A 66119-nucleotide genomic window follows, 5' to 3' on the forward strand; every position below is an offset into this window, starting at 1 on the left:
AAACTATAAAGCTGCAAACTACCCTGAAATTGTGAGTGGTTTTCTGCAATCATTCAAAGAAATGAGTTGCAACATGTTCCTTAGACATTTCCTACGCTCCCACCTGCATTTCTTTCCTGCAAATCTCGGTGCCGTTAGTGATGAAAGTGGAGAACATTTTCATCAGGACATTTTCACCCATGGAGAAGAGATACCAGGGACAATGGAGTTCACATATGCTAGCAGATTACTGTTGTACTTTCAAGAGAAATGTTCTAGAAGCCAAACACAGAAGAAAGTCGACAACTAAAATTTCAGATGAGGTAAGTTTTCATTTGTTAACACTTCATTGATAAAGTACATATGTGCCAAATTTAGTCTAGTTTAGTTTAGAAACAACTATTTATATCTCTAGATAGAACAACTCGATTCACATAAAATTAACAGGATTTGTTGAGTAGACATAAGTCTATGTTTTGATGCAATTCCCGTTTCTGTATTACTATACGAATAGTGACATGAGACAAAAAATTCTTACGAACTCCTTTTTATCCCCACAAACTCTGTCTAGAATTTCCCTTTATAAAATGGCTACTCTGTGTGAAATGATTGTAAAGTGTGTTGCGTTGCAAATCTAATGAGGTATAAACAGTGATTATATAGTAATTACCGTGGAAGTTACATGTGATTATCTGCAAGTAAGTTAGTAATTTCCGAAACTACCTATTTTTGAAGGTCACGTGGGTGTCATGGGAAAATGGTGAGTGATGGAGAAAGACTGACTACATATTTGAATTCCACGTGAAAAGTTCTATTAGAATTATGTATTTTGTCATTAATATATATTAACTATTCCAAAACCGAAGAGGTTCCTTGCCAAGTTTAAAAAATATATATTAATGTAACCATATCCTGTAAAAGAGAATTGATCCCTGTATTCATCTATTAAGCATAAAATACACTAAAGATTCATCAAAGAGGACATAATAAGTCAGAAACCTCCAACTTTTTACTCATTAAAGGAAATGAGCAGTAGCAATCAAATTAACAAAAAATTATATTCAACTCCTAGAGAATATTAACCAAATTTTATTTTATCACAAATCGCAAATTTAAGGATCTGTCAATGTATTCCTTCCAAAATCTAAGAGGAGTGCCTCAATATCTCTAAGTCCAATGAGAAAAAAATAACCTTGTACTTAAGCATATGTTGTAGTAAAACTTCAATCTAAGACGATAGATTAGGTCAATAACCTCCAGTTGTGAATTTTTCTTAATTGTTTATCTATGAAAGGTGATAAACCGAACCACCCAAATTTACATTAGCCCTAGAGAACATTTACCGATTTTTTCGCAATTCCTAAATTTAAGGAGTAGTCCTATGTACACTTTCCAAATTTTAAGAAGGAAGCATCAAAGCGTGCATGTCCGATGGAAAAAAGAGTAGACACCTGTATAACGTATTAAAACTTCATCAAAGACCATAAATTAGATTAATAATCGTGGTAATTCTAATAGTTGGCATTTTTTTATCCACGAAACGAGTAAGTAGAACCACTCCAATTTACGGTGGTATGAATTCGAGTCCTAGAGAACCTTTATCAAATTTTGTATTTTAACATTTCCCAAATTTAAAGGGTGGTCCTACCTACACCTCTCAAAAATTAAAGAAGTACATCAGCGTACTTATTTCTTATAAAACAGTACGAACTCCTATGTTAACCGATATAACCACATAAGAGAATAAAACATCGAAGGTGATAAATTAAGTCAAAATCTCCAAATTTTATATTTTGACAATTGTATTCTCATGAAAGGGAACTAGACAAACCACCCACATTTACAGTGATATACGAGTATATATATATATATATATATATATTTGAATCCTGCAGCACATTTACCAATTATGATTTCTTGACAATTCCCAAATTTAAGGAGTCGTCCTGGGTATCCTCACAAAATTTAACATGGGAGCATGAATACACTCATAACTTATTAAATAAAATGACCCCTATATTTACCCATATCACCATATAAGGTAATGAGGCCTTATCAAAGAGCATAAATTAGTTAAAAATCAGCAAATTTCGAATTTTTCGTAATTGTATACCCATAAAAGCAAAGGAGATAAACCACCCAAATTGAGTGTGATACATATTAGAGTCCTGGAAAACATCTGTTAATTGTTAGTTTTTGATAATTTCCAAATTTAAGGTAACGTATCATTTCCAACATTTAAGAGAAGAGTTCCGATGTACTAATTTCCTATGAAAAGGAATAGACAACTATACTCACCCTATAACCATATAAGGTAACAAACCCTCATGGAAAACGATAAAATAGGTGAAAAACTTCCGAAACTTGTACTTTGGCAATTTTTTACTCATGATAGGGAATGAGATGGACCAACCAATTTTACGATGGTACATATTAGAATCCTAAAGAACATCCGCCAATTATGACAATTCCAAATTTGTTTTTGACATTTTCCAAATTTAAGGGGTTTGCTAATTTATTCCCCTTAATTTTAAGATAGAGGCACCAATGTGCTCATACCGTGTGAAAGGGAATGGATCCCTGCACATACCAATATAACCACTTAAGATAATAAAATCTCATCAAAGAAGATAAATTTGGTCAAAATCCTCCGAAATTTACATTTGTGGCAATTTTTTACCCATGAAAGGGAAGGAGATGGACCACCCAAACTTACAGAGATGCATACCCTAGTCATATACTACCATGAAGAATTTTTAGTTTTGGCAATTTCCAAAATTTAAGAAGAATGGTAGACCCTCCAGTAGAATGTTTTGCTCACTACGAGCGCAATTTTGGCCCTTTTTTGTGACCAGATCTTTTACAAAGTTACACAGAGCAAAGTATTCCCATAACTACAATTCTAAAGTGAGATTGAGTAAGGTGCTTTGAGCATAGGACTTTATGATGTTATAACCATAAAGTTTAAATGATTAGAAAATACATTTACAATTTAAACAATCCTCATTACCGCATAAAGACTTGGAGTTAATAAATATAATTCTATAACATATTCGATTATATTCATTCTGGTATATATGTAATTTTCCGTTTTTAATATTTCTTTTAAGATGTTCATAATGCTTTTCGTATCTAGATGGTAGTTTTAATACAACTTTTTCTTCTTCTTCTTTAGGTGATAAAACAACATAAATTTCTCCATTAATAATTACATAATCAAAAACACCTTGTAGCCCTTCTAAATGAGTACCTTTAAGTATAGTATATTTAAAGTCTGATTTATTTTTTCTACATTCTATACATTTTTTAGCATTTGGATATCTTGGGTTTATTTTAAATTTTTTTGACATATTAAACATGTTAAGGGTGATAATGTTTCGTACAGACATTCACGACAAAGAGAATCTTTTTCTATATATCTAAACTGGGCTTTATATTTTTCTTTCTTACATTTCTTACAAATTTTAGTTTTACTATTTTCTTTATGTGTTTTAGTATTATTATGCTTTTCAATATCTAGTAAGTATTTGTTACATGGTTCACAAGGTGTCTTATTCACGTTTGTAAAATATAATAATTTTTATATTTAAATTTCATTTTTATATTATCTCCGAAACTTTTATAGTTATATCCATGAAGTTGTACTTATATCTAAACCTAAAACTAACTTATACCTACTTACATCTACAACTCTTCTAACTTATAATGACCCCATGGTAGGGTATTGATCCCATCCTTTAAAACACATCTCTTATCATCCACACAACTTAAAGCTAACTTATTTACTTCTATACTGTACAAATCGTGCTTATAACTTCTAATCAAATTCATCTTCTTATAATATTCTTTTTGGTTGAACAAGCAGTCTTTATAATCGTTAAATGACAGTTCTTTACTTACAACATTTTTCTTAACTCCTTTTGCTTTCTTACAACATTTATCTTTTTCGAACCTGATTGAATACATTTTTGATCTTAAACCCGCAAACTCTTCTATGATTGTTCCTTTAAGTTCATCTTTCATCTTACCAAGTATTTTCTTATTGACCTGTGGTATCTTATATTTGTTATCTTTAGGGTAATCGCTCGTATCGAAGTAATCAATATAATTTTTCATGTCCTCGTACACATCTTCTGTTTGGATATGATATATATAACTATCGGTATCTGTATAACATACTTCTATTTTGTCTTGATAGTTTGGTTTCATCACATTATAATGGAAATCGTACATTAAATATTTTGATAAATCTAGAATTGACATACCAACATAAATCGGTGTGTTAAATTGCACTTTAATCTTGTTCATGTGAACTGGTACTAAATTTTCCGTAAAAACTGTAGTACTCTTATAATTTGGTTTTGCTACAAGCTTCTCGTATTTTTTCTCATCACTTACAAGTTTAATATTAACTCTCTTTCTAATATTCTCCATAGTCTTCCCAAGTACTGAATTATTCATGAGCTTATAAAAGTCTTTTTCAAAATCATTTGTTGATTTCGTTCTCATTTGTGTGTTTAAATCAATATATTTCTTTAGCCAATCTGATTGTTCGAACTCTATTACTCGATGTATCTTGTTAAGTTTTAATCCAAGTGAAAGACATTGTTTTAGGTTTCGATAGTGAATCACATATTTTTCTTTATCATATAGGGTTGTTAATAGCTTTGATTGTTTTGAACCAGGCGGACTTATATTTTGAGGAGCTAATGGGTAGTCTTTGTGATAGTCATGTAATTCTTTAGGATATTCAAGATCAACTTCTAATATATAACCAGTATCAGAATCATCAGGTATATTTGTGAAATCTATTTCTTCAATCTCATCTTCACTTAACCATCTAAATCCCTTATACGGTAGATATTGGCTCATTGCCCACCCATACAAGTTATTGGCATCTAGATACATTAAGTAAGAATCTTCTTTATTCTTATCGTAATCTTTCATATACTTATTATTTGCTTTAACATATCTTTTTGAGCATTGACTAATCCCACCTCTTATACCTTTCTCTACCATTAATACCATATCATAATCCCACAACAATTCTAATTTTATATTTGTCATCTTTAACATTGCATCCCAAGCTAAACCTGGTGCTGTCATATACCAAGCAGGATCAAAGTCATAAGCTTTAAGACATGTTTCTCTAAAGTTCTCAAACACATCTGCTAACAATAATACATCCGTTTTTAATTATAAATCATGGTATTCTCCGAGATTCTTAATGTCAAATGTTTTCCATACTTTCTTTGCATGTTCATAATCTTCATCACTTATATGTGTGTTCATAAGCTTGTTGAAGAATGCTTCCTTTAGCGGTAATTTTCTTTCTTTAAACCTATTCCATTCGTTAACATAATCATATGGGTAAACACCTTTTCTTATTACAAGTTGAAACTGTTCTTGATTAGGATAAAAGTGCTGGGTATGTATCATTTGTTCAGGTTTCAAGTTCGATGACAATTTTTCTAAACTAGAAGCCATAAATCTAAATGAATCTACAAATTTCAATTTAATAGTTCCAACCTTTTTACTGAATGAAATGTATCTTTCTTCATTATTGGGTATTAGATCTATTTCTTCTTTATTATATCCAAGCTCTTTTATAAACAAGTGTGAGTCATATCCTGTCAAGTTACGTATGATCACTGGTACAAACTTTGGTACTTTAACTTTTAAATTGCAGTTACTACATAGTGGTGCTATAAATTTTCCTGTTATATGATCGTGATGCTTAACTTTATGAGTTTCTTTAGTATTCTCCTGCTTACAGTAATAACAACATTTAGATTCATTGAACTCTTTTCTCTGACTTTTTGTTAATGGTAATTCGTTATTTTGTTTGTATATGTTCGATATGTGTTTGGCTTCTTTTGTTAACAGTCTTATAAATTTATTAGCAGCGTTCTTACCTCTATACAAAAGAGGATTAGTTTTACTTCCATCGCTCTTTACTACATAATAACAAAATCCAGATGGTTTATGTTGTTGATATTTTTTCTTATATGGCTCGTTATCTGGATAACATTCTTCACAACCCATAACTTTATGTAACAAACATTCAAAATCAGCATAAATCACAAATGGCATTTTCATTATGTATTGGTAGTTTTTAAATTCAACACATTTACCTTCTTCAGGCGTTATTATGTTTACTGACTCATTTAACGAACAATCTTGCTCATGTTTATTTAAAGCGTCTTGTGAGTAAAAGTATAACAAACATCTATCACATAAATATTTTCGAGCTCTCCATTTAGTTAATTGTGTATATACTAGTCTGCTTAAATCCTTAATCCAACAATAATGTGTTTTAACTTGGTCTTCATTTTGTTCTTTTATATATAATAAATTGACATGATTTTCTTGCTTGTTTTGTGTGTGATGTAGTATATAGATTGAATAGTCTTTATCATATGCATAAACATTTATAGAAATATTAAGTAATTTTTCAGCTCTTGGAATATCGCATAGTTTTACAGGAAAATGAATTTTTTGAAATTTTCTTCTAAGTATTTAACAGCTTGCTTGTACTTGGAATGTCGTTGTGGATCTTTATTAACTGGGTATAGTGCAGAACAAATTGAATATAAGAAACATTTTTCATCTTCGTTCTTTACATTTATGACTGCTTGTTTATTTTTAATTTTATCAGGTAAATCTATGTATGTTGATCCTCTATATGGCGTATATTTGACGATTGCTAGTTGTAAAAAGGTAATGTTTATAAGAGCCCAGCCAGAACCTCTAGCTTGGAACTCATCCATTCTTGTTCTTAATCTTTGTTTCATTTTAGTTATTTCTTCTTTTCAATTACTTGATTGATATATTTTTTGGTTTTCAGTGTTAAAATAGAAGTTTTGAGTTTCTTTACCTTTCTTATATGTACAACTTATATAAAGATTAGCTTTTAATGAACTATGTTTACTTAAGCTAATTTGTAATCTGTTTAATATAGCTTTAGATGTTGTAGTAATATACTGTTCAAGTGGATTTTGTGGTTTGTAATCTGTTGTAAATTTTCATGTTTCTAATCTTGATTTCATTGTCGTTTCTTTGAGTTTTACATCAATTGGTACTGATTCAACTTTGATTTTTGGTTCTTCAATTATTTCTTGTTTAAATGGGAATATATCCCTAATCTGTCTTCTGCTTTGTTCATCATCATATTGTTTAAGAAGGTTTATTAGTTCATGTTTTCTTTATCGGGAATATCTTTTGATTCCCTTTTCTTTACATTGTCGCCTTAACTCTACTATAGTAAATCTAATATAATTACTCATCTTATTTACTATATAGAAAATCTTACTACTACCCAATTTTTATTTTCGCCGGATTATTCCTAATCATTTTTGTACTATTTTTAGTTCCATATATCCTAATACAACACTTAACATTGTACACTCCTGCCATTGTCTACATATTACGCGTTGTATTAGAACACGACTTTGATGAGAATAACCCATCAAAGTTACACATACACATATTAAAATTAAATCATTTTTGTAAACTTACTCATCATCATCATCATAATCATCACTACCATATTTATATTCATCATCACTACTCAAATCAGATGTTTTTTGTTGCATTATTAATAATTCTTTTTCCTTTAACAGTATTTGCTTCTCTAGTAGTGCTGCTAAGAGTTTAAGATCATGATGAATTAGTTTATCATGTAATAAATCAAAATCTTTCTCCATATTTATTATATAGAAAACCAACAAAAATGAGATAAATTTTAAAAATCTAAGAATAAAAACGAACATGACTAGTGCTAAGGAAATATTATCTTACAAACCTATATTTGATTGTGTATGTAAACATTTAGATATTGGTGGTTATAATGATGAAGACAAAACAAATTTTAGCATCTCCATAGGTATGTTAGATCATTTGTTCAAGAAAGCCAATAAAGAAAAGAACTCATTTCTTATACAAAACATTCTCTATGCAAACGTTATGAATTTGTCTGAAGAGATATTAGATTCACTGACTGATGAACAATGGTTATCTATAGGTTATGATGATTATGAGGAGGAATATAACTATGATCACATTACAGAAGACTTCATACGCAAATATCTGCAGAAAGTTAATTTGAGCGACATATGTTCATGGAAAAAGTTATCGGAAGAGTTTATAAGAGAATTAGCTGATAAAGTTGATTGGGAGATTATTTCGGAAAGCCAAGACTTATCAGAAGACTTTATAAGAGAATTTGCAGATAGAGTTAATTGGAAAGAAGTATCGTATAATCAAAACCTATCTGAAGAATTTATTAATGAGTTTATGGACAAAGTTGATTTTGATGCTATATCTTATGGAAGCAAACTCTCTGAAGCCTTTATACGAGAACATGCAGATAAAGTTTCTTTGTGGCGCTTATCTGGAACTCATCAATTATCAGAAAACCTTATAAGAGATTACGCTGACAAAGTAGATTGGGAAATGATTTCAATGTCTCAAAATTTAACAGAAGGATTTATTGCAGAGTTCAAACACAGAGTTCATTGGCATAACATTTCAATTTATCAAAACCTCTCTGTAGAGTTTATATATTTATTTAGACATTACGTAGATCGGAATAAGAAAATATCATAATAATCCTGATTTAGGTAGTATATTGAATTTAGCATTCAATGTTACAACAGATGGTTTGTTTAATGTTTAACTAATTACCATTTTTGACTATTATATCATAAAAGTCGTAACCTTAATTATCTAATATTAACCTTAATTATCTTTTGTGACTATTATATCATAAAAGTTGTAACTTTAATTATCTAATATTAACCTTAATTATCTTTTATGACTATTATATCATAAAAGTTGTAACTTTAATTGTCTAATATTAACCTTAATTATCAGATATTAACCTTAATTATCAGATATTAACCGATCATACAAACAATCAATTTCTTTAACCAATTCTTTTTCTGATAGGGGTGTCCAAAACTCATTACCCTTACCTTTACGAATATCTAGTTCTTGTTGCATTAGCTTGAAGAGCTTAATACTATTAGGATCTCTAAACTTTTCAAATATTATTACATGATTCGGATATTTTTCTTCTGCTTCATTTAGAGGCTTATATAGGCTTCTCTTCTGACATCTGATTGCATAATAAGGGAAAGGATCATTAGGTTTGTTCTTCTTATATATGATTAGACAATTACCTTTTAAAACATCATCTGTATATGGTGCTGCGATTCTTATAAGATGATTTATTTCCTTTTCTTGCTTCTCATTGTTTATACGTAATTCATTCATTTGTTGTTCTATTTCTTGTAGTCTTGTTTGAAGTTGATCGTTGTTAGTAAGGTATAGCTGTTGAAAGTCTTTAACGAAGTAGTTAATAATGATTTGATTACATTTAAGATAAAACTCTGGAGATAACCATAGTGATATATCTAGAATCAATTCTTTACAAACTTACGTTCCTCTTATTTCATTCCATATTTCTCCTTTTCCACCTGCTACTTTTTTGATAATTTGTACAGCCGGAATTCCGGCCCTGGAAATATATGTTATGAGTTCTTTCGATTCTTTATTTTCTAACCAATGTTTAAATTCTTTTCCACCATCTTGACACAGTTTAGTAGCATTGAAGTAGCCTGTACTCTTATCTATAATCAATTTAAAATCACCAAAAATACCATACCAATAATTCTCTTTAACCTGTTCGTAACAAATATCGTTTAAACTAGGAAAACTATCCATAGTACTCATATTTATTATATAGAAAATCATTATTTTTACCGAAGCATATCTGCTCCAGTTAAACATCCATGGTGAAGAGTAACGTTTCATTACTGTGTAAGATGAATTTTCAAAGTAGCCCGAGATCGGTCCACTTAGTTTGTTATTATAAAATACTAGCCTTTTATGGAATAATAACCATAAAAGACAACATTTATATTTACACTACAACGTTACTTTTATCTATCCAACTATTATGTGAATCATCAAATCCTAACCATTTAACGTATACTTTGTCACCTTTCTTTCTCAACACCTTTTCCACCAAGTACTCATCTTTATGTTTCGTCTTTAATAGTTCTGGTTCGTAAAATCTACCTTGCACATCATCTTCTTCTAAATCTTTAATTCTATATGTAGGCGGATTAGATGGAATAACTTCACTAATAACAAATACTTCTGTTGACCAATTAGGTGTATATCTTTTCTCAAATAACCCTTTCGACTTACTTATACGAACATGATCACCTAATTTGTATTTGGGTTTAACACGCTTATATTCTTTTTGATACACTTTCTCCAATATTGTTCGCTCATTCTTCTTATTAACTTCTATAGGTTTTAAACCAATTGTTCTATGTACTCTATTATTATACTCACTAACCAATGTTGGAAACATCTCTATCCATTTATAATTACCTTGTGTTGTGAACCTTTTCCACATGTTTTGTTTAAGTGTTCTATTAAATCTCTCAACAACAGAAGCTTTCTTACCACTATAGGTTGAGTAATGATTAATCTTATTTTCCTCCATTAACTTCTTATACTCTTTATTGTAAAACTCTTTACCTTGATCAGTTTGTAAGTTACTAGGTTTTCTCATTCTTAATATGGATTCGAATGCTTCTGTAACATTCTTCCCACTTTTATCTTTAACAGGAACAGCAAATGCATATTTCGAAAACACATCTATGATCGTTAGCAGATACTTACAACCTTTATTTAATTTGGAAACACGTTTTAATACTCCACTATCCATTTCAACAAGATCAGCCTGCCAAAGATCATCGATACCTTTTATAACTACACTTAATCTGTCAAAGTTTTTTCTAGATGGTTTGTGAATTTCTTCTATAATGTCTTCTCTAATACCTTTACCTTCTTCTAGTCAATCAGGCTTTTTAACGAATTGAGTTTTAGTAACACCACATACAGAACAAATACCTTTCTTTAGAAATCTTCCATTCTTTGTTTGTTCTATCCTAATGGTATCTTTCTCCGTATCTGTTAATTTCTTACATTTAACACAATACATCATCATTATTTATTGTATAGAAAATCAACAAAAAAAAATAAAATTTATCACTACCCAATACTATACTTTTAACATTATCATCATCATCACTTGATTCGTTTTCATCTTCTGTTTCTATATACATAATAATCAATAATAATTTACCTTCTTCCAATTCAGAATCTTTGGATGGTCTAATTGTTAACTGATCATTTATATTAAAGTGTAATGGAAAACTTTCAACTAAAACGTCATTTAAAAATAAGTCTATAAGATGTTTATTAAGACTCGATTCTATATGCATTAACCTACCTCTATAAAGAAATTTGTAGGGAGCAGCTAAATTATATACAAAAAAGGCTGGTTTCCCTAGATCATCTTCTGCCAATCGACATGGTAATTCAACAATTTCTTTTCTTGTAAGTAAATTAAACTCTTCTTTCACTGATTCAAGCTGTTCTAATGTTACAACATCTTGTTTATCGATAACATTAGATACGTTAACCAATCTTTTATTCTTAAAATCAACCCAGGATGTAAAAACGTCTCTAGATTCTTCTATTATACTTTTAACATTACCAAAAATATCCATATTTATTATATAGCAAACGTCTTTAGGAAAGCTCTCTTTCTATGTACATTACAACAAACAATAATTCACCTTCTTCCATAGCTGAATTTTTAGTTGGTTTAATTGTAATTATATCATTCTTGTTAAAGCTAAAAGGTATATTTTCAATCAAAGTATCACCTAAATATATGTCTAAAAAGTATTTATCCAAACTTAATTCCATGTGCATTATTTTCCCATTATAGAGAAATTCGTAACCATTAGAGAAATTAAATATTCTAAAGATTGGCTGCTTAACATTCTTAGTTCTGAATCGATATAATAGAGGTATAGTTTCTTTTTGCATAATCAATTTAGTAGTATCCATCCTAACCTTTTGAAAATCTTCTTTCTTGATGTATGTGTCTTGTAACGTTTCTAATGCATCTTCAAATCGTTTTCTATCGTTCTCTAATTGAGCTTCTATTGACCTAAGTTGACTTACGCTAACATCATTTATATTCTCCAACAATTTTAATTTTTCTTCACTAATATCAACATTATCTTTTCTATCTTTAGCATTACCAAATATATCCATACTCATTTATTATAAAGAAAATGGCCATCCTAATTTTTCAAAACATTTCTTTAACATCTCTATTTGTTTAGATGAGTGTTTAGAATCAATATCAACATGAACATCGTGCTTTTTCAACAGATGGTACAAAACACATTTTAAGTTAATAAACAATACTCTTTTCGGATACAGTTCTTTAAAGGTTTCGTTTAAGTTTTCGAAGTCGTTTATAAGTGTTTCTTCCATATATCGTAAGTTTAATGGTTTTTGATCGGTAAGGTGATAGTGTATTAAATAAACATCATCATAATATTTTGTGTATTTGTTTTTCTTTAGTACTTCTAGAACATCTTTTGTTGATATTAAATCTTTTGATATATCTCTAAATTCATCATTTAACACCTTGAACACATCTTCAGGAATAATTCTATCCTGTAAAGCTTGTAAACGAGATAGCTGTAACTTCAATCTTTTTGTAGTATCATACCATGCTTTTCTTACGCAAGCAGCTCTCATTCCTTCACAACTACTGTAAACCCAACCATTCGCTACAGAACAATTATCACAAATATATGTACTTCTACCTTTTGTTAATGACTTACAACCACAATTACTGCATTTTAATGGTGCGGTGCTATAATTTGATAGCATATCCTTTAAGGTAATTATTGGATATAACTTTACCAACTCTTCTTCCGTGTACAAAAATTTAGGTATTAACATTTTCCATAACTGAACAACTGTATATGCGTTGTTTTCATCTTTTAAGTCTATCTTACTAACATCCCGAAAATACCAATTAAACTTATATTTAACTAGTGCATCTAGTTCATCCTCATGCTTCTCAAAATAATCTAAAAATCTATTGTGTATAGCTTCCATATTTATCTTAAAACGAAACTTTTATGAATATAAACCATAAAAGTACTTAAACTTAATAATATTTAATCATTTTTAATCATATACATAACATCACTAAAAGAATACCCTTCATTTAGAAGATTTAAAACCTTAACACAAAGATGACCACATATAACTGAATTAAAGTCTTGTATTCGTTCGTCATTGTAAAATAAGTTTTTGGTACCAAGATATTGTACTAGTTGTTTAGGAGGAACACCACCATAAGAATCGAACACGTACTTTATGTTATCTTTCCAATAGCATATCCAATGAGTACCAATGTTTTCTGATTTATCAAGGTTAACTACACCACACTCATTTACATAGGGTTTTTGTGGAAGTTCATCACTCATAAATACACCTCTAAATCGTCTTATCTTTAATTCTTTAACCAACCTCTCTATATCGAAGTTGGTCAATGGTTTTAGTTTTTTGACTTCTTTGGTTTACCTGCTCCCTGCTTTTCTTCCATAGCCATATTGTGTCTTTTTTGTTCTTCAAGTTCTTGTTTATTCTTCTTAGCATCCAGTACAGTTTTAGTAATCGCTGCTGCACCACCTGCTAATGAGCCAACTGCTCCTAAAGTTGCTAAAATGGCTGGAATTGTAAAGATAAAACCACCCATATGCTCCTTCTTAATCTTTTTCATTTGTGCAGTAGTTAAAGTTAAATCCATTCCTTTACCTTCTTTAATTTTCTTGGATTTATAACTAAGTTGTTTCTTTGTTAATACATGATCAATATTTAAATCCTTTAGTTCGTTATAAGGAACACTAAACATACAACCTTTAATAGAACACATCTTCCTATTTATTTAAGAGAAAATCTTAGTTTGTAAAAGTACAGTTGTTGTTGCTCCACCAAATTCAATTAAGGAATCATTCTCATCTGTTATCCTTATCTCAAAATTGTCAACCTTGTCTTTGGATATAGGGAAAAATAATGGATAAGTAGGTTCGTAAATAATACTATGTTTAAACTCGGCATCTGTTTTAAATGATGCTATAATTCCTGTTTCTCTATGTGTGTATTCTGTATCTTTAACAAACATACCATCTGCTATATTAGAGTGAACATTTATAGTATCAAACGGATGAAACTTTGGCAACTTACTTCCAATATGTGTTTTGTTTTTTTCTAAAACTTCAAGAACATTAAACCCGAGGATAGTACCTATACCCCCAATTGTAACATCATTACTATCAGTTTCTATTTTAACTCTATTTCTTAAATGATCTTCTGATAATGTTATATTGATGGATTGAGATTTTAAATACTCATTAAGTGATTTTAAATTATATTGCCCTTCTGGTATAAAAACTTGTTTATCACCATATGACAAACTGTTTTTTTCTGCTGTTATGTTTGGAGTTAGATTTGTACTGTAAAACCCGACTAGTCCTATACTTAAATAGTTGCTACTGTTGTCTAATTCGTAATGGAGTTTCTTCTTTAAAACAGAAGTATCACTCGTTAACTTAAATACCTTAGCCATTTATTATATAATAAATGAATGAGTTTGATTTACCTAGAGATATTCCAAGAGAGAAAGTAATCAAGTTAATAGAAGATATCATTCAAAAGTTAGAATACAGTTTAAAGAAGAAAAAGAGAAAACTACGAATTGTTAGATATGTATACTACACTTTGATCACGTTATCGGTTATACTTTTTGCAACAACTGGGTTTATTAATATTTTTATACCTGTAACAATTTACTCAATATTAACATCTCTTGCAACAGGAAGTGCTATAATAACAGATTTGTCTTCTAAGTTAAACATAAGTAAAAGAAAAGATGAATATAAAGCCATTGTCACTTGTATTAACTCATTTAAAGAACAGTTAGAGATGATAATAACATTAAATGGTGAAATGGATAACGAATAGTTAAAAGATACGTTGCTTAAGATCAGAGAACAACTTAAAGATATAAGATCATAAAAGAGTCGATTTTCTCTATAATAAATGAGTAAAAAAACTATTAATTGGGATGTAAAAGAGATGATAAAAGAAACAACAGTTAAGAAAAGAAATGGAGAACTTATACCTGATGATATTCGATGTCTTATAGTGGGTCCATCTGGGAGTGGTGAAACTTTTTTGTTATTTAATTTTTTATTACAGCCAGGTTGGTTAAACAATAATTACTTCTATATATATTCTAAAAGCATGAATCAGCCAAAGTATGAGCAATTAAAAGATCGATTTGAAAAAGCAGAACTAAAGTTTAAGAAGCAAATAGCAACGTTCTTAAGCAGTAATGATTGTATTGTACCTATTGATGAATGTGAAAAATTATCTCTATAGTTGTGTTTGATTATTACATTTTAGAGAATCAAGATACTGTTAGAAATTACTTTACAAGAGGTAGGCATAGACATTTAGACTGTTTCTATCTTGCACAAACATATTCAAAAGTACCTAAACAGCTTATAAGAGATAACGTTAACTTCCTATGCATATTTAGACAAGATGATACTAATCTTAAACATGTGTATAATGAGTTTGTTGGAGGAGATATGTCTTATGATAAATTTAAAGAGATATGTTCAAAATGTTGGCCAGAAAGTTATGGTTTTATAGTAATTGATATGACAAGGAAGGTAAACAATGTTAAGTATAGGAACAAGATAAAACACTTCTTAAACGTTTGACTTTTTCACGTTTATTGATGTTTGTTCGTTTTCTATATAATAAATGGATGAGAAAGATATTAATAAGAATATCAAGTTAAAGGAGTTCTTGATAAAGGGCTTCAAATCTTGAAGAAAGAAAGAGCAGGTATATATGATAAATTTAAAACACAAGAACAGCCTGTAATTGATGCTTTTCAAAATTTAGGAAGTGAGATCAAAGAAGTTGCAGAACAAAATAAAAATCTAATAACTGAACTTGTTCCAGTTGTACATAAGACGGCTTCAATAGATTTTAGTCTACTAGAAACACCTAAAAAGATAATTTATGATAGTTCTCCAAGTAGTAGTGATACACCTATAACAGGAGAAATAAAACAAATGAGAAAACAAATTAAAGACAAAGTTGAAAGAGTAGAGCCTTTAACAACCGCACAATCATTTGGTAAGATTGCAACAAAATATTATAGTAAAAGAAATGATAGTGTATTTCGAATAAGAACTGTTGAAGAAGATGGAAAAATAATAAATAAGATAGGAAATTCTGAAGTTAAAGTGAATGGTGATGATTTGATAATTATTCGTAAAACTTATAAAGGAACAGAAGGTCTATGGGAATTGTTAACGATGAATACTAATAAAACCATTGAAGATTATGATGATGATGATTTTGAACAGTACAAGGAAATAACAATAGAATCAGATGCTGCCTTCCAAACATATAATCGAGATAAAAAAAAGTAGCATCTAATAGAGGTTCTAAGTACATTAATATTATCAAGCCTATTTGGGATAATTATATTAAACCATCTTTACCTCCAACTCCTAAAAAGAACACGACACCTAAAAGGACTGGTGAAGGAATTAAACAATATACAGATACCTAAAGAATATATATGGATGGATGATGTGAGAAAGTTAATTGATCGGTTAATAGTTATAGATGGAGAAGAAAAGGCTGGTAAAAATAACTTTTATAATGAGAAAGTAGGTATAGTGAGTATGATTAATAATAAGCTTTCACAATTTATTCCTAATGATCCAAAAGGTATAGGGTATTTGATTAAGATCTTAAATACATTACCACCACGATTCTGGAATGATGAGAAGCTTGGAAAAGGACTAATGAATAAGATTTTAAACATGAAGGGGATACCAGAGTTACATATACCTGGCTTCAGATTTTGTGGGCCTTTTACGAAGCTTCAAGAAAGCTTAGAGAGAGGTGATGAAGGTATTAACCCATTAGATGAGGCTTGTAAAGAACACGATATATACTACAGAGAAAATAAAGATACAGAATCAAGACATATTGCAGATAAGGAACTAGAAACTAAAGCATGGAAAAGAGCATTTAGTAGTGATGCATCAATTGGTGAACGATTAGCTGCTTTTGGGGTTGGTACTGCTATGAATGCTAAGGTTAAGTTAGGATGGGGATTATAAGTTTTTAAATGTTATTATGTATGATTCTTTCATGGGTATATCCCATAAAAGCGTTGTTTCAAGATTTTCTTTATAATAAATTAATAGTGTTGAGAGTTACGAGTTACAGAGTTTTAAAGCTAACACAAGAACATTTAATAATTTGAATGAAGCTAACAAAGATATTGAGTTTGATTTCGATGTGGGTGATGGGTTCATACATCCACACAAAGCAGATTGTCATATGACTTTTGAAGTTGTTGGTGCATCAGTTGGAGGAACATTTGGTGCAAATGATACTATAAAACTTGTAGATAACTTCTTACCATTCTTCTTTTCTCAAATTGAGGTTAGAAAGCATGGTGTTGTTATAGCTATTGAATTTTAACGTTATTTGGGGGTGAGGTTGAAGTGTTGCCAACTCACTTTTAACAATTATCATATTTATTAGTAATGGGGTGAATTCATCCCTATATGTTTTAAAGCGATATCTTGAAAAATTAAAATCCTGGAACGTTCCGAAAAAAATATTGAGTTGGCAACAATGACTTTTTCTTTTTTGAACATTGATGTTCGCCCGGTTAGGTGACCATATTCAAACAGTTACTCACTTATTCAATATATGGTGTTGCATATCATTGATTGCTGATGGGAAGGAAAGAGAGAAAGAGACTCGAGAGATATTTCGTCACGGATTCAATGACGTCATGTATTGCGTTGTCTCCCCAAAGGAGACTACGTCATTGGTATATAGCGCCCTCTTACCATTGCTACCTAGAAGCTGTGTTGAAGGAAGAGAGTTGCTAATGTATATATGTATGTTGGTGTGAACAGAAGAAAAGAATCAGATTGGACGGTCCTGTGCTGGTACTGGAATCGTTCAAATGAATCAGTGACAGATTACCTATTCCACTGAAGGCTATTTTATTATACATTCCTTCTCATCAACTTTTTAAAGTTAATTTTTAACGGATTTTAATGATTCAAGTGTCAAATGAAAGCTTAGAAACTGGAGATTAAGATGCAGTTAATATATTTTGTGTAGGATTCCATTGTAATATTTTAGATGTAAGTTTTTATGATCTTAAATATCATAAAAACCTATGCGATCTCACTTTAGCATTGTAGTTATGGGAATACTTTGCGCATAGTAGAGCTTCATTCATTTTTATGTCTAAATAATCTGGTCACAAAAAGGGCCAAAATTGCGCTCGTAGTGAGCAAAACATTTTACTCCCTCCCGAAATTTAGGGGGTGGGTCAAGATACCCCAGCCAGAATTTAGAGGGGTGGTGTTATGCATCCTTGAACTTGGATACTGGACCAGAGGCACAAAATTTTCGCTAATGACATCCATACTACTCCTGCATTGCTGGTTCTGCAAGTCCTAAGTTACGCTACTGACAATATTCCTCTTGTACCAGTCTATTAGTTCCGGTGAATCGGAGACTTTCAAATGGATAACTGTACAGATTTGAAATGCATTGATCGTCATCATCATCATAAATCATAGGTATTCTGCCATTATTGGTAGTGCAGAAAAAAGTGGCGAAGTTCCTGTGAAGAGATACCAATGAATATAGCGATAGTACTTGTGATATTTTGACGAGACATCCTCTAATCTTAAATGGCCGGCTAATCGTCAGGACTCCGTGTCAGGTAGATTATTATTATTATTATTATTAGTAGTAGTAGTAGTAGTAGTAGTAGTTGTTGTAGTAGTAGTAGTAGTAGCAGAAGTAGTGCTAGTATTAGTATCAAGTATTAGCCATCTTGAAGTTTAACCCTTTTATTCGTTAAAATATTGCATTGAAGACTCTATAACCAATATTTTCTCTTTTCAGGCATATACAAGAATGTTACATCATAGGGTAGAAAATATGTATGTACAATGCCTGACTTTCGAAAATCGCGGTTTCCAAAGAGACTTTTATTTTGAGCGAGTTACAGACAATGAATCAGAGGAGAACCAAGGTCCTGCTCCATCTTACTTGTATCAGTGATTTCAATTAATCAACAGGAATACTATGCTAATGAACAGATATGTAACAGAGTTCAGTCTCAAATTTTCTTGAAATTTGTGTTTGACTATTTATTTGTCTGTGTGTATATTTAATATATAACGTTTGTTGTACGTAGTTTGTTGTGTTTGAACAAATTTCATATGTTGTTCAATGTGACATGTTGCAGCACAGAAGACAAAAATGTTTCACAAGAACATACAATTTTCTGGACTAACTTTGTGAGAACACATAGCAATTGAAGGGTACATGGCGGAAAAAAGTAGCTCATTGCATTTTTTGTAAAACACAAAAACTATATGGACACTATTTGTTAGTGCTAGTATATACTCCTAAATGCACTACGAATATTGTGTGGGGAAAAGTGACTCATTACAAAGAAACTTACACCATAAAAACAGTTAAACAAGGAAAAACGGCACTCATCAACATTTTAAATTGCTTCTCCTCACAAAAATGAAAAATGTCGATTACCCCTTCTTTCCGTGTACCCTTTAATTGTTAATTACGTGTTTTGTTATAATCTAGTAGCAGCAGAAAGTAATTTAGAGTGTATGTATACAGTATGTAAAAGGGTAAATCCACTAACAGCAACACTAATTCACTCATCAACAAATCTTCGTAACTACTACACCACATAGAACCTTGAAATTTTGTATTTAAAAAAACTCTTTCACTGAACAGAAACAATAAATGGTAATTAACTAATGCCATAGGTTGCAAAAATTTAAAAAGGTAACAAAAAGAAGAGCGAAAGAAAGTGCTCTTCAAATGTTTTAATGGTAGCTTGCTTTTTCTTGGCATTGCACTTTCCTCGATCCACGATTAGTATTTCCATTTTTGCTCTTCGGAAAACACGAATGGGGAAAGTAAATGGGAATAATCAACTATAATTAGGATTACAGTTGAGTGACAATTTGATTATTGTGGTAGTGGTGCTGATTACGATTCCCCTCGTAGAATTAATTAAATTGGTGTTTTTTGACGTTGAATATTTAAAGACAAATTACGCGAGAACAAATTCCAAATTTACTGTGCTCTATAATTCAGCTCATGCTTTTGAGGTACTGATCCTGCTTTTGTCTGTGTTGCGACAGCTGTTCCAGCGTACATGAATTTATGAGAAGCGTGAATTTTCTATATTTTATTGTTTCCTTATATTTTGATCATATCTTTAACCGGGGTTTTTCCTCCTTGTTATATTTTTTCTATTTGTCGTGGGTTTAAGGTTGTGAACCACTAGAGAATTTGCTTGAAGTTGAGAAATCAGAATCCTTAATAGCTCATGGTTGTGTAACCATTATAATATTAGACTATTAAACTTTTTTAAAAAATATTATCAGGGCTGCTCATCGGGTTGCAAATCCTAGAACTGCTTGCCATTTCTGGGGGAGGGCGAGTAATGTTCAACTAATGTGTATTTCGATTGAAACATAGATGAATGAGATTGTAATTTATTTCCATTTAAAGCACTGTGAATGTAATACGGCTTTTTGCCCATTGTTGTAGAATTAATTAGCTCGGATTTGACTAGTGACGTCACAGAAGCCTCCTTTTTTTTCACTTTGGGCTCAATTAGGAAATTTTGTTTCAATTGAGACATAATTTGAATTTGTTCTTCACGAATTTAATTGTTATTACGGGAAGATTCATTAGCTAATCTGTTTCACAAACTGAGGGTTGCAACTAAGAGAAATTTTGACGCTTTTGGTTTTACTCATATAGGCCTACCTTTGTAAAATTATTGTTAATAAAGATATGTTATTGAAATTGTGTGTTGTTATTTATACATATGCTGCTATACATTATATTTGTTAAGATTTTTTGTATAATGAGCTGGATTATGAATATTTTCTTCATACTGTTGCTCCGATATCGAGAGGACTTCTAGCTCCTATATAATATTCCCTCTGATTTAGTTTAGGTGGGAATCAGTGTCTTTTACTTGGTTCTGCCACCCGTCCGGACTGAAGTGGATTGGAATGTTCCATATGCGAAAATTTGATGGCAGACACACACACACACATTACTTTATAAATGATAAAATTCCCTGGAAGCAGAGACAACTTGCAATCAGCTTAGTGTAAACTTGAATTGCAAGTCGGCCAAGCTTGCATCCAGCTTGATTGGAAAACGTGCAAGCATGCATCAAGCTGGTTTTCAGTAACGAAGTTACATGGGGGCAACCTTGCATTCAGTGTTCCATTCAAGCTTGACGCAAGCGTTTTACGAGTCAAGTTAGGTCAATAGCCAATAAACAGCTAGTGATGCTATGACGCTTTGCGGAAGGTCTAAAGCATCGCTTGCAAGTACAACAAAAGGCAGATTATATGAAAGCATGCGTTTCAACTGCAAGCGTAGAAAGCCAAAAACCAAGCACGCGCCAACTAGACGAAAGCTTTCTTGCTACTAGGGTTTGTTCATACTTTACAAGGGCTCTATTATAATTTATGGAAAATATGATTAATGTTTGCTTCAGCTACTATAATATTTTAGAACAGCCATGCACAATAGCCTGGTCCGGTCGGTCACAACCTACTGAATCTTTGATCCAGCCAGCCTGGCACATTATTAAAAATATACTTCCTACATAAGCTCTTAAACTGGAATTTTTAAACGGGCAACTGATGTCCACCTTGAAAATATCCCCCATGTTGGGACATCTAGTGAGTACGAATATTCAGAGATTAGTTCAGAACATGAAGAGTCAAATATCCGACGAAAATGATTGTAAAAGGATTTTTTCTTCTTCTTTTGATTAAATATATTTGTTACCGCAATAACATTTTTCTTGTGATATTAGTGTACGCGGATTTACCTTCCCTATAATTAAATATGGCTATTCAATTCTTATGAAAATGTTGTCTCGTACGGCTCTCGACGTCAGTAAGTCTCTGTGATTGGCCCACCATGTGTTCCAAGTTGCACATGCTTGTTTTAGAATATACCATTTGCTTGTGATGTTGGCTCGTTCTATCAGTGTTCAGAATGTCTTATTTTATTCCAATTAAATAATATGTGCAATTTTACAATAAGCTGTAATAAAAAATGTAATTTTACGGTTAAACTGAGTGAGTTCATATGAAAGAGGACTGTGTAAGATATTGATATCCACCGTCAAACCATTTGTGCTCAATATAGAGAAGCTGTATTTTATATTTACAAGAGTAGGATTATTAGCGTGAAACCGTTGTACATGATATAGGAAGTCGTCTATTTCATGATATAATTCTAAAGACTTACAACAATCTTTACAGATGTCTCTCACGAAAGATATTTTTTTGTTTGTTGTACATGTTAAGCACTAAGGTGAAACATTAAGATACTTGTAAATACAACTACATTAAGTATATTAAAAATTGCAAAAGTAAAACCAATACATGAAAAAGGCTAAAAATCAGCACTCGAAAATTATAGGCCTATTTCACTCCTCTCAACTTTCTCGAAATTGTTGAAATAACAATGAGTATCTGGATAGCAATCCTTTTAAACATGATCGAATAACATACGAGTAACATGGTTTCTTAAAAGCGAAACCAACCGTACAATTTCCCAGAAATTGTACATAAAAGTTTAGATAAGAGGGAGAAATGTATAGGTATTTTCCTTGATCTTTCCGAAACATTTGACTTAGTGTCACATACAAATCTTCTTTCAGAGGTACTGGATTATGGAATAAGAGGCATTCAATCCAAATGGTTTAAATCGTATCTGGAAAATCGACAGCAAGTAGTAGAAATTGAAAACAACAGTAACAGAGAAACAAACCATACTACAAGGGGCATACTATAATGACATACATTTATTTTTTAAACATATTATACAAGTTATACAGCAATTGATGTGTCCATGTTTTGAATATAATCTACCTTCATTTTATGCAGCCGGTGATGTGTCAGCTTCAGAAGAACGTCCTGGAACCAAATGTTTGGAGTCCCACGCACCCATGTTTGGACAGCATGTTGAAGTTCATAAGCGTCTGCAAACCGACGACCACACAGAGGTATTTTTCATTGCCCCAAAAAGTTGGTAATCGCTGGAAGCCAAATACTGAGAACAGAAAGGGTGTGGCAGCACTGTAAACCCTAGTTGATTATTAGCGATAGTGGTTTCCGGCTGGTGTGAAGACATGCATTATCCTGTGGCAAGAATATTCCTTTCATCCACTTTCCTGGCCACTTTCTTTGAATAGCACTACGTAAGCAACTGAGGCTGCCCACATACACTGCACTGTTAATCGTGGAACTATCTTCCAGCCAGTCGGTCAGAATAATGCTTTTTCTGTCCCAGAACACTGTAGCCATACGCTTCACAGCTGAAGGTGTTGTTCGAAATATCTTTGTCGGTGAACTGTCATGATATTTTCACTGCATTGATTGCTACTTCGTCATCTTCTCATGGTATTGGAATCAGCTTTCATCATCCATCACAACACTAGACAATGAAGTCTTCGGGATCATGATTATGGCGTTGCAAAGTTCCCTGCACACTTCCACATGACATTATTCTTGCTTTGCAGATAAGAGTTTTAAAACCAATCTTGCACCGACATTCCCCAACTGTAAGTATAGGTACGTGATGTGTTGCAGGGTGTTTCTGGTTAATCCTTTAGCGGTATCCATTTCTTTTGGCGCAATCAATGTTAACTGCACATTACGCTCAATTAAATTTTATATGTGAATGGTATGAGGAGCATGCTAGAAGATTTTAAGTATTCATACTAATATTCAAACGTTGCCGCATTGAAACGTATCATATTTAAAAGCGTATGTCCTCTAGTAGTGAGAAGTATAACTGTATGGCTGTAAGTTTGTTTGTTTGAAAATTAGAGGGGAGGAAATGTAAGTTAGTTTGAACCTGTAAGTCGGCAACAATGGAGCTCGAGGGAAGTAATTTGCATGGAATGAACTTGGGAACCTCTTTCCTCTCCATAATACCTCACATGACCATAAAAGACTTTCGGACCGAGACAAGGGACATTTCCTCAAGGATACACCAAAATAATCGACAAACACAATCGAAACAAACATAATATACATATAAACAAGTTAAAATATTAACCTTTAAATTTATAACATACGTATTTTCAATTTACCCTCATTTTTTCTGTTCATGGTTGTGCATTTCTAGGTTGAATGTATTTCTTACAATATTGAACGTGCCTTTTAATTTTTATCTGTAGGTTATCTATTTTCTCTAACCACACAGTGTTAATTGTCGGTTTACCAATTATCGAATAAGGACCTTCCCAAACTTCAGCTAATTTCGGATTGAAGTGTTTATCTAAAGATGCTTTCATGAACCTTTTAGTAAGCACTTGATCCCCGATTTCAAAGGTAACAGGTAAGTGTCTCTTGGCATAAACATTTTCTCGTCTTTTCCATGCATTCTCTAGATTTTTCTTAATTATAACATATTTGACTGATTTATCAACTTCGTTATCCAAAATACCCAGATCTACAAGCTACTTAACGTCGAGTGGATTATACATTGTTCTACCATAGTAGATCTCACATGGCGTCACGCCAGTAGTTTCATTAAGACTAACATTGATAGAAAATGCTATCTTAGGTAACAATTGAGCCCAATTGCGGTGATTCGTATCAATGTACGCCTTTAGAATTCCTTTACAGCTACGAATCGTGCGCTCGCAGATATTCGGAGACGGGTTGTATGGTGAAGTTTTCACGTCTTGTATTCCTAGGCTATACAAGAAATACGTGAAGTATTTTGTGGCAAAATAAGATGCGCCATCATGAACCACCCTAGAGACACAGTCGTACCTTAAAAATATTTCCATTAACTTATTACAAATGACCCTACTAGACAATTTTCTCATACTTTCCAAAAATACAGATTTACTACATGCATCTATTATGACCAAAACATATTTATAACCTTAGCTACTAGGCCATTTACCGGCGACATCAATAAAGAAATTATTATTTAGAGTTTTAACGTGTCTAGTGTAGTAATTCAATTGAGGTAAGTTATTCCTATCATTTATTCGCTGACACACAGGACACGATCTCACAAAATCTTGTATATTCAAAAACATATTGTGCCAGGTACAGCGCTTAGCTATGGCCGAAGTGGTTTTTCTTATACCTCAGTGCGCATCATTGATTAATTGAGAATGAAAATAATCTAAGATGGTGGGTACCACTCTTAGGAATAGCTACTCTATCACTATCTCTTATCTTGCTTTTAGTTTTCTTCAATAAAATACCATCACGTAAGATGTATGAATCAACGCTTTCCTTCTTTTTTAATTTACTAATAATTTCTTTCAATTCTGAGTCTGATTGTTGATGTTTTTTCAAAGGTTTATTCAATAGCGGCAATTTCTAAAAGTTAACAAAACTTACATTTACATTTTTACCTCTATCTTTAATTATTTCTGGTGTATCAGGATCATTGGTTTAAAATTCTAAGTGATTACTTATGTGTGACAAAAAGTCAGCGGTTGTATTAACACTTGTTCTAATATGAACTATTCGAATACTGAATTGAGAAATAATTTCCATTAAAGTCCCATATTTCTTCTGCTGCTAATGGTTATGCAACAAAAAGGACAAAGCTTTAGAATCTGTATAAACAACAAAGGAATTATGTAAATAATACTCAAAGCGTTCTAAAGCAAGAGATAAAGCCTTTGTTTCCAACTCATACACATTTTTACTCCAATCAAATGAAGGTATTGGTCTTGAAAACATATGAACAAGCATTAAATTTCCATCTTTTATTACAATGTGATAGAATTGCACTGTCATTTTTCAAAGATGAATCGCAATGTACAACAAAACTAGAATTAATATCTGTAACCTTGAGAATTTCATTATCACAAAAGGCAACTTTCAATTTCTGAAAAGCATCATCATGTTCGGTAGTCCACCGAAAGGGAACTTTTGCAGAACGCATCTCTTGCCAAAAAGCAATGAGTTTAGCAAAATTATGTAAAAATTTAGAAAAAATTAAAAACACGCACAAACTCTATTCAAACCTTTCCTGTTTTTAGGCTTTGCTAAGTTTTTAATTGTTTCCAAACGGTCCTCATCGATACAAATGGTTCCACGTTCAAATTGAAATCCTAGACATTATATTCTTGTCTTAGAAGGTGAAACTGTTAAGCTAAATTTCCTAAATTTATTTAGTACTTCTTCAACTAACTTCTTATGAGACTCAACATCGGGGGTAAAAATCAAAACATCGTCATAAAATATTTCTAAATGATCTACCAAACCATCAAGAATTTACAATGACTTAAAATGTGAGGAGAAGTGGACATGACCATAGGGAGGCGTTTGATATGATACATTTTATTTTTGGTAACAAATGCAGTTATCTTCTTACTCTCCTCCGTAAGCCTACACTGATGAAAACTTTTATTCAGATGGCTTTTCATAAAAATATGGTTGTTAGCAATGCTAGAAATAACATTTTCAAGGCTAGGTGCCGGAAAGTTGTGTGTTAGGATCTTTTTGTTCACTTCACCGTACGCCACTAGTAGTCTTTTACTATGATCCCTATTCTCAACGAGAAAAAACAGACTCGAAAAGGGAGATTAAGTAGTCTCTCCCACTTCTCCATCTTTAATTAGGTCCTGAATAAATTTATCCAATTCCTTCTGTTTATGACTTAGTATACTGTAAGATTGTTGAATTCTTACCGGGGTATTGTCTATTAACTCTATATTGTAATAAAAATCCTTTACACAACCTAAATCATTCGTAAGTACATCTGAAAAAGAGGTTACTAAATCATTAACATATTCCTGTAAACAAGGATTTTTATCTAAGAGTTCCTCAGAAACCTTATAACTACCTTCTAATTGTGCCGCATCATTTTTGGAATCAGAGATCTGTAACACCTCATTTTCGACATAAGTTTCCAACTCTGCCGCCAACTGATGATCAGCAACTGCCTGTCGTGAAGTCCCATATACAAGATTTTGAGGGTTTCTAGGGAATCAAGCCGCCACCTCATCCCCACCTGAGAGTACTGGGATCAACTACGCTATCCCTAGAAGACAAAAGCATTGGACGAGGAGTAGACTGTTGTGAACTACCTGGCTTATTTATAGGTATAACTAGGTTCCTAACTTGGATCTTATACAATCCAAGAGACACATCAATAACAGCCTAATATTTTCGATGGAAACTATTCCCTAGTAAATGTTTAAATTCCGAAGATGGTACTATATAAAAGTTCTCTGAAAACTGCTGATATCCCATTTGAAAATACAAGCGCACGCGTAATGTCACAGTAACCTGTTGTTCACCAAGTCCAACCACTTGTAAACTAATGTCTACTTCCTTAATGTTGCATTGTTTTTGCAGATTCCGAAAGAAACTTTGACTGACAAAACACGATTCGCTTCCAGTGTCTATTAGCGTATTAACTACTTTCCCTTTTATATATGCAGGCACTGACAAGCGATTCTCACCAATACTGTTCCCACGAGAAGTATTTACAGCTTGATTTTTAGCATTGTCCACCACTGACCTAGATTTTGACTGTTTACTTGTGACACTGTTCCCTTTTTGAAAATTTTTCCGTGAACCAGAAGAACTCGATACTGTATTCTTCCAAATGGTATCCGATGATTTTTGAAACTGTCCTCCACTTACGGAAGAAGACGCAGAATTTCCACTCCCAACTATTACGTTTTTATTTTGACCTACATTTACATTCATATTACCCGTGTCAACAGAATTTAATATTTTACCTTCTCTAATAAGTTGACTAACAACATTACAAACAGCTGATTTATTATCTTTTCCCTTAAGGGAAGTTTTTGATACGTTATCCCTAACCGATCCTACAGCATTACGTAATTTGTAACAATCGTAATTATACCGATACATACTATCAAAATGAATAGCTGCGTCCTCAAGTTGTTCAAATGTTATAGAAATAATTCTACAATTAAAGAATTTGTGCACCATAGGACTTACCATACTACAAATGAGATTACAAATTACCCGTTCTTCAAAGTTCATATGAAATACATGGATAATAGATAGCTTTTCTTCAACGAAATCATACAGTGTCTGATTTTCACGCATGACCCTGTAGAAGTCCAGGCGCATAAATTGCGTTCTGGCCAGAAGTGAGATAAACTTGATCACTAATTGACGACAAATATCCTGCCAAAGGGATTCAGTACCGATCATGGATTGCAACATATAATTAAATTCATCTTTGGTCCGAGAAAGACTAGCAATCAATATAACATATACTGGTAATTCCTTACTTCACATTATTTTTTCTAAGTTCAACAAGAATTGAAATGTCATTTCTATTTTGGTCCCATCTACGATTGGTAACTGATTAGTTTCAGCTAATAAGGCTTTATACACACCTTCCGTCGCAAGTATCTTAAAGTCAAAATGCCAGAGTTCATTTTGTGCATAACGATTGCCTACAATACGTCTATCAGTACAGACAATATGTTTATCAGTGCCCGGTACTGAAGAAGAACGAATACGTGGACTACTGTGAACTGCACCAACATTATTCGTCTCTGTTCTAGTTTCCAAACTTTGATAACAGGGATTTTCGAAGGTGACATATCCGGTGAACCCCTCTTCACAATTAGAGCTACTCATCTCTAAATTATCAAAATTAATGTTATTCTGACCAGTGTTCATCTCTACAATGGCCAAACGATTCCAGATCTAAAAAATTTCTTCTCCTTCTACAATTCAAACAAAATGTACTACAACCTATGCTAACTGCACTGTTAAGATGCACACTTATCCAAATTAATTTTGACATATATTTAATTCAATTTTCTCTGCAGTTTTATAATGTTCATTTAATTTAAATACACTCAAATTCCTAGACCGAAACAGACGTCGAATCTGCTAAGGTACTAATTTGTATGTTGCACATACCATATGTTCAGGTGATTAGTTTAGCCACTGGTAAAAACCAAATAGTCTCTTTCCAATTTATAGAAACTATATATCAGATCCGGGACAAACACTCCCACCAGCTTCCAAACCCATTACAAGCACATAATTATGGATAACAAGTCGTGTTTCTGTTTCGGTAGCAGAGAAGCCAAAACTTTCTTTTTTCTTGTAGCAACTAAGCTTATTTTTAGTTTCAGGAAATATATGCAAAACACACCTTTCCAACTGTAAGAAGTTTTATTATAACGCCAAAATAGAATTAACAACAAGAACATGTACTAAACTAACAATTAACGAGAATTATAGTTAGCAAATTTCAAATAAGCAATTTTTCAAACAATTACGTAAAGTAACGACGAATTTTAACTTCCGAAATCTCAAACAATAATTCTTTAATTTTTATTTTTCTGACACCGAAATAACCTATTTCCTTTAACATACGAAAAGTAAAGGCTGCAACTACGTTCAACAAATTTAGAATTTATATCAAAATTTAATCTCTTTCATTAACATTAAATTCCACTCCAGTTGCAACAGCTTTTAACAGACCTTTCAAATAGTTCAATTAACTCTTTCCAAAAATTATTAATACAAGAAGTTACGTAAGAATTCTACACTAAACATTTCCGTCGCACCAATTTTAAAGTATTGGGTATTGTCAAATGGGTAATGCGCTCTATATGACTATGGATTACTACCATTACTTACGGCTATAAAGGCTCTTCCTTGGGATCCGAACCACGTGGGGATCCTAATCAAGAAAAGGGGAAGTAGATCAGCATCTACAAAAAATAAAGAGGGGACGAAAATAATTTAAAATCTCCTTCCACACACCAAAAAGAAGTTACATATTTCGACCTCCAATTATTCCCCATACAGCACTAGAACACTGCCCAATTACTGTTTTAGCCATTCCACTCTAATTACCACAATTTACACATACGAAACACAATTTCAACTAAATAATTTAGCGCAACACTATAATTAACTTCCATCATTCATAAGCTCCTCCACATGTCTTCTTAAACCCTTAAAATTCAAAAACCTAAACACATCGCCGAAACTATACTTTTGTAGGTTACATTAGATCGAAGAAACAATTTAATAAATTTTATTCTTAACTATTATGCAGGCTTACCCCGCAGCAAGCCTGCAATCAGCTGACAATACTTGTCATTCCATCTATTGACCAGCGAGAGCTTCTCGTGGCTATCAAATTGCTCAAGACAGAAGTAACCTCTGCCGAGTAGAAGTGTAATTACGTAATCACTTACTCAGAAACACGTTACAATATCATTCTTTGAAGTCCTTTTTTTCTTCTACGATCGCTGATACATTACACGCAGCATCGAATATTTTGTGTTCGCGATACCATAAGCACTTTCTTTCATTTCTTTGTGCGCTAGTGGAATACACCCAAGGAATATTCTGTCCAAATTTCACGTTTATTTTTACCTAAAGAAGGATGAGCAAATCACTTCCGCTCTTTTATATAGTAGTACTATATAGATTATGGTATTAGTTTTACCGAACATAATGTCGAGAAAGAATTTTTGGGATTACACCGAACGCTTCTAATAAACACGTTTTTAAAAGACAACACTTTTACGCCTTCTTTTCAAAACGAAATAGCCTTAAATCTAGTAAATTCTGCAGGATATTTCATTTACTTTAATATAGTGAATAACATTTCGGGGAGGATTAAACCCGGAAGACCCCCTCTAAATACGCCACTGCTCTACGCATAAAACATTTTGTTTCAAACAATGGGAAATTTAATATAATTTCCTTCAATACAGCTCATTTGAATTACACTGTACATAACCTAAGAAATCAATGTGATTTATTAAAGAACTCGTACATACGATGTATCGTCTGTAATTACTTATTATCTTTTTCTTAAGTCTTTTAAGCAATGAAAGAAATTCAGTTTGTACCTTGAAATGCAAAGATACGGTGTTTTGTCTTCGTAATATGGAAAATATGATATCTAACTTGTGGCAACTCTGCATATATTTTATCATATATGAAAATCTCACCCCTTCCCCCACCCCGTTCTGGCCATTAGCCAAGATTTTCGCGCCTGTCATGGATTTCCAGTTCATGAGCAATTGCAAGATAAGATGCTTGAGCAAATGTCCCACATTTTGATGGTTGAGCAAAACATGCTTGAGCATCTGACCCGATCCCTTTAATTTGGAAGTGTAAAATTCGGTGTATAAACTGTTAATTAGGAATACGGAAATATGTGTTTTTCACATAAATAATTAACACTTTTCAGTCCAAAGTATATACTTATTTATTGAAATTAAAATAAGCTTTAACAGTTTCAATCACTTAACGTTATCTTCATCAGACATTACCTGAAACAGATATCTTCATAAAATTAAATTATTATTGTTATATAATTCTATTTGTTACATTTTATAATTTTAAATTTTAATATGAAACAATCGGATATTGTTATAATTTAATATATTATTCCAAATAGCAGTTAATTTTAACGTTTCCTCTGTATTCAATGTTTCATGATATAATTTTATTATCATTGATTCTCCTAATAATTTCTTATATCTGTGATTTTAATCCTTCAATTCATTCAAACGATCTCTCCCATAATTCATGTGTTAGAAGTCCATTCCTTTAGATCATTAATTTTTCACTTCTTTCTTTCTTAATCCTGCATGCTTCTTTTCATTTTCTTATTATTGTTATATTTTCTTTTCTAGACCTTGAACATCTTCCCAATCTATATCATGCCTCTTCTGTTTAACATGTTTTTATATAGCGTTATTCTTTCTTTTACGTTTTCAAAATTTCTACTAATAAAGGTAGAAATGAGTGAAATGTCTATAATATTATTGTTTTATCCTTTATAAGGAGCGTTCAAAAAGAAACGAGCCGAAGGCCGAGGAACAGAAACTCTAACTGTATGTTGGAGGTATGGACCCTGGCTATTGAGACACTTGTCCGACTGCGACATAAGACGGTGTAAATGGCTGTCTCGTAGAATTCCCTGAGCTGCGTTGCAAACCAGTTCCGAACAGACTGCTAGACATCGTTGTCCAAATGAATCGTTTGACCCTCAAAGCCTTTTTTAAGAGGACCAAAAATGGCGCAATTGCAGGGAGAGAGGTCTGGACTGTATGGAGGGTAACCGAGAACCTCCCACTTTGAATTTCTGTCCTGACTGTGTTGGCCGTATGAGATCGGGCATTGTCATAGAACAAACTGGTCCCACTGATGAGCTTGCTAGGTCGTTTCGATTTAAAAACTTGGCGAAGGTTAGTCAATGCTTAGGCATAACGCTGAGCGTTCACTGTTGTCCCGTACTGCAGGAAGTCTATCAGAAGGAGGCCGTCATGATCAAAGAAAAACGTTAACATGACCGCGCAGGACGATTGGCGTCTGCTCCTGCTAGCTTTATAAGTCACATGGATTGCACACGTGACTCTCTAGCGACGGATTGTGAACTTCCGCGCTCCTGTCTTAACGCCAATTTGTTACACACGCAACAATATTACCATCCTATCACCGGTGTGCACATAATAGCCTACGGCTTGTTTCTTTTTGAACAACCCTTATACTCAGAAACTGCTGAATGCAAGGATTCGTTGAAGTTGGAGGGGTGAAATTCCACGTACACATTTGAAATTCAAATAAGGAGTACAGTGTTTTAGTGTTTTCGAAAATTCCACTATGAATGGAAAGGGAGAAACTGCTATATTATTCAAATTTCTCTTTCTTTATCCACAAAGTACCTAATATGCGGTTCGCTTAAGTTGAAGGTTGAAATTTGATACACAATCTCTTCATTAAACATAATCGAAGACTGGTTTCTGCATATTCGAAAATTCCGCTTCAGAAGGGAAAATGGAGATATTTCTAAAAGATTCAAATTTTTCGTGTTATATTTATTTCACTTTAGCTTTCTCCGTTGGAATAAAGACTAGTGCGTGCACTTTGATGTACACGCATGTCCAAAATGATAATCGCATATCTATAACTGTCTTCTTGTAAGAATACAATTTAATAATGATTTTGCAGAGTACTTTTAATACTGATACTATGTGTATAATCGGAAAATGTATATTTGTGGTAAATTTCATAGGAAAAGAATTATAAATACGAAAATTAGAATGAGTAAAACAAAATGTTCATAATTGGACAAGAAACTTTTATTTTCGTTTTATTGTTCTTATTTACTGCTCTTTTGACATGAAATTTGCCACATACATGCCTTTGCCTATTACACAGATACTAATATTATAAGAAATAACGGGCGAATTCATTATTAAATTATATTCCTACAACAACATATTTATAGACATGCGACAAAAAATTTGGACATGAGTGTACATAGTCCTGGATTCGATTCCCGGTGGGAGAGCATTAAAAGTTTTTGGTGATTAGGCTTCTACCTTATACTGAAGGACCATGCCTCATGCAGGCTTGTTATTGAAGAGAACGTCAAACTTTAAGAAACAATGTTTCACGTTATTCTACCTGTGCGAAGAGCAGAAACATCTGCTACAACTCAAATAAACATAGTCAAACAAGTGGACTTCTATAAACAGTTTTCCTTTTTTTATGAATAGTTATTTGATATATTTCCAATGCCTTTCACTATAACTTCACCCACTGTCAAGACCTATGTTTCATAAAGATACCGGCAGGAGTGTTGTGTTGCAGGGTACCAATACGCCTTAAAGGAAAAGTTTACAAAACAGTAGTGAGACCTGCCTTATTATACGGAGCGGAATGTTGGACGACGAAGAAAAGAGAGAAATGGAAGTTGCATGTTGCGGAAACGAAGATGCTGTGGTGGATGAGTGGAGTGACGCGGAACAACAAAATTTAGAATGAAGTGGTCCAGAGAGTAGTAAAAGTTACAGCAGTAGTAGGAAAACTGCAAGAAAGTAGACTGAGATGGTTTGGGCATGTAAAAAGAATATATTTGAAATACGTAGCTCACCGAATACTGTAGATGCTGTACAAGAAGTGGGAAACGACTTCGAAGCCGGCCAAAGAAGAAGTGGGGAGGTTGTGTTAGAATGATATGGTGTAGTATGGTGTCACAGCGGATATGGCACAAGATAGAAACAGGTGGGAGACAGAGATCTGAAAAGCCGATCCCAGTTAACTGGAGAAAAAGGCTTAGAAGAAGAAAATAATAATAATAATGTTTATATGTGAGTAATATTTATAGTATGTATGTATGGTATATTGGAACTAATGCTCTCCTTTACTCAAAGAAGCCTTTTGCTTTGATTTTAGTACGTAAAAAGCCAAGTACGCTGAGTAAGTAATTGTCCCCCTAGAGCAACTTGCTAGCTACATTTCTAGATAACCCCATACAAAATAATCTAGCAGGGAGAAATCATATGATCTTGACGGTCAGTTCACATCACTGTTTCTCGATAGAACGCGTCCGAGGAACTTTTCGTTGGTTGGTTGGAACTTAAGAGTCGTACTGTATAAGACGTTGACATACAGTTGAATGGTTCCGCCGAACAACGTTGCAAGTGACAACAATCCAAATTTACAGAAATCGAAAAAAACTAATATATGTTGATTATGAATAGGCTTTAAATTTACTTTTTCAGATTCAAACTATGTCTTTTTATCAAATGATGTTACATAGAACTGGAACTTCTATTACAGTACCATTTAACGGAGCTATTGAGGTTTTAAATTAATTTATTCCAGAAACAACGTTGTAAGCGACGGCCCTTGCAACGTTGTTTTGTGATAGCTATACTAAACACTGACTAGAAAGGGGCTAGTATAGTAGTCAGTTTGAAAATATGATTTTTATGAATACATGAATGTTAGTAAAAAATACAGTGAACTGCTAGTCATTGTTAACATGAAAAGTTTTAGAAAAAAGGAATAAACCTTTGAGGGATTGTTTAGCATTGTTCGTCTGTAATTATTTTCGTAAAATTCCACAAGTTCTTCAGGGTTATAATACTTGTACATTTCTAATAAGTCCTTTTTTGCCACTTTGATTGGGAGTTTGTCATCATACAAAGGTGGGAAACAGCGTACTTTCACCGGAGGGTATCGTTTGTTCCCGGGAAACTTCACCTTTCTTTTTTGGCAATGTATGCTTCGACCAGCTTTGAAGAATGCTATAGGATGTTCTTCCACGAAATGTTTTGTTTTCAGTCAGAATATTGACCATAAGCAGCTAAAGTTAGTACTGTAGTAGTGTTAATAAAATAACAAACGTTTTCGCAGTAATGCTGCATACAAACTTAATGTACGTCGGTTGCAACGTTGTTCTACTTATCTCTTCAGATGGTAGTTTGTCAGGCACAGGCCGCTTTCTTTTAGACAGATCTAGATTTCCAGCATGTCTTACATGTTTATGACATTTATCTTTCCACTCACCACTCACTCACATTAATGTTCTCTTTTTACAATTATTTAAACGATTTTGGTCACCAGGCAAGAGAATAGCACTACCCGAGGTTGAGATCACGTCGGTTTCAACGTTGTTCTGGGAAGAGAGTGACGATTTGCCGCTCATTTCACTGGCTGTTGAGTGCTGCCAGCCTCGATATTATGTATAGTAAAAGAAATAACCTACGTGGAGAGGAATGTCGTTTTCCATGTTGTTCTGTTAAAATCTCAATGTGACAGAAGTTGTCGTTTGCAACGTTGTTTGGCGGTGCTATTCAGTTCAAGGTGAAATCCTAACCACTGTAATACTTTCAAATTTCTACTTCTTATGTAAATAATGTTTTCTTTCGTCCAAAATAACACTCGACAATTATAATGCCTAAACCTATAAACAGCCCTAGAAACAGAATTAAGAAAGCACCACTTAAGTTTCGTACTGATATTGGACAGTTACGATGAGGATGATACAAAACATGACTATTGGATAAAATATCTTGATACCATTTGGAAATGAGTCCAGTTTCGAATACTCTTGTAGTTAAAGTATATATATTGTAAGTTAATGCAGATGATTTTGGTAACATAAACACAGAATAAATTGTTAAAATATTACCTTTCACAGCAGCAACTAGTAATACACCATCCTTATCTACATAATCTTTCCTTGTTTGAAACTTTAAATCATTCATTTCGAAAACGGAAGCAAAATCTCTGTTTTTGGCAACACGATTTAAACTTTCTAGTGGATTGACATACTGAATAAAATTATTATATATCGTCATTGACAAGGGATCAGTTTGGTCTGAGAAGAAGTCTTTTGTTGAGTGTGGTCCACCAACACTGAGGCCAGAATTTACTAAATCTTCGAGGGTATTTATATCTCGTTCATATACTGGAACGGTTAAGAAAGTGACTAATAGACCCTGATATGCTTCGGTAATAATAAGAGAGTAAAATGTCCATATTATGAAAATCATTCGTAGAAATCTAGTTTTCGGCTGATTTGGTACTGATATACCAAGGAACACTGATATTATCTTAAATACAGGCTCTTGAATAAACACATCCTTATTGTATGTCTTCAGTTTCTTGACACTTAGTATAAGTAAAGTAAAACAAATATGGAAAGCGCATATGAGTAGCCAAACACAATTACTATAAGGTAAAACAATATTTTTCCATGGAGGGATGCGTGAAGCTTTCGGAACTACAAATATAATTTCTTGCAGAAGGTAAGTAATAACAATGTCAGTCACTTCTACTCTTTCGATCATTGGGAAAAGCCCAGCAGCCCCAATATCGGCTCTACCGTGAACAACATCTCCAACTATACCACAGAATGTTCCATTTTCATACTTAAAACCCCATTTTTGCCCATCTTCTGGTTCTTGAACGGATAAAGTAAAATTCATTTTCTCTGCTGATGTGTGAATAATTTTTCCTTCTACACCATCTACAATTGTATCAGATTTCAACATTGATAGTGGTGGATAATCGATGGAGCTGACACGCACCGTACACTGATTCAAATTGAATAACGTATGAGTGTTCAAAACCGATTTCGCCCATAAATTACTTTTGTTACAACTAGTTACATAAACCAGTCTCGTGCTTCTGCAGTTCGTTGAGGAATAACGTGAAAATGTATACAGGTTCATCTCACTTGTTGAGTATAAGAGAAGAAAGATATTATGCTTGTTAGAACTGCTCAATTCTTGAAGCAGTTTCATGTTTTGTCCAAGGGGATAATGTTCAGTGATTATAACAATTAGTCCTTGAAAAGCAAGTGATTTATTATCATATGTTAAAATATTAAAATGTGTTGAGAAATCTTTCACTGATGTGAAAACAAAAACTTGGAACATCTTGTAAAAGTCTTGGTGGTATATTTGTGATACATTTAAAGTGTTAATGATAATTATAGGTAATTCTAGTCTTCGTATAATAGGCGAAAAATCTATTATCCCCTCTAATCTATGGTTACTTGAATATATTCCAATGGTTTCATGCTTCCCAGAGATTATTTTGAACAAATTTTCTACACAATCGACATGAAAGTTGCGTTGATGCTCCTTTAGTTGGAACAAACCATCCTCTTGATGAAACACACTCCCTGTAGAGAGTCCAAGCAGAAATATTCCTGCCATGGTAATGGTCTTGTGGTAAACATATCTAAAATATACAAAATAAGAATATCAATAGTTAGAAAGAAATGAAATAAATAAAACTACTTTCACTATTCAGAACAGTAAATCTAAAATATGAGGTGAATTTTCAGGCACTAATTCTTACAAGGCAGGGTACCCAGGTGTAACACACCGATTGTGATAAGATTGCACAGACATTAAGAACAGTGAAAAAGAAGCGACAAGTATTTTTTATATCGGCCAACAAGCACATTGAAAGGGTCAAATAGGGGCATAAAAATTGGGTCAAAATGAGATTATGTGGAATACAGCGAGAACGAGAAGAGATATCGGAAAAGTTTAAATGTACGAAATATTATCCATAGTCGACGCAATTCAATGAGGTAGAACGCACCCATGAGAAGAGATTAGAACATCCGGAACTGGATCAATCACGTGTACAACATTGTCACAATGTGTTGCGGAAATGAGCGAAAGGGTGATAAGGAGCAGGAAGAAAGAAGAAACAAAAACAGAAAATAAGTGTTTTTGCTTTGGGTGCATACATCACCCATACGCGAAAAAAACGCAGATTTATCTCAATGCACGAAGAAGGGATAACACGCAGGAAGGATGCAAACACCGTTCGTATAGGCAGCCAGCGAGACAGTACTGTGCAGTGGGTTGAATATATTGGGTAATTGTGTAATCGCCTGGAGTTCTGGTCGCTGTTCGGGCTTCCATTTATTTGTAACCGTCTCGTGTAATCTGGTCGCTGTTCGTGGTTCGTGGTCCTACCAATAAGTATTCTCCTGAGACTGGAACTTACCTGGACAGGACGATGGAGGACCTCTCCAAGAAGAGTTACAAACTGTTCCCAAATCGCTCGTCGGTCTCAATAATGAGATGAGCATTAGGCGCCGAGAGGTTCGGCTGTCTCGTCTCGAAAACCTCACGGACGATCAGACGGTCATCCAGACCATAACGCACACAAACATCACTCATACAAACAACGAAAACACACTGGATTAAATAACACTATACTTATTTATTAGAACACTATTTAAAAAAATAGCGAAGAGGAATGGACACAACACTGAACACTAGATAAATATAACAATTTTCGTCGCTGAAATCACGCTTTAACTTTTCAGTGCGCGATAGCCCTTTAAATATATAAAATTATGATTCGGATTTCACTGTAAATGCTTCTCTCACACCATTGACACACTTGGGGGGTTAGCACTGGGGAAAAGTTGTCTGGATCGTCCCACGGTGAATCCAATTGTTGCGCTGAACCATCCTAAAACGTAGCGGCGATTCTTCAGCAAATTAAACAAGAAATTCTCCAAAGTAGAACGCTGATATTGGAAGGCGCGTGTATAACATTTTAAACGCACAAGGTCTGCGGACCTGGGACTTCACTAGCTGGGGCTAGTCGTAAGAAAACGTCCTTCACCGGCTAAATAGCTTGTGCCCCTTAACAAAAAGTCATATTTGAAGCTCGACGCGAGATGCGTGGTTACGGCTTCCAGACCTGGAGTCAAACTCCCTGAGCACCGAAGCTCAAGGTATGGGTTGCAATGGTCAACTGAAAAGGGTTGGCAATTCATTTCAAAAATCACTCAGTTAACTCACCTGTATGCACATACAAACAGAATACGGAAAACAATTTATGTTAATATTAGTCAACTGCCTATAATGCACTAGACACGGCGATAACTCTGGCGTGAGAAAGTACAGATAACGAGTACAAAACAACGCAGTTGGTGCCACTTTGGTCACTGGAACATCTGGTCAGCCCGTATTTCTCTAATCTATTATAATGTTTCCATAAGTGATTAAAGAAAGCACTTAATTCAGTTTCCAAATAACTATAGAATATATACTGTGCATATAATGAGTCAGGGAGAAACACTGAAATGGTTCGTCGCTAACTGAAATGTTCTCACTAAAAGCAATGTTTTAAATATATATATATAAAAACGATGAAAGACTTCTTTGTCCAATTGTGTGGGAAAGAAGCAATTCCCACCGAAGAAAGAACTTATATGCGTTGCAGAATAAAGTATAAATCGAAAATAATGATTATTGTCTTTACGAAATATACAGAGTGTCCACAAAAAATCCTTCTATAACCTGGTAGCGGTTATAATTGGAACAAAAATTCATAGCACAGTAGAATGTAATAGCAGGTGCTCCACATACGTAAGATAAACAGCAACATTAATATCAGTACCACACATGAGTATCAACATTATATCACTACGAAAATACTCGTACAACATAACAGTAATAGTAACAATTTTGTTTTTGTGTTACTACTGCCTACACACATTTTCGTTTCCAACATCCATCTCATCGTTGTTCTCATTACGCGATATATGCAACCCACCGCGCAGTGCTGTCTTGCTGGCTATCTATATGAATGGCGTTTGCATCCTTCCTTGTGTTATCCCATCTTCGGGCATTGAGATAAATCTGTGTCTCTTTCGCATACGGACAACATATGCACCCAAAGCAAAAACACGTATTTTCTGTTTTCGTTTCTTCTTTCTTCCTGCTCCTTTTCACCCTTTTCGCTCATTTCCATAACACATTGTGACAATGTTGTACACGTGATTGGTTCATTTTCGGATATTCTGCTCTCTTCTCATGGGTGCGTTCTACCTCATTGAATTGCGTATGGGTAGTATTTCGTACATTTAAACTTTTCCGATATCTCTTCTCCCTCTCGCTATATTCCGCATAATCTCATTTTGACCCCATGTTTATGCCCCTATTTGACTCTTTCAATGTGCTTGTTGGTCGATATAAAAAAAATACGTGTCGCTTCCTTTTCGATATTCTTTATGTCTGTGCAATCTTATCACAATCGGCGTGTTACACCTGGGTACCCTGCCTTGGTAGAGTGGAGTGGTAATCTAGCTAAATGTTATAATTTAAAATACAGTAACTTTAAAAAATTTACTGGATTTCAGTTAAATATAAATGTTGTTCAATATTATATTAGTAAGTAAATTTACTGGTTTTATGTACATCATGTCTAAAATTATTGTCGCATGTCGATAAATATGTTGTTGTATGAATATAATTTGATAACGAATTCGCCCGGTATTTCTTATAATGTTAGTATATGTGTAATCGGCAAAGACACGTATGTGACAAATTTCATGTCAAAAGAGCAGTAAATAAGAATAACAAAACGAAAATAAAACTTTCTTCTCCATTTAGCAACATTTTGATTCACTCATTCTAATTTTTGTATTTATAATTCTTTTCCTATAAAATTTACCACAAATATATATTTCCCGATTATACACATAGTATCAGTATTAAAAGCACCCTGCAAAATCATTATCAAATTATATTCTTAGAAGAAGACAGTTATAGATATGCGACAATCATTTTGGACATAAGTGTACATGAGAGGTTGAACATGTAATTATCTCCTTTCAATAACACAAAAAATAAGAGTTAGTCAAATCGAAACATGTTTACAAATTTCCCCTGTAAAATTCAAGCGAATTCAAAGGTACAAAATCGATAATACACAGCAAAGGGATTCACTCAAACATTTGCAATATTAGGTACTCAATCCTGGAGAATTGTAAACAAAATGTGGTCAAAAGTCAGTATATTTTTGTCATTTATCAACTTTTGGTCATTATATGAATGAAAATCATATCAAGAGTAGTCTAGAAACTAATTGAATTCCTAACTCACAAGAAAGGAATTACCGTTGGTGTGTTATGTATTATTTGTTGTTATCCACTTGTTCTACTAAAAGTAACTCACAATAGTGCATTTGACAAGATTCTCTCCGGAGATTTTCCTCAAGATTCTGGCCCATTAGATGGATGATGAGAATAGGTACCGTATATAAGATTAGCTGAAATGTCCATTCTTCACACGGACGGAAGAAATCTATGGAAAGTAACTGAACCTTTCCTACTTTAGAATTAGCATAAGAATTAATTTGGACTTAAAATCGGATATGTCACTATTCAGCTGAAAATAACACATTAAACATTAAAATCGATTGTTTTCGATTACTTGAACGTTTCCAGCCTCACCATCCATAACGTTGAGAGCCGAAGTTGAACTTAAGCAAAGCTTTCCCCGCTTATCTAGTGACTAGTATGTATGCCTTTGGATCGATTTCAAGTGCGAGTGGACAAAAATATTAATTTCACAAACATATTAATTGATATTCGTTAATCATCGGCTTCCTTTAGCTTAAAGAACATAAATGTTTGACGTTAAATTAAAGCATTAATTTCATATTTTGAACAAACGGTATCAGAAGTGTCTTCGTTATTCATTTCAGCTACCCCGAACACTGCCCATTGCACACTAATATCTCTTGTTTCCGATTATTTTTACATGTCAACTTCTTCTCAACCTTATCCTCCATACCGAATGAACTGAACTTGGATTTAAATTGCACCAGGAGTCTCATTATTCATTTCACCGACAAGAAACACAATAGATTGCACACTAGTATCGGTCGTTTTTGATTATTGCTACACGGCACTCCTTCCCAATATTCCACTCCTTACTCTTTCATACCGATGGTGGGATAATTTTGGGCTTAAATCATGTGGAGTGTGTCATTACTCATTTCAGTGACCCAAAAAATCTAAGGATTGGACACTCATATTGATCTTTTCTGATTAGTTTTACATGCCACATCTTTTTCATCGCCACCTCTCTCTCATGGCAATGGGGAATTATTTTAAACTTAATTGACATTGTAAGTGTCACTGTTCATTTCATCAACCTCGAACATTATGAGTTCCACACTAATATAGGTCATTTTTGATTAATTTTACATGTCACACCTTCCTACTATCTTACCACTCTTCAACTTTATGTGGGATGAATTTGGACTTAAACATCATCGGAAGTGTCATTATTCATTTCAACGACCCCAAAAACTATGGAATAGACAGTTATTTTCGATTGTTCTTTACGTTTCACTTTCTCACTTTTTCTTCCCCTTTCTAAAAACAATGTACTATAAACCTAAATTGAGCAAAAGTACAATTATGAACCACAAATCATCAAAAAACAGGGTTGCCGTCTAGGAGTAAACCGTCACATATATTTTTACATGTAACCCTTACTCATTTTTAACCCGTTGAAAGTGTGCTAAAAGCTTAAGTAGGCCAAGATGCACTCATGTTTCAAAACTAATCAAATTCGTGCACATTCATTTTTTTTTACTTATATAGTGTATGTTATGATTGCAATAAATCAGGAATGTACTCTTATTCTATGAACAGAATGTCTTCGGCTACTATCTTTAATATAAACATAAGGAATCTTTAAATAATACACAGTGGGCTATTTAATACAGTTAGAAGTTCGCACACGACAGATTATCGTCTGTCCATAGACTACAGGACATGAGAACATATGCTAAGCCTCTTATAAGACGTAGTTGCAAAAGCAGTGTTGCTAATGTAGCCATTTTATGGTTAAATCTAGCCATTTTCACGTGGTGATTTATTTTGTCTGTGATTGTATTTTTAGTTTATTACTCTTTAAAAATGACTTGAAAATGACGGTGAAAAAACTTCACATATTTCAAAACTGAACTATAATTTACTTTAAAATTCCTTATCTGTAAAACCTGTTTTGTAATTCAGTCTTTGAATTTCTTTCCACATACGAATTCATACGAATTCCACATACATAGGTGCACTACCTTACACCAATTATCATGTAAGTTCATGCATTAACAAACATGGTGATAAAAGATATTCATAAGTTCACGTACGTAGTGTTTCACCACGAGTATTATAAGTGCATTAAGTCAGCACGAATCGAAATACAAAATAACTTGAATCCAACCAAAATGAAAACAAAATCCAACCAAAAAGCCAATTTAACCAAATTCAAATTACATCTATAAGTCTAAAATATGTACTCGTTTCATATTTGTCAATGCATAGTCATCATACAATACTTAAAACTTTTCAATAAACACAAATAAATATAAAATTACACAAATTACAAATATTTCTCCAAAACTAGATTTCTTTTTATTTCACCAAAAACAAAATGTTCATAAATATTAGTGTAAAAGTTATAAATGTCAAAAAGTTATAAAGAAAAGCAGTAGTTATTGCTATAACTACAATACCTCCCGTATACATCCTGTTCTTTGTTAATTATAAATAACTCATAGCATAAGCGCATGGCTTAGAGTGCGTTTTTATTCTTTTGGAACAAAAGTCGTTGGTTTTTTTTTTTTTAATCTCTATTTGTGTCCTGATCATTGTAATAACTGTCACTCACTGATAGACACTGATGATAAAGTACTTGGATTCAAAGGGGAAAAACGTTGATCTTAGTACGTGTTTATGAAGAATATTTCGTCCGGCAGGGGGAGTAGCTAATTATTGTGTTACCCAAGGTTGACCATACGTCCAAATTAATCGGAATTTTTGTTTTAAGAAGACAAAATGTTCTCCAGATTAATGAGCCAATAATCATATTTCAGCACAGAGTTTTGTCACTACAAATACCATACTTAAGTATTATTATAATATAGTTATACGTTCACTATATAAAAAAAAAACTTCTTTGTTATGTTCTCACTTACACAAAATATAAACACTGTTTTATCTTATATTTCATTTTGTGCCAATGTATCACTATGAAATTGTTCATTAATTCCAAAATAAGTTTCAGTTTTAATTTTTACGCTTATGCACGTATGTTCCCTTCTCCTCCACGTATGTAGTAACTCAAAAATGGCAATTGTGATATAAGTCGTTTCGGGTTATATATTTAGATAAAAGGAAAATAGAATGATACTAAAGTTCTCAAGTGTTGCGAACGTGAAATGCAATAGATAAACTGAAAACCATTCCTAATGACTGTAGCATGAATATAATGAAAGAACAAACATGAATATATCTGCATATAGTTAGAAAATAAATAAGTTACTAATTCACAGGCAGTATACTGGAATCTAAATACAATTAAAGTCAAATGAATGAAAAATGTTAAATAAGATGTATACATTTCTCTATACCAATAACTTTATTAAATTGTTGATATATCAAATTAAGCTAACACTTATTTCTAAAATTTACACTTTCTTAGTCATAATCGAGAGATCAATTACCGACGATATGTGACTGAGTTTATACAGTTGAGCATGATTAGGAAAAGGTTTAACACTTACAAATACAGTATAGGAGCCATTCTAAGTCCTTGATAATTGCCAGCTAGCCAAGGCACGTAACTTCTACTGACCGAGATTTGAAAATAGTATCCAGAGCCCTAGTAAGAATAAAATGATTCCGTTATTTAAAGCACTGTTTATGTACTGTTTGTATTGACTCTTTATTGTGAGTCAAACGGTAATGTATAATACTGCACGTAGGTCATATAAAACAGAAAATAGTAAGATTTTATTTTGACTAGAACAGTGACTGCAAACGATTCTCACAGAAGCTGAATTTCACTTTATTTAAAGTGTTAGGTTAGATTAAATCAGGTTCCAGTGAATGTTCTAGACAAAGTAGAAACTTGCCTAGAAAACTTCCCTCTTTATACACTATTTGGTTCTTGTTAAATATGAAAGAAGGTTTTGCCTTTACAGGTTTATTACGTAAATTTAAATATCAAAACAGAACAATTAGACTTCTTCCTTTCTTATATGATTATTAAATGCAATTTCACAACACAAGTAGTAAAATCAATCAGACTGCATCTTTGAGTATTCAAGCCATCCCAATCTGACACTAAACGGTTAATATCTCTAATTGTTTATTTGTTAAATTTGAAGTTACAAACAATTGTAGACAAAGTAACTTTTTACAATAGTTATTGAAGAATGCAGTTCACAAATTTCTAACAATGTCGTTAGACTTACTAATGTCATTCCTCATTTAACATTCTAAATAGGGAAATGTTTATGAATTTATAATACTGTATGAATTTATAATACAAAACTGGAATACAGAAGAATAAAATTTACAAACACGTACAAATATTTATCTGTAATGTGATATTTTGCAGGGCATCATATGTAAATGGCGCCTTGTAACCTTCATAAATTCTTTATTAACAGAAGCTATTTGAATTTCTTATACAAAAATGGTATACAGAACAACTAAAACCACTTATCTATAATGTGATGTTTCGCAGGGCGCCTTATGTAAAGGGCGCACTATACCTTTCACGAGTTCTTTACCTACAGTAACTGTATGTATTTATTGTAGTGAACTGTGATATACAGAAGAATAAATAAAATCGTTCATTTTTGATGTGGTTTCGCCTAATGTAAAGGGCACACTGCACCTTTCACCGGTTCTTTACCAATACAACTGTAAGAATTTATTATTAAAAACTTGTACCAATATTTATACCGTGATGTTTCGGAGGGCGCGCCGGGACATGTCTCGGTGTCCCGGTGGGCCAGCATGGGCCTGTCCTCGACACATCCCAACGAAAGTCGATTTCCTGGCAAACAGTAGCCAGCATTTCGAGGGTATCATCCTCGATGGCTGGTTGTGATGCAATGTTTCAGTTCATTTGCATTATCAGTAGGAGAGGGGTGTACACCTTATCTTTCACAAACCTCCACAGAAAGAAGACAAGTGGCGTCTAATCTGGAGACGTCGTGTAGAGTTTCGCGAACTGCGGACAAAACTCTCCTAACTGCTACGACCACTTCATCAGTCACGAGTGAGCGTCCTGGAGCCATTGTGTATCGCACAGAACAACTTGTTTCAACAAGTGGGTGATGCCATTTGTACATTGTTGATCTGCTGGGAGGTTCCTTGCCGTATTATGTGCCAAACTTACGCTGTGCACTCGTTGCTAACTTCGTTTCATCAAACTAAACCCGTACTTAGCTCTTTCCGTACCAGTGAAATTCTCCATTTTCAATGATTGGCCGTTGGCGCCGCGTGTGGTCAACTCCCCCACTACTCACTACGTCAGTCAAACTTTAAGCGTTTTGAAGTATAATGAAATATAAACCAAGTCTATATGTGGTTCCAATACAGAATTATAACTGATGAAATTGTGAACCTTATAAAGAACCACCCTGTATATATAATAGAAATGAATTATTTTCAGATTTTAAGCACCTTATTGTTATTATTTTCTGTTTTTAGCATTTTCTTTTACTATTTTCTGCTTTCTAAAATCGGTTAATATTCTTTTTCTGTATTTTTTTTTATCTGAAGTGCATTTTGTTTTGTTTCGAAATACTAACTGTTACAAACAAACAGACAGAAAGTTATTACGTACAAAACAGGCAGGTAAATGGAGGTTCCAAGTATCAAGTAGTATTTAAAGTGGCCGAGTATATAAAGGATATTGATTCCGAGTCTGAAGCTCGTTAGTCAATCAATAGCTCATTCTGTTATTGAAGTTGAGATATGCACGCAAATGAACAGAAACCTTTATAGACAGAAAATAATAGGTCGTGGCATAACAGCAGTAATATAGTGAGCTTATTCTGAATCTGAAGTCTATTTATCTTTATGTGATAAACCACGTTTCATTATGAGATACATGGAATTAAATAAACGAACTAACAAAAATATGTGATGAAGCTAACGTGTCCAAATCTAAAGGCCATTCTTCAATAGTCAGTTTTGAATCAAAAGATACAATATATTTCGAAAATTTTCTTGTACGCCTTATATCTGGAGAACTACATACAGTGTAGCCAAACCGAAACTATCAATTAACTCACTATGATGTGGTTATTCTGTAGAAAATACCAAAACTCGATTTAGGAGTCCGTCAAAAATGTTGTAGCCCCTAATTCAGTAATTTAGTATTGGCCAAGATTGCAATCTTTTGATGCATTTTTTGATCATTCCTAAAATTCTTGACTAAGATCGCAATCTTTGAATCCTCTTTTTGGATCATTCTTAAAGTTTTTGTTGTTTCTTTAAATAAATGCAAATTCTTTATTTAAAAAAATAATCAAAATCGTTTTCTTTTCAAATGATTTTATCTGTCAAGAGTGCACAGATCTACAAACCAATCTGGCGAGTGCTTATATATATATTAGGGTGGGCCGAAAACGGCCGAATTTTATTTTTTTTTTTTTTTAAGAAATTTAAGATTGAGTACCGTGCAAAAGTTGTATAATGTTATATTATGTTTCCTCACCAAAACAGAACCGGATTAAAAGATATTTAACCGGGTCCCGGGGCCCCCAAAGAACGTTAATTTTGAAAAAAAAAGTAGCCAGCAATGAAAACATTATTAAAATATATTTTTTAGAAAGTTAAGTTTGAGTACCATGCAAAAGTTGTATAATATTACGTTATGTTTCTTCACCAAAATAGAGCCGGATAAAAAGATATTTAACCGGGCCTCGGGGACCCGAAAGAACGCTAATTTTCAAAAAAAAAAAAAAAAAAAAGTAGCCAGCAATGAAAATATTATTAAAATATATTTTTAGAAAGTTAGGTTTCAGTACCGTGCAAAAGTTGTATAATGTTATATTATGTTTCCTAACCAAAACAGAGCCGGATTAAAAGATATTTAACCGGGCCCCAGGGGCCCCAAAAAACGTTAATTTTTTAAAAAAATAGTTGCGAGTAGTGAAAATATTGAAATATGTTTTTAGAAAGTTAAGTTTGAGTACCATGCAAAAGTTGTATAATATTGTTTCTTCACTAAAATATAGCCGAATAAAAAGATATTTAACCCGGCCCCGGGGGCCCGAAAGAACGGTAATTTTGAAAAAAAAAAGTAGCCAGCAATGAAAATATTAATAAAATATATTTTTAGAAAGTTAAGTTTCAGTACCGTGCAAAAGTTGTATAATGTTATATTATGTTTCCTAACCAAAACAGAGCCGGATTAAAATATATTTAACCGGGCCCCAGGGGCCCCAAAAAACGTTAATTTTTAAAAAAAATAGTTGCGAGTAGTGAAAATATTGAAATATGTTTTTAGAAAGTTAAGTTTGAGTACCATGCAAAAGTTGTATAATATTATGTTTCTTCACTAAAATATAGCCGAATAAAAAGATATTTAACCGGGCCCCGGGGGCCCCAAAGAACGTTAATTTTGAAAAAAAAAGTAGTTGTGAATAGTGAAAATATTATTGAAATATATTTTTTTAGAAAGTTAAGTTTGAGTACCGTGCAAAATTTATAATGTCATGTTTCCTCACCAAAACAGAGCCGGATAAAAAGATATTTAACCGGGCCCCGGGAGCCCAAAAGAACGTTAATGCTGAAAAAATATGATTGTGAGTAGTGAAAATATTATTGAAATATTTGTTTTCAGAAAATTAAGTTTGAGTATCGTGCAAAAGTTGTATAATGTTATGTTTCTTCCCCAAAACAGAAGCAGATAAAAATATTTAACCAGGCCCTGCGGGTCCGAAAAGTGTTATTATTATTTTTTTTAAATATATATACCATTATTTTAAGTATGTATAGAAAATTGGTTAAGATTTCTAATACTTTAACTTGACCCCAGGATTTTAAATGTTCTGATCTGATGTGCAGCTCTTCGCCTGATTGGTGTTTAGTAGATATAATAGTACGGACACAAATACATAAGGTAAGGTTGAAAAATTAACCAACAAACACCAAACCAGCGCAGAACTCACCACGTGGAGATGGCTACACAGCGAGTTCCTCCCACCCACCCTCCTCTTACTTAAAGCTCCTTAGCGGAATCTTTAACAAAATATTGAGATTTATGTCCGAAGCTTGGTAGATACTTTCGTGCTTCCAGTTTTGCGCGAATATAACCGTCTCGTGCAACACTACCGCATACTTCTGAAGAAGTTTCTGTTACTACTCTTAGACACTTCTCCAAATCCTGTGTGTGGAAAGGGAACGTGACAAACTGTGAAACCTCCTCTTTTCCACAATCATTTCGGTTAGTTCTTCTGTTGATACTTTAGCCGAAATTGGAGGTTTCGTTACTATTACTTCTGACCAATCGGTCAAATCGATATAATCCGCATATCCTTCAGTGCTTTGCCTATTGCAATTGTCAATTAGAACTATAGTTTGGTATTATCGGCCATCAAAATAGAGACCCTTAAAATTAGTAGCTTTACAATGTAGACGGTTTCTTTTTTCTTTTTCTTTTTTCTTTTTTGCTAGTTTCGTACGGAATTTGTTTTTATCTACTACCTTGTCTTAGTTAGTTTTGTTCAGTAAATTCATATCTTTTAAAACAGCGGATACAATTTTAGTAGCCGACCTATTCGATATACCTGTTAAATCTTTGGCGGTACTCATTTGTTTAGAGCTCACTATTGTTTATTTAGGTTTACTTTAGATTTTATTCTCTAAACGATTGCTCCATGCGAACTCTTCATCGTCTGAATTCGGGGTGGAAGCACTTAATGTATGTTCCAAGTACGGGATTGAGGCTAACGATTGTAACCCTCTTGTAATTGGTACCGCAGCATCATAATCGATCTGTGTGTCATGCTTTCTTTTGAGCCTATGGGTTTCTGCTTCATCTACATTGCAACTCGTCATTTGTCTCTGATTTCTCTGATCTAATATGAGCTCCCAGTCCAAAAGCGGTATATAATTTGATTTACCACACTTACAGGTTAATCTATCGCAGCATTTGCAAGAGAAAATATCACATAACTTCTGAGCACCGTTCTTAAATTTCTTTAATTTGGCTCTTAATGGGGTATATCTCATTTCTTAATGGGGTTAATGATCGTTTTGCATTTTGAGTTGTAATTCAAAATCATATGCTTAATTCGAAGTCAAGACAATACAGGAAGGGAGGCTCGCAGCCATATTGTTTCTAGTTTATTTGAATTCAGCAATGTAAGCGCCGCCTTCGGAAAGCCAGCGTTATGTATTTTGCAACCAGATGCGAAAAAGTGATATTCTCTTAAAGTTTGAGAGTTCTGAGCTGGGATCAACACAAAGGTTTTTCGTGTGTTAATATGGTAATTATGAAAGTTAGTTAAGCTCTTAATAGTTATTTGCGTATATTGAAACCATGTATTTCATGTTTTATGTATTAATAGTATTGTCTGGTAAAATGTTATTGTTACCTAAAACCATTTTATTTGAACAAAAAATTAGGAACTTTAGGGCCACGGGGGCCCGGTTAAATATTGTTTTAAAATCAACATATTTGACATGGCTTCATTTCGTACCAATGCACAACTTTTGATAACTACTCAATCCTGAATATCTGAAAAATTTTTTTTCGGCCCACCCTAATATATATATATATATATATATATATATATATATATATATATATATATATATATATATATATATATATATATATAATTATGGTTTAACGTATCTTTCAGCAGCGAGGTTATATAAGACATGAACCTACAGCTTATAGCAGCAGTTCGACTTAGAAATGCATTTTTTACAATTTATTTCCATTTGTAGAATTGAAAATTCTAAAAGGAATGGTGTTTGTTTGATCGCGATACGTTCAGTCGTTAGCGAGTAACAGAGGAAGAAAGATTTTGTGATGACGTCATTGGTGGTCAAGGAGCGAGAGCAGGCTTGCATACTATGGTGGCACGTTCTAAGTGCGGTTTCCTTTTTCAGAACTGATTGCAAACACTTACAAAAATCATCTGCATGTAGGAAATGATATCTGATGGTGGGCTGTACAAACGTTTTTATAATATTATAAAACGTATCCTATAAAGCATAACTTCAGCGTTTCAAAAAAAATGGAAACCAGTACCATTTAAGCAGATGGCGAACGAGATTGCTGCAACAATTAAGTACCTTTTCTTTAATCATTCTTCCGATTCCCAAACATAAGTATGTTCATTTTCACGTTTTGTTGCAATTTTTAACGCTGACCCTATAATTTTGTGCTTCAAGGTATGTACAGTAGCGCAACATATGAGGCAAAAATGAAACATCTGTAAAGTTTGCCAGAATAAGAATACGAAAAACATTTCACCGGTTAAATTTCTTTTATTCGCATAGCTGTCCGCGGAACAACTCTCATCACCCGTTTCATCATTATTGTCACATGATACAGAAAAATTTAACGATGAATCAATATTTTGAGAAATAGTCATCATCACTGATTCCTTCTACAAGCCGGTATATTTCACTCCCTAATTCACATTGTATAGCTTATTTCTAAAGCGGTATCTTCAGAATCATGAGTGACATCGTCACTATTACCCTCTACTGCCTCGTCTTGACTACAACCGTCAATTGCGTCTTTTACGATAGTTTTATGTTGGTAACTGGACATAGATCGGTGCTCGTTCAATGGCTCGGTTTTTAAACCTTTTAATAATATACTTGGAACGGCATTCTTTCTCAGTTTGCGTGTAAATAATTCTCCTGGCATTAGCCAGAAGTGAATCTAGACGGTAAAACTCAGGGGGGGGGGAGTCAGAACCCAGACTATGATAGGTATATCATGTTTACTGAAAACTTTCAAAAATATCAAAATAATAGCTTAAATCAATTTTGTCACTCAAAAACTGGGGGCCTAGGCTCCCGGCCCCAACCTAGATCCGCCACTGACATTAACTTTTCTTTCAGTAAACTTGACTTCTCGAAGGCAGGCTCTTCAAGATGTTTGGAACACGAGTGATTTTATTCGGTAGGTTTTTTCCCATTGATTTTCTTGAGCCATAATTTATATCGATCTGGTGATTTCTCACGACTTGGAAACGTAAAAAAAGATACTTTATGTCCTCAGCTTTAATTGCACGAGAATTACAACCGAAAACATAGCAGGTGTTAGGCATTTCTACTTCACTTCACAGACACAGCACGCGCTGTACTAATACGTGTTTTCTACTTCAAACTAGTGTTTCTTTCAGAAAAATTCGGGGCGGGGGGGGACACTTCGTATTCGGAGAGGCACATTATTTTTACACAGTACTATTATATTTCTTATATTATAGATGTATTATTTTGGTCTCCTCCGGGGAATCTCCCAGAGCTCCGGCAGACAGTGTCACCCTAAAAACATGTCTGGAAGAAACACTTTTTCGCGCAACAAACGTAATTACTGCTTTCTCTCTACTCTTTTTTTCACAGTAAGAAAAACAAAAACGTCCCTCAAGAATTCAACACAGAGCAAGACTGCTAACAATCCCAAAACACAATCTATTAAATCCAATACACTATTAAAGGTTTATCAGCTGCGTACAAGGGAATGATTGCTGACTCACATTGAGTTTCTCGCGTATCCCACCCATGACGTCAGCATTTACGATTCATCAAAAACAAATGCCTGTAGAAGCCGAACGAGACGGCCTATCAAGATATAAAAAATACGGGTCTCTTATTTTTTGTTACTCTTTCTATTGCACCAAACTTGTTTTTAACTCGAACTGCTCCTTTAACGTGTGATACGGAGCACATAAGATACCACTGAAAAAGATCTACAGACTTACCTTTTCTGTTCGGTACATTTACATTGGAAATGGCAACAGTATTCCAGTCATTTTTACCGATCGGTGAAGTTCTCTCTGTTTTGTTCTTCGAGATGAAAAGTTCTCTCAATTGACGTTTCACTCTCTACTAGGAAACCTGGTCTAGTGGCTAGAGTACGAGACTGTGATTCCCAGCAGGAGGGTCTTGAAACTTAAAATGCATTGCAGCGATTCACATTCCATATTAAACTGTAGCTCCACGTCTCATGCAGTCTCGGTAGTAAAAAGGAATGCTAAATTTTAACGAATCAACCAGGCTAATAAACTAGACCACTTTACAGAATTGTGTGAAATTACCCAAAAATAATAGTGAAATTTCGAATATAATGGTAATTTATATTTCGAATATAATATGGACAACGCTCTTCTCAATTTTCATATTTCCTATGTATTTCTACCAAGTTTGTATTTCTAAACATGCTTCAAAAATTTTTAGTCAATCAATAGCCTATGAAAGAATAAAATATATATAATACTCGCAGTTAAATTGTTGCTTCTGTCCCGTATAACCATATGGCTTTGATGTTAGTCCAAGTTTGATTTCCTTTCTGGACTCAGAAATTTGGGGTTTGACGCATCGATTTGAAATAATTTTAAGCTATTTGTATGAGTAGGAATAGAAGTATGGACTACAAAAGCTGAAATAATGTGGCCACAAGATGGTATGTTCATAACGTATAATGATAAGACAATGTTTTCTTGGAAATTTGATGTCCAAAGAGCATATGTTAAGTTTCCTGCTTTACTAATAATGTATAATACACTTATCATATATACGTGCTTAACATATATTCACCAAAGTTTGGATTAGTTTAACTAATTCCTTTTGCCGTTTATGTGTAGATATATTAGTTCATTTATGTTTAATATACTTACCTGGAAGTCATTAGTATTCCTTTGATTAAAAAAACACACATCGGGAATAGAAATAATACAAATGAAGAAAATATACTATGTATCGTTGCTACATTTGCGGATATAAACAGATCAATATTAGAGATATTAACTAAGTGGATGGTTGACAGCAGTAAGAAATTTCTACTATTTGCTCAATTTTTTCACAAAAACAAGTGAATGCAAAGATTGACACATCATGCGCTGGCTAACATATTGTTTGTACTTGTTTGCAATACTTTGTTAAAGACCATTAATTCTATCGTTATATATAGCTTGGTGCACAGGTACTTGTCGTTCTTTGGTACGCAGAATATTTGTTCATATAAGGATATTTCATATTGACAGTTCTGTTCCACGTATGCAATTACTTGCAAACAAAACAGATTGCCGTTGTAAATAGGTGGCAATTGATATGTCAATATGCAGACATACATAACTCTGCAATTTCCTCATTGAATAATATTTACGAGGGAAAACATTGTAGTAGGAAATCCTCGTTAAATGATAAGGAATAAAAATACAGTAACAAATCTTCAATCCTTAAGTACTTATTATACGTAATTAATTCAATATTGTGTCAATTCGAATGACAGTCACAAGTCTAATTATACCCCATGACGTCAAGTTATAACTAATCTTCATTAATAATTCTATTTCATCCGAATCAACCAGTCCAAGTTTTCAATTCAATATTCGCACTCAGTACTACGTTTACCAAGCCATAGTCGCTATATCTGAGAATCATAACAAGAGTTATACCATTTGTTAGTGCTTGTTACTGCTACAAGCACAATTTTGGTGCTCCTATTCAAAAATGCCCGAACTCATGATGTCGGCGCTCATGAGTTCGGAACTCACGCTCACTCGACCTCACCTTCACTACTAGTGTTAAATCATGACATGAGCGTGAGGTCGAGTGAGAGTGATGTCGAGATGATAATGTGAGCGTGATGTCGAGATGATGTTATGAGTATGAGGTTGAGTGAGCGTAATGTCGAAAGGATGTTGTGATCGTGAGATCGAGTAAATGTGATGTCGAAGGGGTGTTGTGATCATAAGGTCGAGTGAGCGTGATGTCGAGATGATGTTGCGAGTGTGAGTTCTAGTCAGCGTCATGTCGAAAGGATGTTGTGAGCGTGAGGTCGGAAGGTTGTAAGCGTGAGGTCGAAAAGATGTTGTGAGTGTGAGTTTGGGTGATGTTAGTCCAAAGTGTGCTCCTTTGCTCCTATATACGGAAAGTTAGTAATAAATTAGAGTGGAGACTTTGGCTTGATGTCAATTAAGAATCGCAACTCTTCCAAAATAATATTGAGGAGAACAAACTAAGTGTCAGTCGTTAGTGCTGTGTTAGTACTGATTACTACAATAAGCACAACGTTAGTGCTCCTATGTACAAAATATTATTATCAAATATAAGTGACAAATCTAGCTTCACACGAAACCAGAAACGCCACTTGTTCAAAATGAGTTTCCGGAGAATAGAAAGGGTGTCAATAGTTATTTCTGCGTTACAGGCGAGACATTAATGCTCTTACCTACGGAAGTTTTAACAAATTTAAGTAGCGATTCTGGTTTGATTTACCACTCTCACAAAATGAGTTTCGGTGTAACAAAATTCATCTTAATGATTTGCATTTTGTTAATGCTTATCGCTGCAACAAGCACAGTATTAGTGCTTCCGTGTACGAAAAGCTAGTGACAAATAAAATTTGACGACAATTTAGAACCTCAATTTTTAAAAAATAACTTCGAATAAGAGGAATATTAATCGTTCGTGCTACGTTAGTGCTGCAAGCACAACGATTATGCTTCTACGTGTGGAAAGTTACAAATAAACTGAAGTGGCGATCCTAGATTGAAGTCAAACTTGCGTTGCTACATTTAGAAAATAACTTTGAGAATAAGAAAATAGTCCTTAATCGTTAGTGGTAGTCAGTGGCGTATTTAGAATTTTGTTTCGGGGGGGCTATGCACAGCACGTGAATAAGCACTTATATTTTTCCTTTTGCGTGCCGACAAATTTTAATGAAGTTGTGCATATAACAAATTTATTTCGGGATGGGCTTGATCCCAAAAGCCACCCCCTAAATACGCCACTGGTGGTAGTACGGATTAGTGCTGCATCTACCGTTGATCATACTGATTGGATACTGTTAATAAAAAAAAGTGCTGATTCTAGATCGACGTCAAACCAGCATCGCCACTTCAGTTTGTTAATAAATTTCCGTACGATCAGCACTAACATTGTACTTGTAATATAAACAGCACTAACATAACACTAAGGATTAACACAAGGTTTTTTTCTCCAAAAATTTATTTTGTAAAGGTGACAATTCTCGATTGATGTCAGGCTATAATCGCCACATTATTTTTTTAATGACTTTTCGTAAATTCAACTGGTCGCGGGACGAGACCAGACCAGACGATATATAAGATTTTCCTCTCTTGTTTCAACTCGTAAATTTTTGTAGAAGTCTCGTCTCGTTACAATTCTCGAATAGTTCTTTCTCGTCTTGTCTCGATTCTCAGCAAGCTTTTTCTCGTCTCGGCCCTAAATTTTCTAGTCTCATTCCGTAAATGTACATATTTGACTTTATAAAATAATGCAAACATTAATCTTGGTAGATAAATTTAGTAATAGTACCAGCGACGGCCCGTGAATAAATCTAGCATTACACGCGAAACGCAAAATAAAGTTACACTTTTTTCCTGTAGTCTTTCATATATATAATATGGTGATGAACTGCAGGACATTCCCGTTTCCTATTCAATGGGTTGCGCAAAATTAATCTAGGAATTCGGATACTTTTCTCTTGACACATAAGAGTGGCAATAAAACATATTGCTGGCTTGTGATTATTATTCAGAAGCCCACGTTTAGCGCTTTGTAGATATGTACGTCATAGGAAATATAGCTGTGCATCTGTCTGTTCTCAGTCCTAAGAGGATGAGAAGGCAAAATATAATTTTCACATCTACTTATTCGGCGTATTTAAATTGAGTCACAGTGGAGACTAAGCATTTCAAAAATCAATCGAACTGAGGGTTAAATTCAGCAAATGTGAAAGAATATACAATAGAAGGTTGGTTCCGAAAATTATCTCGTTGCGACTTAGGGGCCAACCACATGTTACGTAACGCTATTTTTGACCAATTTTTACCCCCTCCCTTCCCCTTGTCACACTTCGTAACGCAAGACCGAACCCCTCTCCTCCGTTACATAACAATTTTTAATTATGCTTTTTCATCAATTTTGATTATTTTGGGGGTTGTTACAACAAAAAGACTATTTTAATGATAGAACTTTTTATTACAAAATGCTTGTATTCTGAATATATTTGTAATGTTATTTTCACTAGCAAATCAACGTATTAAAAACGGTAGAACCGTAATAATGTTTTAACCCCATAATTAACCAGTCCTAATTCTTCAAAACTAGTGTCGTTTCCCCAAGGAGATCGCACACTTCATTTTAGATCACTGTGGTTGCCAAGGAGGAGGTACTGCCGGAAGATGCAGGTGAAACAGGATCTAAAAAAGTAACATCGACCTCTACTTCCGGGATCAGGATGTTTCGAACATTTGAAGTTCACCAGTGTCAACGATACAAATTTCTCTTCCTCATCGACTACAGATTCGAAATAGCTGCACACGTGAAGGAGCAGAGTCATCTCGTTTATGAACCAGAGTTGGCGTGGGTCAATGAAAACTTGACCCATGACCCACTCTGACCCACCATGACCCACCACCCACCGTGACCCACTCTGACGCACCATGACCCACTGTATCCCACCATGACCCACTCTGATCCACCACCCACCATGAACCACTCTCATCCACTGTGACCTACTCTGAGTCACCAAAATCCATCATCATCAACTCTGACACATAATCCACAGTCTCTTCTCTACTGACGAGTTTACACTTGTAATAAAACAAGACTGTGAAATTCTTACTAATTGAAGTTTGAATTTCTACTGTCAATCGCTCAAGCACCACTCTGTTTCAATAAAGGTTGATTTTACCTTTACGATATAAAATGGTAAAGTGTTTGTCAGAGACGAAATTGGAGCATTTCGAGCTGGGGGAAATTAGTGTGTGTCTAAACTATACTTGTACTAAGAGAGTTTTCTTGCAAGTGATAATTTCTCAAAGCATTCCAAAAGAAACTTCTATTCCCAGGAAAATACCCCTGTACAATATGGAAAAGAATATGATTTCTGAGTTCACATTATTTTTCTCACAAAAGACTTGAAAAATCAGTTTTCATAGCTTATAAAGGTGCTCGGATACCCTCTGTGAGAGCATCTCCATAAAGTATGCTCATAATTGTAATTTGTGTAATCACTAAAACACCACGTTAAATTTAAGTTACAAATATGCATAATTGCAATTATTACGAATATTTATTCAAAGTATATTACCTTCTACTTTATAAAAAGCAAAGAAGAGACTTATTAAAAATTAGGTACAAAGTTGAATAACACAAATAAGCCATTATTAATACAAGTATATATTTTCCATAACTCGTAATTTGCCACCTTAAAACAAATGTGAAATCGTGTTTCTTTCCTGTTGGCCTCCAGAACTTTTTCGTGGTAAATAATCTGCAGCGGAATGATGTCCATCCTTCAGCCAAGAAATAACTAGCTCGTCTACTTTGAGCTTGTCTAGCGGTGGACCATTAACATTAATGAACAACAACTTAGACAACGTTTGAACACAGTCTATTTCTAATATCAGCCATCTGTAAATTCGTAAGGGGAAATCCCAGTTCGCACTCTGTCTTGAAAATTGGTAATACTTCTACCCGATTTCTGCAACTCCTTATCGACAATCTGCTTGTTAGACTTAAGTCTGTTAACGATTTTTCTCCGTGTTTTGAAATATTCAGCAAGAATTATCACTTCTCTACCACTATACAACATCTTTTCCATATTGGCCTTGTCAGTTGGCAATCTCGACTCATGGTGAACAGAAACTTCACTACCACACCTTCGATATTGAATCTAGTGATTAAATTATGAATTAAAGCCTGATAATTTCTGAAAGTCCCAAATCAAGGTAAGCAGACCAACGTAAAGAAAAAAAAGTGTAAAATTTTCCATTTAGTTATGCGTACAATCCAAACTTAAAAATTTCCTTATAATTAAGCTTACAGTACAAATTTTATGTCTATTTTTCTCACAACTTTATGGGTTGATTGCCCTGTACTGTAAGCGCTCCATATAATAGGCATAAGCTTCAGCAATTATTATAGTGAAAAGCAAAGGATATATGAAGCGAAGCACTGTAATTTTTGGTTCTGAATTTTTTCTTAACTAATATTAATCGTTTTCGATCATTTTTACAAACCAATCAGTACCAATTTTCCATATATAGAAAATACCCCCCCCCCTTCCCATGAAGGAGAATTTAAAAAAATGCTAGGACACAATCTGTTTGTTTTCAGCTCCGTAAGTTTAACGGCTTGCGAGATACTCCATTTTTTTCCGCAAAAATTCTGGTCCTCACTATCTCCTTAGGTTATGTATTATAATGAAAGCAATATAACTTTGGATTACGGCCTAACTATATACCAAAAGTCATTTCATGTGACTTTGCAATTTGGCCGTGATGATCAGGCGCACACAGTTACATTCAATTTTTATATAGTAATTTATATATCGCATTGATTCAAAAATGTATTTTTTCCAATAGTCAGCTCCTCTAAAATCTCACAGGCCTCGAAAGCCAAGTAGTAATATAAGTCGTATTGCTATTATTACAATTACAAATATCAATATCCAAAAGTACCTGAAGTTCCTTTTTCACTTAGACATACTCACCTCAGGTAAGTAGACAGAAACAAATGGAAAAGGAAGAGAAATTAAGGTCTTGAAAGTAAAACGCAGACAAATTCACCAGTGTTCAGAAGATACTATCTATAATGCAGTGAGCAGAGTGACTCGGTAGGTCAGACTGAGTCGGTGAGTCGCAGTGGGTCATGATGGGTGGTGGGTCGCAGTGGGCCACATGCTGTTGACCAACGACCCACTGACCCACTCAGAAAACTTGACCGACTGACCCACTCCATCTCTGTTATGAACAAGCTTTCAAACATCTTTGCACTTGAGTTTATCCCTTTTCAAATTCTTCTTGTCCTAAATCGGTGCGAGAATGCGAATAAACTCGATTTCTTCAGAAATATTCAAATCCAAAAATAAAAAAGTAAGAGAATAATATCTGATGAATAAGGTATTTAATATCTTATTTTGGTTTGTAATTCGTGGATCGTTCCGTCGAGTCGCGGAAAATATTATTTCACGAAAAAGAGTTTCTTCTCTTTCACATGCGAAACCCGACTCAGATCAAAAGTTTTGAATAATAATCTCAGAAATAGCGATACGAGTGGAAACGTGAGGGCATTTTCAAGCGGTGGTTACGATCATTAACAACTAACTCCAGAAAAGCGTGTGTCGTAAATGCAATGCTGTGAAAGCCGCAAAACGAAGTTTTATTGTATTGTAATACACGCAAGCTCCTAATCAATCACGCTGATGTCTATTGCGTCTTCGAATCCCTTCTGTATGATTCAATTTATATAGGGTATAGTTCGCAATTTTCGAAAACAATAGAAATATTTATCTATCTATCTATCTATCTATCTATCTATCTAGATAGATAGATAGATAGATAGATAGATAGATAGATAGATAGATAGATAGATAGATAGATAGATAGATAGATAGATAGATAGATAGATATAGATATGTAAGTGACTACATTTTTAATTTAACTCTGGAACCACTCTCGATCGATCTCGATCAAATTTTTAATATAAATGTGATTCGGGTTTGGGATGGTTTTTATCATTACACTTTGAAGGGGAGAGGAAGATTCATATAAATTACCAAAAATGATCAATATTAATGTCAAATCCATAGTTTGCGGAGTTGCTGAGATGAACAGTGACACTTTCGATGTCGTTTAAATCCAAATTCAGTCTCCATTAGTACTCCTGTAAAAATAATTGAAAATTACACATATTAGTATCGAATTCATAGTTTTGGGGATTCCTAACCTGATTTAGGACAGTTTTGATGCCGTTTACGTCCAAACTGAAACGCATTCTCCCCGTGCGAAGACCGGGCATTTGCTAGTTTCTTTATAACAAAAATAAAATAACTGAATGAAGTTATTTTTTAAAAGTTGCATATAAATCTGAGAATAAAAATTAAAATTACAGCAAAAAAAAACATGTTACGTAACTAAAACGTAAGCCCCCTCCTCCCCCTTTTCACACTTCGTAACGCGAACCCCCTCCCCCTTTGCCACGTTATGTAATATGTGAACGACCCCTTATTCTTAGAGGATAAGAAAGATCTAATGTTCACTAATGTTATTTGCTTGACATCAAGCTAGAATCGTCACTAACAATACTAAATGTTTCATTTGTGAACATGCAACACTGTCATAAATGCAGATATTCGAAAAAATACAATCATTTCTGTTATGTCTAACATTATGAATTCAACACTCGCCTAATTATGGGTGATATTTTTTTTAGAAGTCAGCTTCCGTATATCTGGATCAAAATTTGATAACACTATGTAACAAATTTTAACTTTTGGTTTGTCTTTGAGTTCTTATGGTTATTTTCCGATTCATATAGTCTGACCATGACGGAAAATGGTATTTGTTTGCCTGAAACTTTGGTTGTATGAAGACAGCCTTAAAATCATGCTATTTTAAAAGAAAAATGCCACCTTTTAGTTACAAACACATAACTCTATTGACTTTTGTACAAAATAAATTATTTGTACCTTGTTGTATTAGGAAATAAACAAATATTTGTACCTTGTTGTATATTATCTTCCAATATTTTACACAAAGGGGAAACTAGAGCTGAATGATTTATGAAAATTGCGTTATTTTTTTATAAAATTATCATTGAAATTTTTGGTATACTGGCAACCCTGATGGTTTGTAAGATTAGTCGACGTCCCTAATCACCTTTTTGAAGTCGACTAGTGACTCAAATTTCACATTTAGGGTATCGATGGTAAAATGTGTTCCTAGTGGCAAACCATTCTTGCACTAATGTGTGTTGGTGCCCCTGCTATCCAAGAGCTAAAATGGCAAAGGAGCTTTGTAAAACCTCCCTGCAGAGCTTTTAGGATTGCGACAACTTTAATCTCCGATCACCTTCCATCCACACTTGTCATAAAATAAGGCCTGCAGTACTGTCTTTACGTTGTTGTACTCCTCCTTCAGATAAATAGAGGGAGCCAATGGAAGAAACGGATACTTATTCCCATTCTGAAGACGTTCAGTTTTGATTGTAGAGAAGCTACCAATGAATATGTTTCACTCGTCAGGGTTAAAGTGGATTTCAATGTTTTCTAACTTCTCGGCGATAATCGTTACAGAAAGACAGTGCCTCTTGCACAGAGAAAAAACGTGAACAAAGGCTTGTGGTGTGACCTCTGAAGTGACATATTTACCGACTCATGTAGTAAATTCCACTGTTTCAGCCTAGAAGTTAAAGTTTGCAGTTGAGCTTAATGAGTTCTGTAACTCTGATCAAATCATTCATATCATCCTGATTGGGATAATACTGTTTTGTATTCGGATCATCACTCTTGTAATCAACATTTTGTGTACCTTCATCAGTCTCTGAATTAGTGCTCTCAACGGGTCGGGTCGGGTCGGGTCGGTCTTCAACCCGACCCTACCCGACCCGACTGACCCGAACCGTGATCCGACCTCATTGACCTGACCCGACAACCCGACCCGAACTGACCCGATTGACCCGACCCGACAACCCGTCCCGAATAACCCGACCCGAGCTGACCCGAGCTGACCCGACCAGACAACCCGACCCGAGCTGACCCGATCCGAGTCGGGTCGGTTTGGGTCACGGGTCGGGTCGGGTCAATCCGATCCATTTGAGAGCACTATGGTCACGACACTGGGTGAACGCCAAAATGCAATCCCATTGGGAATTAAACTCGGACCACGTGTACCGAAGTCTTACACGTTAACCACTAGCTACATCAAGCGGTGGATTTGTATATGCATCTTAATGAATATTTGGAACTTTTGAGGTTTGGGTATTTCTTTTTATAACTGATACCAATGTCCGACGTGGGAGAAGTTAATTTTTTTGTTGCTTTAGTTCTATGTGACGAAATTTTTATTCAAGGTCAGTGTTCTCACCTACTTCGACGGCAGGGGGTCTTCTCGGAAGGCAATAGCAAGAGTCTCTTTTCGGAGACAAAAGGAAATCGTTTAACTACAATGATAAGGGTTGAGGAAACAGGAGAACACCTGTGATTTTTTCCAAGCCTTCAACTTTCATTCCAAAATAGGTTCTTATGATTCCGGAACCCGTGCCACTTTGATTTTTCTTTCTTGGTAATTAAAACGTATTTTACAGTATATATAGTTGCACGTAAGAAGATACATAATATGAATTTTGTAATTTAAAATTTAAAAATACAGTATGATACTTAATTACAAAGTACTAATTTTATTTCATCACTTTCAGCCCAACAAATGAAATTCAAGCAATTCGCTCCCTGGGTCTTGGTCATCAATACTGCGTCAAATTCTTTGTCTTGCAGTCAAGTCTTGGTCCTGCATTTCGTAATTTTGGTGATCTTTCATGCTATACAAGAGCCAAGAATGCTCGCCTCATCGGTACAAATGAAGAGAAAGTGTGATTTTGATTATGGTCTTTCATACTATACGGAAAGCAAGAAAATATGCTCATCGCTACTTGGTGATCACCAAAACAAGGCCAAGAGCAAGATTACTATGCAATTCGTCTTGCATATCCAATCTTTATCTTGTTCTTGTATCGATGTCCTTGGGCTTGGTGAAATAAAATGAAATATTCAGTTTAAGGTCCCTCGATTCTGCACCGAGGCTAAGGGATACGGTGACCATGAGAAATGAATGAAATGGTAGAATGAAGAAAGTGGGAGGAAATAGAACCCCGAGAAAACCCACTACACGGCGTTTCTCCACCACAAAGCCTACTTAGCACAAGCTGGGATCGAACCATGGGCACCATGCACCAGAGATGAACTCTCTACCACTGAGCCACCGCAGCCCTGCTTGGGCTTGGTCGTCCATATCCAATCTTTCTTTTAGCCTTGTTTAACACGTTAGCTGCCATTTGGGTCCGATCGGACCTACTGGAGTGATCTAAGAAAATGTTCTTGTAGGTCCGATCGGACCCACAATTTCTAATTCGTCGAATTGACGTTAGAGTACTTGTATTGTTAAATTCTGTCTCTACTGTTATTGAACTGTAGTGTTTTTATTACACATGTAGGTTTTGGTCTTTGATATTGACTATTAACGCCGCTAGGGGCGCTAAATACCAAGTAACAAGCATTTGTTGCTTTTGTAGACCCTATCGGACCTATGTTTTTCTTTTCCAGTGACATGTTAAAAAGTTTAACAATGGATTATTTCATTATTTATTCTAATTTATTTTCACAAGATGTCAGTGTCCCTGTCATTTGCTGAATTTTCAGAAAAGTCTAGGTCATTACACTGCTAAATTACTAATGAGATCGAGTTCTGCGCATATTTCTTCGTTTTTCATTGCACAAAGATATTACTTATTAGCACTAAAAGCAAGATGAATATATCCACACTTCTCACTTCTGCACATGTAGTAATAAACAAATAACTTTCTAACAGAGTTGCCAGTTCAACTGTAATTTATCCCCTTGCCCATAAACAAAATATACACACGTTGGTCCGATCGGACCCCCAACGTTTATGCACGCGGATTCACTACCATGCCTTAGATTATGTTTCAATATTAATATTATATTTAAAAAATATGACAAAACAAGAATAATGTAAGTAAGTACGCTTGGCACTCTACCGGTGAACAACAAAGTTCACCCTTGGCAGCAACGTGTTAAACAACTTCTAATTTTGTTCTAAATCCAGACTCCATATTGGCGTAGATATTATAGTCGATTGGTAAAATCAATCTTCCACATTTACAAATTAAAGTACACACAAGTACAAAAATAAGCATTTACCATAAAAACACTAGCTGCAAGTGTTCAAAATAGATTTATGGCTTCTATAAAATCAATTGAAAATTGCTATTTTTAATTAGGCAGCTAGTGAAAAACAGCAGCTTTCGACTCCAGCCGAGTTTAAGCTCAACCTAAACTCAGTTGACCAAAGTGAGGTGACCCGACTGACCCGACCCGATAACCCGACCCGACCCGTTTGAGAGCACTACTCTGAATATTCCTAACCTGATGTTTTCTGCTACTCAGATCAAGAGGGTACAGGGTACTGAGAACTGTATGGAACGGGAGCCATGGATGAAGGATATATCTATAACTGGCGCTGCATTCTTGCCATGCCGTCGTTTTATTAGGTATTCCATACAGAAATAGCAACTAGTAGGGCCTATTGTGGTTTGTGGGTTGTCGCCAAATTCGAAGTATCGCAAATCTCATTGGTTCTTCTCTCTGTTCAATTGTGTCAAAATAGAGGAAACAATATATAAAGTAACGTTCAAATTATATTTCTAAAGTAAAGGAAATAAACTTTAGAGACAACAACTATATAAACATTGAGGAATGCAAAGAATATAGTAATATAGGAGACAAGCTTGGATTATATTCAGGGGTGTAGCCAAGGGGGGCCCATCGGGGCCAGGCCCCCCAAATGACCAGCTTTTAAAACATCATAGTAAAATTATCTCGCTTCATTCATTTAAAAGTAACAAAGTTTATTGACAATTAATAATTTATGGTAAAATAGTATGGAGAAATATTGTTTTTCCATACCGATCGAAAAATAGTATAGTATCTCTTCCTTATACCGATCAAAAAATAGGATACTTTTTTGTGACAACAGATTACACAATTTACTGCGATTTATATTTGATAGTTTGAAGACAAACGTTTTAACAAGGTACTACAAATACAGCCATAAAACAAAGGTACTAAACTGATTTGTAAGTACAATGTATTTTATATGCTTTAACAAGTGTTTTAAAAGATATAGAGGATGGAAAATTTGGTGAGAAATAATGCTTTTATTCAATTTGGATTTCATTCACTCTCTCTTTTATTTCTACTCAGTGTAATAAAATAATGTATTCTTTTTTTTTTTTTTTTTTTAGTCACGAATAATAAATAAATATTTTTGTCAGGAAACCATAAAGAAATTAAGTGAAATTTCAAAGAAAATCAATCTTGTGTACATAGGTTCTGT

The 66119-nt window shown here is 33.9% G+C and overlaps 1 protein-coding gene across 1 annotated transcript; it reads right to left on the bottom strand.

Moving 5' to 3' along the window:
- Positions 1-26653: 26653 nt before the first annotated feature.
- On the bottom strand, positions 26654-36895 carry LOC145661799 (glutamate receptor ionotropic, kainate glr-3-like). The gene is made up of 2 exons (XM_081727133.1): positions 36031-36895; positions 26654-26829 (listed from the first exon to the last, which is right to left on the bottom strand). The coding sequence occupies exons 1-2, from the start codon at positions 36893-36895 to the stop codon at positions 26654-26656; spliced, it is 1041 nt and encodes a 346-aa protein (XP_081583259.1).
- Between the last annotated feature and the right edge of the window lie 29224 nt (positions 36896-66119).

This window comes from Thermobia domestica, chromosome 10, assembly GCF_964235325.1.
Source record: "Thermobia domestica chromosome 10, izTheDome1.hap1.1, whole genome shotgun sequence".
NCBI classification, from domain to species: Eukaryota; Metazoa; Arthropoda; class Insecta; order Zygentoma; family Lepismatidae; genus Thermobia; species Thermobia domestica.

Coding starts and splice junctions, on each gene's coding strand:
- LOC145661799 (XM_081727133.1), bottom strand. CDS start 36,895: ATGTTGAAATCTGATACAATTGTAGATGGTGTAGAAGGAAAAATTATT. Junction 26,830..36,030: donor ACTAGTTGCTGCTGTGAAAG/GTAATATTTTAA, acceptor CCTCTTTTTCAG/ATGTACTTACGAATGATTTA.